The following is a 72089-nucleotide window of genomic DNA, read 5'->3' as shown; positions in this document are numbered from 1 at the left end:
ATCTCTTCACTGGCTTCCTGTCCCAGTGAGATGAGATTTTAAGGTTCTGCTACTAACCTATATAATTATTCATGGACTAGCACCTCCCTACCTAGCTGACCTAATTAAACCTTACGTACCGGCCCGGGCTTTACGTTCTCAGGGTGCAGGACTACTTTGTGTCCCTAGGGTGAATAAGAAGTCTACGGGTCACAGAGCTTTCTCTTATCATGCCCCTGTTCTGTGGATTGGTCTCCCTGCATCAATAAAACAATCAGATTCTGTGGAGACTTTCAAGTCCAGACTTAAGACGCACTTATTTTCCCTTTCATATGGCTAGCATACTGGTACAGTTTTGTTTTATGCTTTTTACTCTTTTTATTCATGTTATTAGTAATTGGAGCGGGCCGCGGCCTCAACTTCACCTAAATTCTGGGTCTTTTAGTGAAGCTTAGGGCTAGCAGCCATCGATCACCTTAGTATTTCTTCTGTTTTTCTTGTTGATTAATGCTGGCAAATTATAGAGTATTTTTTGTCTTTCTGATGCCTGATTCTGTTTTTTCTCTGTTTAAGGTGCAGCTCCATCCAGAGATGGGAGTTGTGTTTGTGTTGGCGACCCTCCTGTCCTGTGCACCAACAGCAATTCTTGTATATTCGTCCGTGAATTGTTCTGTGAATTATTTCTGTAATTTATGTTTGTAGCATGGCCCAAGCAGAGGGTCACCCCTTTGAGTCTGGTCTGCTTGAGGTTTCTTCCTCAGAGGGAGTTTTTCCTTACCACTGTTGCTCTGGGGGTTGGTAAGGTTAGACCTTACCTGTGTGAAGTGCCTTGAGGCAACTCTGTTGTGATTTTGGGCTATATAAAGGAAAATAAATTGAAAACTGAAATTGAAAAACAGAGCTCACGTGGGTGACGTGACATTCAGATCACCCGCTGCATGTTATGATCTGACGGTCCGGATCACCTGGGGTAGCCTGTCAATGTGCACAGCATGCGTTCGCTCACTACAGCCCATTGTAACAGCGATATATGTTTTTTATGTATGTCCACATGATGAGAGCAAGCAGACACATGCACATCACAGTGGGCAGTTCATATCTGTCCAAACACAGTATGTGTTCTCCAGCTGTGACGTCCAGAACCACAGATCCCCACAGCTGCTTCTGTCAGTGGCCACACCCCCTGTCAGTTCAGCGCACACACCAACGTGTCACTGTGCGTGCTTGCAAAGACACACTCGTGGGTCATATAGAAAAATTTCCATCCAGCTGAACAGTGATCATCTGCTGACTGTTGTCATGCTAATATTGCAAATGGCCACATATTTTCTAAGTGCTATCATGAGCGGTGTTAGACATTTGAGAGTGTCAGCTGGAATTTGGCCGACACCTGCCACGAGAGGGTTTGATGGGCTCTCACAGTGCACACTCTCTTACAGCCACTGGTGTGTGCAAATAATTGTAGCAACAGGTGTATAAGGCATTGGAAGCAGCTATGATTTTACACGTATTGCATATGATTCCTGCTTCATTCGCACTTCATGCGCAATTCGACCAAATTTGCACTATGTGTGAAAGGGCCCTAATAGACATACGACACATTTAGTGGTTTGTTGTATGTACACTGCAAAAACAGCCCAAATAAAAATAAGCCAAACATGATTAAATTTGATCAAATTTTCTTGTTTTCAGAATAAAAACAAGCAAACAAAGAAAAAAAACATCTGCCAAAGGGGTATTCTGGGGAATTATGAAAACTATTCACTTTGAAATGCAGGAAATGCTTCAGGGATATTTTATGTGGCCATTTACATCCAATAAGATGCCACACAAATTATATTTGTGCCACTCAGAAAAACAATTCCTGTCCAATGCACATCAGAAGCTCCAAACATTTACAGATATTCCATCTCAATATCCATGTGTATTTTTCCCTAATTCCTTGTTTTTGTTGCATTTTTTATTGGTGTTGGTACAAACTGTCCTGACTGTGTTAGTGGCAATATATATATATATATATATATATATATATATATATATATATATATATATATATATATAGAGAGAGAGAGAGAGAGAGAGAGAGAGAGAGAGAGAGAGAGAGAGAGAGAGAGAGAGAGAGAGAGAGAGAGTTAAAGGTGATTTGGACTTCGGCGGGGGGGGGGGTTCTACCTGGATTTCTACCTGGTTTCTACCTGGAGCCTGCTTAGTGCTGGGGCAGCATGTGTCTGCATCCTGCTCTGCACAGGAGCAGAGCGCTGCAGTGTCAAGTCCTGGAGAAGCTGGAACAAGAAGCGTATGGTCTAATCCACTGTGGAGATCTGTGCACACAGATCGGTGAATCCACCTGCTCTCGTGTTCATCCAGACCAGACCAGACAATACAGTCCACTTCATCATCAGTTTGATCACGCTCTGGTTCAGACTCTGATGATCCGCTCTGCACTTCGATCATCTTCGTGCTGTTAAAAAAGAGAATAACTTGATGCCTCATTATTTTGACAGACAAAACAAGTAACTACACCACACACTAACCACACACGCTAAAACACTCCACCACACACACTAACAACACACTCCAAGCACAGAAAATATCACACAACTTTCAAAACTGATCGCTTTCTGCTTTTCACTCTACATTACACCACAATTGCCCTTCGCTCAGCAAACAATTACGTGGATTGGGGATCATTGTTTATTAAGTAATATATTTTACATCAGTGATAAAGAAAGTAAGTTGGCAGTAAGTCGGTCTTGTTTCTGGTGGAGGCTGGCCTCCGCCAGGGCTGCGCCTTGTCATCAATGCTCTTTGTGATATTCATGGACAGGATATCGATGCGTAGTCTTGGGGAGGAGCCCCTCTAACTCTGAGGCCATGGTTCTCAGCAGGAAACCGGGTAGGGAATATGGCCTTGCCCCAAGTGAAGGAGTTCAAGTACCTCGGGGTCTTGTTCATGAGTGAGGGGACAATGGAGCATGAGATTGGCCGAAGAGTCAGCGCAGCAGGGGCAGTATTGCATTCATGCTACCGCACTGTTGTGACGAAAAGGGAGCTGACCCAAAAAGCAAAGCTCTTGATCTACTGGTCAATCTTCATTCCTACTCTCACTTTTGGTCATGAGTGTTGGGTCATGACCGAAGGAACTAGATCGCGGGTACAAGCGGCCGAAATGGGCTTCCTCAGGAGGGTGGCTGGTGTCCCTTAGAGATAGAGTAAGAAGTTCGGTCATCCATGGGGAGCTCAGAGTAGAGTCGCTGCTCACATCAATTGCTTCACATTGAAAGGAGCCAGCTGAGGTGGTTTGGGAAGGTAAGGATGGTAAGGATGCCTCCTGGGTGCCCTCTGTTTAAACTCGTCCCCTCTGGTTGATGTTGTAGAGCTCTGTACATCGAAACAGCAAGACATGGGCCATCAAACTATTGAACAATTTAACCTGCCAAAAAACTCACTAATTCATATACCTCATCTACAGTCTCATTCTGTTTGTCTGTTTCTCCTTTGCACACATTTTGCAACAAAGGTTCTTTCAAGATGGGAGTTTAACAAGAAAGAAATTATGGAAAAACAGGCTCCTTGGAGCAACAAACAGTACAAAAGGAGGAAAAGCTGGGCAACATGGAAAATGATTATGGTTCCTCTGGAAAGGTCAATGGCTTTGGCTTTCCAACTGCAACATGAAGCAAAGTTATCTACAAAGTGTGAGGACTTGGAAGCAAGGTTGAGGTGTAAAAACAAAACTTGGCATCCCAAGTATTTGCTCTGAGAAGAGGGGCAACAATAAAGCAACACCCAAAACACGGTTGGTTTTCTAAGTGGATGCCACTGACATTTTTTTCCCTCCTCATCTTTTCTGACTGATTTTTCACCTAGTTTTGCATTTGGCTTGGGTCACTGTCACTACTGGTAGCATGGTGCAGTATCTGGACCCTACAGAGGTTGCACAGGTAGTCCAACTCCTCCAGGATGGCTTACAAATATATACTAGAAGGTTTGCTGTATCTCCCAGTACAGTCTCAAGAGCATGGAGGAGATTCTAGGAAACAGGCAGTTACTCTACAAGAGCTGGTCAGGGCCGTAGAAACCCTTGACTAACTGAAAGTCTTGACTAACAGCTCCTTTGTGCAAGGAGGAACAGGATGAGCACTGGCAGAGCTCTACAAAATGACACCCAGCAGGACAGTGGGGTGAATGTCTCTGCCCAAACAATTAGAAACAGACTTCATGAGGGTGGTCTGACAGCCTGACATCCTGTGCTCACTGGCTGGCACCATGGAGCTTGATTGGTATTTGCCATAGAACATAACAATTGACAGGTCCGCCACTGGTACCCTTTGCTTTTCACAGATGGGAGCAGGTTAAACCTGAGCACATGGGACAGACATGAAAGGGCTTGGAAGTACTGTGGAGAACGTTGTGTTGCCTGCCACATCATTCAGCATGACTGGTTTGGTGGATATAAGATGAACATGGGTGATATTTCAATTTTTTTTAGATCTTAGCCTCTTTAAGATAATCACAGTGCTGGTGTTTATTAGGCTGCTGACATTTAAGTAGCTGGGGGGGGTAGCAGCATGTTAACCCTCTGGGGTCCGAGGGCATATTTTGGACAGTTCACTTGCCTGGCATACATGTTTTATTATTGCTGTTAACAGCTCACCCTGCATCCAACAATTAAGTGTTTTGTCTCTTTTTTCAGGACAACCTCTACGTTCAGAATTTATATGGTATAGTGGTGTTTTATAGGTGTAATAAAGGTTTACAATCAGAAATAAGAAAGGAAAAATATAAAGCAGCAAAATAATTTTCACACACATGTATTCAAACACACAGCAAACTATAATAACTATTTTTACACTTTATAAAGGTAATTTGGAGTCTTGAACAAAAGACTGTACAATATAAATGTTCTAACAAACACAAATGCACATTTTGAACAATATATATGAAATGATCTATGCGTTTTGTTTGAGAAGACTGATGTACAAGTTCATATGTAGACTGCAGGGGTCCCAGAATAATCTTATAATGCAGCTGCCCAATCCCAGGTACAGTTCTGTCAGATACCAATCCCATATGTGGAAATATTGCTATTTGTGCCTTTTATAGAATGTGTATGCACTTTTTAAATGGCATCTTTTATTGCTCCTATTTCTTAGATGCCTTTTATTGAATTTGCACAAATTTATACTTCATGAAGTAGAGACTCTCTCTGAAAGCACTTTTCACACTTCCAGGCTTATTTACACTCTGAGGAGCAGCCCCTCCCCCTCGCTCCATTGATATGGTAAACGGTGCTTTATGCAGAGGGAGAGAGCTGGCCACAGACTGATCCAGTAACATTCACAGCCAAGCTAGTGGAGTAATCCTGATATTCAGACACTCTTTGTTTGAGCATGTGAGATTGTATGAGAGGCCCTCCGTCTGCTCCGTCTGCTCACTTTCAGTGATCACTGTGCGTAATGGCGCAGGGCGCATTGGAGAGAGAAGCCAGGGGGCTATTCAAATGGCATTTACAGGCAAACTAGTAAGACATCTGTGAAAAAAACAATCTTTGGTTAAGCATGTGAGGTGAGTCTGCCCTGCGATTGGATTTTGGAAAACCATGTGATGGTGAACCAATTCCGATTGGACACTCACCCTCCGCACAGCTTCTATGGGGAGTACCAAGATGATGGATGCTGGCTCGAAAGTCCATGGAGTTAACTTTTCAGCAGGGGCCTCATGTACAAAGACTAACGTGATCTTTCTTCTAAAAGTTGCCGTACACCAAAACCCTGAATCTGACATAAGCACAAATATATTCAGATGTATCAAAGGAATTGAACGTGGAATCAAACTCCTCCCTGGCCGCATCCTATTTAAATATGGAATTTCATGTAAACAGGCTTTCGGAGCAGGGATTCCCCACGACGTCACATTAGACAACATGAACACTGAAAAGAAATTAAACTACAGATGACTGGAAATTACCTGGAGACACACAGGGGCAGTTTATTCTGTACACTGTTAAACAGATTAATCATGAAACTGGAAAAAATGTTTGTGGGAGCTACGGAGTGTGTGTGTGAGGCCGACACACAGAACAGCTCACACACTGACATTGAAAAGGTGATGTGCGCCTCCGCTGACACTGTGACATTCACAATTTACACACGCCTTTTATTGACAAACACAGAGCACAAGAAGCCTGTAAAGCTCTGCAGCTCACATCAAGCAAAAATAAAAAACACATTAATTATAATTTTAAAAAACATATTTGAATGCGCACATGCCCAAATGTGCCCGCTCTGGTTTTCGTTCAGAACAATTACACAAATAAACTATTTTAACACAGCCTGTTGTGGGCTGGCTGCTCTGTTTCCTGCTGCTGCTGCTGCTCTCTCTCTCCTCTGCACAGGTGGCATGCCTCAAGCTGATTGACACACCTGTTTCACATCTCATCAACCACTGTATATGAACCCTGGATCTTCACTCCATCCTTGCCAGCAACTCTGCAAACCTTCCATGGTAAGACTGGTCATTTTTCTCTTGCTTGAATATTTTTCTCTTTCTGTGTTTCCGCACACCAGCCTGAAAGCCGCAGCTTGTCACTGAAGCAACCTGTTGCTAGCAAGATTTTTCTGCAGCCTGTGACGGAGCTCCCACGCTCCACATCAGCCAAGTTAAGTGTTTGCTCTGTCTAACTGCCTGCTTATCTGGACCAGCTGTGATAAGTTATCACTGATTGACTGTGTGAACCGCTTCTGGAAGCGACTGGCTCAGCACTCGCCCATCTGTGTCTCTCTCCCAGCTTCGTCGACAGCTTGTGGCGGCCACCTGGCCGCCACAAGCTGGCCAAGCTACTGCTAGTGGATCCATCTACTGGGGACTGAAACGGTCTGGACTGCGGACTCCCTGGTTCCTCCATTAATCGGGCCGGTCTCCACTCCGCTAGGCAGCCTTGTACATTTTGTTCTGTACAATAAATCCTTGTAAACTGCTCACTTTCTACTCTCTGCTTCTGGGTTTGTCTTCCACTCACGCCTGAATCATAACACAGCCACTGTTAGTGCAATTTTACGCATCACCTTGCACGTGCTTTTATATCATCAATATAATTACAAATGCATGGGTGTGTTAAATTATTTGGCCATTGATGAAATGAAAATGTTTCCTTATTAACAGAAACAAATTCATCATTCATTCATCATTTGATGGGCCTTTATAGCAATATGTATGCAGTTAATTGCTGCAATTACATTTGGGAAACTGGCTCTCGCTGCAAAATGTGCTGTAATGTTGGAATGTACCTGGATGACTTCTGGATGATTGCGTTCTACACAGCTGGAAAGAATCGGCTCAAGGTTGATTGGCACACACCTGATCAATAAGCCAGCTCATGATAGATCTCCTGTAGCTCCTCACATCTAAGTGTTGCAGCTACCATATCTGAGAATGTGCTGATGGACCCCTGCTTCAGTTTTTGCTTCATTATGTACTTGAATTCAACATATTCATGGCCTCGATGGACTGTGGGTGGTAGAGAATGGCCTCATACTTCTTTGCCAGTGTAGCAATGTCTGCTGATCCATAGTTAAAACTGATGTCTGAGCTCAGTGCTTCAATGTCAAATGCAGACCACTCCTTTAATTCATCCTCTGGAAAACGAGCATTCATGTGATCCCAGAGCTTACTAATAAAGAGTCATCTCAGCAGTATTTCTGCAATCAGCTGATGGGGTCCCCATTGCTACTTTGACACAGTCACTCCAATGTACATCCTTCTCCTTCAAGTATTGAAAATATAACTTGTCAATCTTTGGTCTAGCAAAGATTGACAACCTGACTGATTCCCTTGCATCACAGTCAGGTTGTGTCTTTGTAAAAAGAGGCAGAGTTGTGCTAGCTCACCCAAAACATCTCCCAGAGCAGTGATAGTAACCTTTTCACTCAGCTTTTTGTAGCAGTACTTTGCCACTGGATCTGTTATCAGTGAATTCTCTTTTGCAGTATTCTTCAAACAGTGTAGTTCCTCAGAACAGCATTCACAGCTTGGTGCTCCATTTTGCCCCTCTTCACAGTGGACTGAGAGAAAGTGGAAAATACCATTCTAAGAAGAGTTTCCACATCTCGCATGAAAGGCATGTCTTTCCAGGCATCATCAATGCCCAATTCCTCTCTATGGGCCACACAATGTTGTTCATTTAGGTGTGGTATTTGGCACTTTAACAAAGCTGCAACTCCATTGTGTTTTCCTAGCGTCACTGAGGCACCATCAGAGGTCAAGATCACCATTCTCTGCATGTCCAGTCCATGTTTGGGGTAAAGTAGTTACATGGGCGAGTAAGCTGACTGGGCAACCACAGCTGAGCCTAGACTCACTGTACATCAGACAGTTACAGCGGCTCGGCTCTAGTATCAGCCAGGACCAATCCCACCCTCTGAACTCTCTGTTTGTGCTCCTGCCGTCTGCTCAGAGATTTTCTGTTCCAAAATGTAGAACAAAGAGATTTAAAAACAGTTTTGTTCCTGCAGCAATATCTGTGCTAAACAAAAATAAGCACCACTAAGAACAATTGACTCTGAACACTTTAAGTCCTGGTTTGTTTTTATTGTTTATTTATTCATGTTGTATTGTATGTATGAGTGCATGGTTTGGGGATGCCCCTCTCTTCTGAACTGCAAACCTAATTTACCTACGGGTACGAATAAAGGAACCTGAACCTGAATTATTGCCTGCACAATATCCTGAGCAGTGCATGCTGTCAGCAGGATGATGCCACCAAACACAGTTTTATAGCTGACATCATTTTCCTCCCTGTATTTAATATATATGACTAACATTTTGTGTACTGTTATGTCTGTACTCTAATTTACTATCAGGGTATGCCAGGGTGCATTTTTAACACTGCACATACTCATTCTGCACTATCTCCATTGATTGAGTTCACAAATTCAAAGGCGTAATTTTTGCTTCGCCAGCTTTCTGGTATACTCACATACTTTGCCATGTGATCGTGGATTTGTTGAATTAACAGCATCACAGTGCATTAATTTTGATGGCAAGTAAAATATTGTCAATGAAAACTTAAACTTGCTTAGGGTCAGATTTTTTTGTGTGTGGAAGCTCATTCCTTTTCTCTCAGTCTTTTGCACTCTCCCACAATAATGTACCAATCCCTTTTCCCTTCTCGAGTCTTTGTACAATTCCAACAGCATTCAGATGACTTTACTGCTGAATGTGACACTTGAGTCACAACTTACATTCAGTCCACATTTTTTCCTCTGAAAACTTGCCTGCTACTTTGGCTTCGCTGCACATTCTGCAGAGCAGACCTTTCTCACTTGAAAAAGAAAAAAATCTCACCCAGTTTCACCACTTCTTGTTCTATTTGCACATACTCTGACAGCCATTCCATCTTAAAAGCACCTCATTTCTTTTAGACTGTAGCTTGGTGGGTGGATGTGTCCCTGCTTGTTCGTTTCACCATTAGAACACACTCATAAATGTAACAATGTATTCTTGCCTCAATAAAAGATAAAAAATAATACAATGATTCTGAATGGGGAAAAAAAGCACAAATGGTTAATGCATATTTAAGCACATTTAGGATATATTCCTTCAAATGTAAACTGTTTTTCATGACTAACCACATTGCATTATCTCTAAAATTATTTTTTGTTCAAAACAAATAATTTATTTAATGAAATCCTTTCTAACTGGAAAATAATTGTCTTGTGCAGCTTATCTTGTTGTATTTTCTACCTGATAGAGTGTAGAATGAACTAGATACTTTAAAATCATACTGAGAAAAGCGTTTTATATGTGAATATCTTTGTGTTTGAGAGATAGATGGAGAAAGAGAAGCAAAAAAGAGAGGTAATTATAGTGGGTGGAAAACACTCATCTCAAGCCCTGCGTGAGAAAATGGCTGCATTTTTTGCAAAAGAGTGAGTATGTTTCAGTATGACTCCTGAGCCCTCTGACATGCCTTCCATCTCTCTCCATCTATCATTTTGTGAGTCTATCTTTATCCCAAATTCACTGCTCCCTATCACTTCCACTGGCACTCTAACTCATTTCTCCTCCTATTCCTCCCATTCAGTGCAGTCAGCACTGTAAATCAGCTCACCAACACATGCATGGACACAGCATATGCACACATTACCAAAAGGGGCAATAGTAACATGCTGCAGGTTAATTTATTTTATTCACTGAAAAAAAAAGATACTTGAACTTAATTAAATTGTCAATTGGTAACACCTGAATTAATTAAGTTCTTTGAAAATAAGTTCATAAACTAGATTAACACGTGTTAATTCAATTTATCAATTGGTGTTACCAATTGAAACAATTCAATTAAGCTGGGTTTTTTCAGTGTACATTTTACACTTCTTCTATTTGTTATGGCATACAATATGCTTACGTTGTGATTTGGCTACACACAGAAACCCTGACCAGCACAGAGTGAAGGAAAACGAGTATTTAGATTCAAAATTCCACAAACAAACAAATTCAAGGGCACTTGTTAAAGTGTGTTACTTTTCAACCTCTGATGATTCCCCTTTATTTGTATTGACTTAAAAAAACTGAACTTGTCTACAACCCCAATTCCAATGAAGTTGAGACGTTGTGTAAAATGTAAATAAAACAGAATACAATGATTTGCAAATCCTCTTCAATGTATAAATGAAAACACCACAAAGACAAGATATTTAGTGGTCAAACTGATAAACTCCGTTGTTTTTATGCAAATTTGGTCATTTTGAAATGGATGTCTGCAACACATTTCAAAAAAGTTGGGATGGGGCAACAAAAGACTGGGAAAGTTGATGAATGCTCAAAAGAACACATAATTGAAAACAGGTGAGCATCATGATTGGGTATAAAAGGAGCATCCCCAAAAGGCTCAGCCATTCACAAGCAAAGATGGGGTGAGGATCACCACTTTGTGAACATGAAAAAACAATTACATGAAAAAATAGTCCAACAGTTTAAGAACAATGTTTCTCAACATTCAATTGCAAGGAATTTAGGAATTCCATCATCTACAGTCCATAATATTAATTGAATGAATAGAAGATTCAGAGAATCTGGAGAACTTTCTACATGTAAGTGGTAAGGCCAAAAGCCAACACTGAATGCCCGTGACCTTCGATCACTCAGGCAGCACTGCATTAAAAACCGACATCGTGTAAAGAATCTCACCACGAGGGCTCAGGAACACTTCAGAAAACCATTGTCAGTTAACACAGTTTGTTGCGACATGTACATGTGCAAGTTAAAACTCTACCATGCAAAGCGAAAGCCACACATCAACAAAAGTGTGCTGTGGTCTGATGAGTCCACATTTCAGATTGTTTTTTGGAAATCATGGACATCATGTTCTCCGAACAAAAGAGGATAAAGACCACCCAGATTGTTACCAGCGCAAAGTTCAAAAGCCAGCATCTGTGATGCTTTAGAGGTGTGTTAGTGCCCATGACACGGGCAACTTTTACGTCTGTGATGGCACCATCAATGCTGAAAGGTACATTGAGGTCACCCTTTGAAAATGTGTGGCGCATTATGAAGCATAAAATATGACAAAGGAGACCTTGGACTGTTGAACAACTGAAGTCGTACATCGAGCAAGAATGGGAAAGAATTCCATCTACAAAGCTTCAACAATTATTCTCCTTAGCTCCCAAATGCTTATTGAGTGTTGTTAGAAGGAAAGGTGATGTGACACAGTGGTAAAAATACCACTGTCGTGGCTTTTTTGAAACATGTTGCATGCATCCATTTCAAAATGAGCAAATTATTTGCACAAAAACAATAAAGTTTATCAGTTTGAACATTAAATGTCTGTGGCGTATTCAGTTGAATATAGGTTGAAGAGGATTTGCAAATCATTGTATTCTGTTTCTATTAACATTTTTCACAACTTCCCAACTTCATTGGGGTTTTATGTCACAATCGAACTGTTAGAAATCTCTAATTCTTAGTAACATGTCAGACATGAAAAGAGGTGTGGCATTAAAATCATTCAAGGGAATAAACATATCAGGTGTGGCATTAAAATCATGCAAGGGAATGAACATATCTGTGAATATGGACTCCCACTACACAGAGAAAAGGCCTCTGTCGGGTAAGAGCCAAGATGATTTAGAACACTGAATAATTTTACACTGTGAGCAGAAATGTGGTGTTGTTCCTGAGGATGTTCCCAGGCCTCTGCCAATGTGTGTTATTACGTCCGCCAAGGATGTAATAAAATAATTGTTTATTTATTTTATTAATTTGTCTGTCTGTTAGCAAGATTACATAAAAATTACTGCACAGATTTTGACAAAAAATTTTTTTTTTTACCACAGATAAATATTAGACCAAGGAAAACTCCATTAAATTTTGGAGGTGATCTGTATCTGGATCCGGACTCTGGATCAAGTTTCACTTTATATAGGACAGATTACTTTTGGCAGGATTACATCAAAACTACTGCACGGATTCTCACCAAATTTGCATGACATATACATATTAGGCCATGGAAGACTCCATTAAATTTTGGAGGTGATCCGGATCCGAAGCCAGATTTCGGGTCAAGTTTCACATTATATAGGCACCACAGAAGTTTTTTTTTTTTTTTCTGAATTAGAATTTAGAATTAAATTTATTGCTAAGTAAGTTCTCACGTACCAGGAATTTGATGTGGTGTTATTAGATGATGGTTTCAGTAATGGCAGTGTAGAAGTTCACCACCATTTTATTTGGCAGGTTGAACTTCTGTTGCACACTCTTGGTGAAAGAGCTGACGTTCAGCTCCCACTTGAGGTTCTGGCTGATGGTGATCCCCAGGTAACAGAAGGACTATTCAGTGGAAACTGGGGAATCCCACAGGGTGATGGGGTTTGCCAGGACTGGGTTCAACAACTATCTCCACTGTCTTGAGGGCACTGACATTGTAAAACTGTTATGGTGATTTCGTTATTAGTTACACTGTCTTTTTCTTATGCTAGCTTGTCTTTCTACTGTGACCTGAATAAAACCATGTAACTGAGACAAAGCCAAGTTTTTTTTGTCTTACTGGGCTATCAGGAGATGAGGTCAAGTTATTTATCTCATTGAGGCAGGGGTGACACGTGCAGCTCAATCGGGATGGGGGGGGGGTTTGTATGATATTTCCTTTTTAGGTCATGATCAGCGCTGGGATACAAGAAGAAACAAGACTGCACTCTGCGAGACGTGGTCCAATCAAGAAATAATACATCTTAGACACAATGTTTAGACAGAAACTCAGATAGTATATATGGGTTCAGGGAGAGGTAGACGGGGTTTCTCAGAGCCTGATTGCTTGGGCAAACAGTGTTAATGTGTTGCAGGCATCCATTTCAAAATGAGCAAAAACAATGAAGTTTATCAGTTTATCTGACTTGAGATGAAAGACAAAATCCCAACTGAATGGAGAGTGAGACCAGCAGATATTTGGAAAACTATTATTATTATTATTTTTTTTTTTTTGTCTTTTTAGAAGTATATTATACAAATAATGAATGTTTGAGTTCAATGGTTTGGATATTTCATGAGGTGAAAGCTGGAGCATACCATTCAACGATTCTTTCGTTCCATCGAAGAATGTAAAAAACATTCATTATTTGGTTTATATCATGACTAAAATGGATCCTTGTCATTTAATATTTTATTAATTTATAAACTGTTATGTGCTGACGCGGGTCAGAGAACCGAACCAGCATCTGACAATGGCCCAGCGCTAAATAACCAGAAAGCGGTTCCAAGAAACAAATTTATTTCCCTCCTGTGCAATAATTCGTGTACAACGAAAATATTCAGCTGTCTGGCAAGGTGAAGGACGGCGCGCTCTCCAGCGCCCAAATGGATCAAAGCCCGGCACTTCTGGACTCAGATTCACCACCGAACACCCCCCAGGTGGATACGACAAACTGACTCTGTGAAGGACGGAAAAGGTGAGGTAAGTCAACAGAGCTACAACAAATATCCTTCAGAGGCACACACTATCAGCAACACATTCAGGTCTGAATTGAAGCTTTATGTAAATGAGCAGCTTCTCACAACAGGTGGAGGATCATCAATCCGTACGCCACGGCAGTGAGAAGCAAACTGCACAATTCTCATCAAGGTTCAAATATACTGCGTAACAAAACGCCAAATTACTATTAACAATTATTCAGACGATAATCACCTCTGATGTGTGCTGACAGCATGTGTCCCTCAGCCGTCGTCCTTCACAGGCACGATGTGTCAAACCCTGGCGCGGTCCTCAGCGTCTCACAAACGAACGTCACAAGGTCGAGTTCCCGGCAATTCTGCTCAAATCACTCATGGCTTAAATGCAGAACGCCATCTCATTATCTGCTTCAGCTGAAAGTCTTTAAGTCTGCACGTGAGCATCATCCACAGGTGCTGCAAGTCGTTAGGCCTGCACGTGAACATCCTCCACAGGTGCAGCCAATAGTTCTGATGAGGGTGAAGGACTCTTCCGCCAGCACCTTCTCCACAGAAAAAACAGTTTGCATACCACCTGGAGAGCAAAGAAAAGAAAAGAAGCACCAAAATGTCCAGCCAAACCCCCAAACACACAACATAAACAACAGAAAAAGGACTTACATTTTAGTGTTCCACTGCTGCTAAAGTCCAAAGTGTGATGTATAGTCTAGTGATGCTGTGCACTGACTTCGGACTTCGATTAAAAAAAAAAAAAAAGAAAAAAAAAGACTTTGTGTAGTTCCTCAGTCCAGCCAAAAATCACATCAGCTTTACAACTGAGTAGTTCTTCATGCATCCAGACAGCTTACAGCAGAGTGGATTTTGTGTGTCCATGTGTATGTGTGTGTTACAAGAATTAGCAGCATCAGTCAGCTCAATCAAATTGTTGTCTCAGTAAAGTCGTTGTCCCCCGCACGCTCACGCAACCAGGTCGGCGCTTGTGCACGCATGTACTGACCAAAAAAAAAAAAAAGACTGTGTACATCGTCAGTGCAGCGAGAAAAATAAAACACGTCAGAAATTAGTACAGCATTTCATTCTAACTTTCGGCCAACAGCCTCCAGACAGCGCAGTGGATTTGTTTTGTATGTGCGCGCATACGTTTTGTGTGTGTTTGTGTGTGCATGAATGTGTGTGTGTGTGTGTGTGTGCGCGCACGTGTGCAGAGTGCAATGGTACCAAACGTATGGAAACAAATTTGCACTCTAAATGGAAACAAACGGCACTCTAAATGTAATGCAACACAAATGGGATGAATTAATTCATGTCATGTGACATACAAAGCACCAATGAAATGACAAGGATCCACTCAGCCATTCTATAAAATAGGAATAATTTAACCTTGTATTATAGGAATACTTCAAACTTGTTGCTTATAATTTATTTTTTCTGCTGTTTTGACTCATTTGTTTGAAATGCACTGCCTAATGTATTTTGTTTTATCCTAAGTAAAACTATATCAAAAAGAGCATGTGTTCATCAATTTTTCTTTATTATTTAAATATATTTCTGACTATTCAGCTGTTGTTGCACACTATATATTTTATCTAAAAACACTCAACAATGACCACTTTTCTTTGTAAATGACTTGTTCCAGCATAAACTGTCAGGAAACCTGACTAACCATTTAACTGTGGCAGCCCAGATTTTAATAAAAGTACACATAAATGACTTGTGCAGGCAACTTTCTGGAGCCAAGCAAAAAAAAAATTATAGGCGCCCAAGTGATGGAGCCAATGTAGTGCAGTAGATAACTGAAGCAATCCTTCAAATGGTGATACAGATTTTGACCCCTGTACAAACTGAAATTGACCTTTGTCACCATTAATACATACAATACAATACCGCAGTGAGAGCCAACCACCAGTTGTTCCGGAGCACACAGCGGTGTTTTGCTGTATCTGTTAGCTGTTTAATCTGCGCAGTTAGATTGATCTAATTAACTAGATAACGATTTGTTTCACAGTGTAATCTTCACGTGCCTTAACTAAAGCACTCCCTCTGCTGAATCACCTCTAAATTATTTACACATTATTCACTTTGTGTGTTTTTAGGAATCCGCTAGCTTAGCGCAGCTACTAGCTCTTAGCCGGTTTAGCATGGCGGCTTCTCCTGTCTCTCCTGCACTTTTCTGCTCTGGGTGTGAAATGTTTAGTTATTCCTCGGCCTCCTTTAGCAGTAATGGTACTTGTAATAAGTGTAGCTTATTTGTAGCTTTGGAGGCCAGGCTGGGCGAATTGGAGACTCGGCTCCGCACCGTGGAAAATTCTACAGCTAGCCAGGCCCTTGTAGTCGGTGCGGACCAAGGTAGCTTAGCCGCCGTTTGTTTCCCTCTGGCAGATCCCGAGCAGCCGGGAAAGCAGGCCGACTGGGTGACTGTGAGGAGGAAGCGTAGTTCTAAACAGAAGCCCCGTGTACACCGCCAACCCGTTCACATTTCTAACCATTTTTCCCCACTCGGCGACACACCCGCCGAGGATCAAACTCTGGTTATTGGCGACTCTGTTTTGAGAAATGTGAAGTTAGCGACACCAGCAACCATAGTCAATTGTCTTCCGGGGGCCAGAGCAGGCGACTTTGAAGGAAATTTGAAACTGCTGGCTAAGGCTAAGCGTAAATTTGGTAAGATTGTAATTCACGTCGGCAGTAATGACACCCGGTTACGCCAATTGGAGGTCACTAAAATTAACATTGAATCGGTGTGTAACTTTGCAAAAACAATGTCGGACTCTGTAGTTTTCTCTGGGCCCCTCCCCAATCGGACCGGGAGTGACATGTTTAGCCGCATGTTCTCCTTGAATTGCTAGCTGTCTGAGTGGTGTCCAAAAAAATGAGGTGGGCTTCATAGATAATTGGCAAAGCTTCTGGGGAAAACCTGGTCTTGTTAGGAGAGACGGCATCCATCCCACTTTGGATGGAGCAGCTCTCATTTCTAGAAATCTGGCCAGTTTTCTTAAATCCTCCAAACCGTGACTATCCAGGGTTGGGACCAGGAAGCAGAGTTGTAGTCTTACACACCTCTCTGCAGCTTCTCTCCCCCCTGCCATCCCCTCATTACCCCATCCCCGTAGAGACGATGCCTGCTCCCAGACCACCAATAACCAGCAAAAATCTATTTAAGCATAAAAATTCAAAAAGAAAAAATAATATAGCACCTTCAACTGCACCACAGACTAAAACAGTTAAATGTGGTCTATTAAACATTAGGTCTCTCTCTTCTAAGTCCCTGTTAGTAAATGATATAATAATTGATCAACATATTGATTTATTCTGCCTTACAGAAACCTGGTTACAGCAGGATGAATATGTTAGTTTAAATGAGTCAACACCCCCGAGTCACACTAACTGCCAGACACACTTGAATGTCAAGTGTGTCTCACTTGACATTCAAGTGAGACACACACAAATTGCTCGTAGCACGGGCTGAGGCGGAGGATTAGCAGCAATCTTCCATTCCAGCTTATTAATTAATCAAAAACCCAGACAGAGCTTTAATTCATTTGAAAGCTTGACTCTTAGTCTTGTCCATCCAAATTTGAAGTCCCAAAAAACAGTTTTATTTGTTATTATCTATCGTCCACCTGGTCGTTACTGTGAGTTTCTCTGTGAATTTTCAGACCTTTTGTCTGACTTAGTGCTTAGCTCAGATAAGATAATTATAGTGAGCGATTTTAACATCCACACAGATGCTGAGAATGACAGCCTCAACACTGCATTTAATCTATTATTAGACTAAATTGGCTTTGCTCAAAATGTAAATGAGTCCACCCACCACTTTAATCATATCTTAGATCTTGTTCTGACTTATGGTATGGAAATTGAAGACTTAACAGTATTCCCTGAAAACTCCCTTCTGTCTGATCATTTCTTAATAACATTTACATTTACTCTGATGGACTACCCAGCAGTGGGGAATAAGTTTCATTACACTAGAAGTCTTTCAGAAAGCACTGTAACTAGGTTTAAGGATATGATTCCTTCTTTATGTTCTCTAATGCCATATACCAACACAGTGCAGAGTAGCTACCTAAACTCTGTAAGTGAGATAGAGTATCTCGTCAATAGTTTTACATCCTCATTGAAGACAACTTTGGATGCTGTAGCTCCTCTGAAAAAGAGAGCTTTAAATCAGAAGTGCCTGACTCCGTGGTATAACTCACAAACTGGCAGCTTAAAGCAGATAACCCGTAAGTTGGAGAGGAAATGGCATCTCACTAATTTAGAAGATCTTCACTTAGCCTGGAAAAAGAGTCTGTTGCTCTATAAAAAAGCCCTCCATAAAGCTAGGACATCTTAATACTCATCACTTATTGAAGAAAATAAGAACAACCCCAGGTTTCTTTTCAGCACTGTAGCCAGGCTGACAAAGAGTCAGAGCTCTATTGAGCCGAGAATTCCTTTAACTTTAACTAGTAATGACTTCATGACTTTCTTTGCTAATAAAATTTTAACTATTAGAGAAAAAATTACTCATAACCATCCCAAAGACATATCGTTATCTTTGGCTGCTTTCAGTGATGCCGGTATTTGGATAGACTCTTTCTCTCCGATTGTTCTGTCTGAGTTATTTTCATTAGTTACTTCATCCAAACCATCAACATGTCTATTAGACCCCATTCCTACCAGGCTGCTCAAGGAAGCCCTACCATTAATTAATGCTTCGATCTTAAATATGATCAATCTATCTTTATTAGTTGGCTATGTACCACAGGCTTTTAAGGTGGCAGTAATTAAACCATTACTTAAAAAGCCATCACTTGACCCAGCTATCTTAGCTAATTATAGGCCAATCTCCAACATTCCTTTTCTCTCAAAAATTCTTGAAAGGGTAGTTGTAAAACAGCTAACTGATCATCTGCAGAGGAATGGTCTATTTGAAGAGTTTCAGTCAGGGTGTAGAATTCATCATAGTACAGAAACAGCATTAGTGAAGGTTACAAATGATCTTCTTATGGCCTCAGACAGTGGACTCATCTGTGTGCTTGTTCTGTTAGACCTCAGTGCTGCTTTTGATACTGTTGACCATAAAATTTTATTACAGAGATTAGAGCATGCCATAGGTATTAAAGGCACTGCGCTGTGGTGGTTTGAATCATATTTATCTAATAGATTACAATTTGTTCATGTAAATGGGGAATCTTCTTCACAGACTAAGGTTAATTATGGAGTTCCACAAGGTTCTGTGCTAGGACCAATTTTATTCACTTTATACATGCTTCCCTTAGGCAGTATTATTAGACGGCATTGCTTAAATTTTCATTGTTACGCAGATGATACCCAGCTTTATCTATCCATGAAGCCAGAGGACACACACCAATTAGCTAAACTGCAGGATTGTCTTACAGACATAAAGACATGGATGACCTCTAATTTCCTGCTTTTAAACTCAGATAAAACTGAAGTTATTGTACTTGGCCCCACAAATCTTAGAAACATGGTGTCTAACCAGATCCTTACTCTGGATGGCATTACCCTGACCTCTAGTAATACTGTGAGAAATCTTGGAGTCATTTTTGATCAGGATATGTCATTCAATGCGCATATTAAACAAATATGTAGGACTGCTTTTTTGCATTTACGCAATATCTCTAAAATTAGAAAGGTCTTGTCTCAGAGTGATGCTGAAAAACTAATTCATGCATTTATTTCCTCTAGGCTGGACTATTGTAATTCATTATTATCAGGTTGTCCTAAAAGTTCCCTGAAAAGCCTTCAGTTAGTTCAAAATGCTGCAGCTAGAGTACTGACAGGGACTAGAAGGAGAGACTATATCTCACCCATATTGGCCTCTCTTCATTGGCTTCATGTTAATTCTAGAATAGAATTTAAAATTCTTCTTCTTACTTATAAGGTTTTGAATAATCAGGTCCCATCTTATCTTAGGGACCTCATAGTACCATATCACCCCAGTAGAGCGCTTCGCTCTCAGACTGCAGGCTTACTTGTAGTTCCTAGGGTTTGTAAGAGTAGAATGGGAGGCAGAGCCTTCAGCTTTCAGGCTCCTCTCCTGTGGAACCAGCTCCCAATTCAGATCAGGGAGACAGACACCCTCTCTACTTTTAAGATTAGGCTTAAAACTTTCCTTTTTGCTAAAGCTTATAGTTATGCTGCTATAGACTTAGACTGCTGGGGGGTTCCCATGATGCACTGAGTGTTTCTTTCTCTTTTTGCTCTGTATGCACCACTCTGCATTTAATCATTAGTGATTGATCTCTGCTCCCCTCCACAGCATGTCTTTTTCCTGGTTCTCTCCCTCAGCCCCAACCAGTCCTAGCAGAAGACTGCCCCTCCCTGAGCCTGCTTCTGCTGGAGGTTTCTTCCTGTTAAAAATGTTGTGAAAGTGTAGTGACACGGACCCACAACAGGGGGCGCAAATGAACGGTCAATAGATGAGCCAAAAGGTAACAATTTAATGTTGTGAAATGTGCACAACGAACATACAGACAATCTCAGAATATAATTACAGTCAAATTACAAAGGTGACGTGTGGGCAGGCTCGAGGATAGAAGATGTCTGTATTGTGTGGGCCGCCAGAAGAGGAGGTACTGCTGGCCCACCACCAGAGGGCGCCCTGTGTGGAGTGCGGGCTCCAGGCACCAGAGGGCGCAGCCGCCTCACAGGAGCAGCCAGGGTGACAGCTGTCACGCATCACCTGCAACAGCTGTTACCAATCATCTGATCGGCAGGAGTATATCAGCAGGACGACGTCTCCACCTCTTTGCCGAGATATCGTTTCTACCGAGAAGGTAATAATCTCAGCTGACTGCTTGACAGTAACTTTTGTGATTTTTGTGAGTGATTGCAGAACTTTCCAACGAGAGGTGGAGGCAGCTTACCTGCCGTTCGGATTCCTGGGTGCGAACGCGCCCTCCTTTAATTGTTCTTTATTCCTCGCCAGCAGTACCAGGCCCGACACGCGGAGGCAGTGGCCACCTGGGAATTCGGGACTTGGCGGCTCCAGTATTCCCGGGGTCTGGTGGCGGAGGAAACCGTGTGGTTCCGGTTCTACTTTGGAGAGGCGTCTCCTATCTTCGAGCCTGCCCACACGACACCTGTGTGAATTTGACTTTGTCCATTATTGTAATCTGTTGTACTTGTTGTGCATATTCACAACAGTAAAGTGTGTTATTTGACCTATTCCATTGTCCGTTCATTTGCGCCCCCTGTTGTGGGTCCGTGTACTTACACTTTCACAACAGTCTGTCCTGAGAAGAGCCGGAACCACACGATTTCCGCCCCCACAGAACCTGGTGAATACTGGAGCCGCCAAGTCCCGAATTCCCAGGTGATCACCGTCCCCGACTGTCGGATCTGGTACTGCTGGCGAAGAATAAAGACAGTCAAGTGTGGGTGTGTGTACACCCAGTAACAACAGCGGTGGGAATGCCACCTCCACCTCTCACTCAATATGTTGCAGAGTACCGCAGTGATTCCTCAGGGGAAAAGAGTGCCGTCCTGCACTCACTCAGCCTCCACAGAAAAAGGAACCGGTACTCCTGCAAACACTCACAATATACAGATATATTGCAAAAGACACAAACGGCTGAGGATATTACCTCCAATGAAGTATGATATCTCGGCGATGAGGTGGAGATGACGTCTGGTCTTTATGGAGTGCGATGATGAAGAATGTGTGACAGCTGTCAGGAATTAATGAGTGACAGCTGTCACTCCCGGCTGTGTCCGTGGCGGCAGCGCCCTCCCGTGCCTGAAGCCCGCACTTCAGGCAGGGCGCCCTTTGGTGGTGGGCCAGCAGTACATCCTCTTCTGGTGGCCCACACAACAAAAAAGGATTTTTTCCTTCCCACTGTCGCCAAGTGCTTGCTCACAGGGGGTCATTTTGACCGTTGGGGTTTTTACGTAATTATAGTATGGCCTTGCCTTACAATATAAAGCGCCTTGGGGCAACTGTTTGTTGTGATTTGGCGCTATATAAATAAAATTGATTGATTGATTGATTATTGCTGATTTAACTCCAAAACATTCAGTCATAGATAGTCCAAACTATACGTTTTTGGAATCTTTGTGATCAGACAAATAGTATAGTTTAAGATGATTGGAGCATCTTTTAATTTTGACCCCTGTGTAATTCTTCAATTGACCCCTACCTGGTTGCCTACTGAAAATTCAAGTGGCCAATTGTTTTTTTGTTGGGTTTTTTTTCCCCAAAAGAGTAAACTCAAATGTGCTGAATTTGGTGCTTGTATCACCATTTGCAGGATTCCTCTAAACATTCAGTTATCTGCTGTACTAATCGCAACTGAGCACCAGCAAATCTGTATCCCTGTACTGTGTTTTACATGTCACTCATGTAATGTGGATCACCACATGTAAACGTTATGTGTGTTATGTATTCCTACCAAATGCTGAAACACAAAACAATTGCTAACAAAAAGCACAGAAGAATTAAGATTTATAACGCCATCGATTTGAACATTGGTCAATCATAACCTATTCTAAACTGACATAATTTTATCAGAACCTTTCCACAGTTTCAAGCACATGTATTTTGTTTAAGTTTCTGGGTGTGAGATTAATGTATTTAGTGTATTTTTCTGTTTATGGTTAGTCAATTAGGAAGTATAATCACATCTACCGTTTCCATCTAAACCAGGGTTCTTCAACTACAGTTCTTGAGGGCTGGTGTCTTGCACATTTGAGATGCGTCTCTGCTTCAACACACCTGAGTCAATTTATGAGGTCATTAGTAGCACTCTGGAAAATGTGACTGCATACTGAGTAGGTAATTCAGCCATTTGATTCAGGTGTGTTGAACCAGGGACACATCTAAAAGGTGCAGGACACCGGCCCTTGAGGGCTGGAGTTGAATACCACTGATCTAAACCATCGGTTACAGATTTGACATGTATCCTGGCACGAATGAGTGGATTGAGTTTACACTCGATCTTCTGAAAATGACAGACTCCAACTCGTCCATGACCTGACTCGTGTTGGTTTGAAATACCTCTGGGCTCTTCCTGGAAAGTCGACGTTGTTTTTTGGCATTGAAGAGGTGATCCTGCAAGTACAATAGATTTACATCAGTGAAAAATGTTGGACAGATACATCCCACACAGAAAATTTTGCTTGTGTTATATCACTATGTGGTCAGCAAAATGGATATGAAATAACTCTTCACTTTATATGAACATTGTTGCATTCATGTAGGTGAGGTATACATTTTGCCATGTTGCTAGATTTTATTGTCAGCAAGTAATACAAATAATTAATTTCACTATGTTTCACAACGCAAGTTTTGCATTCATATGATCGGTTGATTTTACTGTTCGTTCATATGTAGGAGCACAGAGTGCATTTAATTTTTTGCTTCCCCTTCCCTTTCTGTAACAACCAATCACAGCTCTTACAGGACCACATCATACCTAGCAACGGAGTCAACCCCTCTTCTTCACTAAGATAGGAGTTTCTGTCAACTCCTTGCCCAGAGTTGTTCTCAGACACCTCTTGGATCTCTCTTAGGCTGGGAATCCTTGCCAGGATATTTTAGGCTAAGTTAGGACCTCTTTGAGAGGACTTTGAGATGCACTGAGCATATGGGCCCAGGACAATAAATAAAGCCCTCGGGCCCTCATTCCGTGCGACCGACTACCTAGGCCAGTGGGTGCCTTTGTGACCAGATGTGGGCATGTGCATACAGGGACAACCACTCATCACACAGTTTAAAATTTTAAACAAATCACACAATGCATCAAGGAGTTATGACATGTTGTTGGTTCATCCACTAGGGGGCGCTCAGTGTACAAACAGAGGGGCCAGGTTGTGTTGAGGGGCCAACCGTCGTCATACATGTGAAGTTTCAAGTCAATCAGGCAAAGCGTGAAGGCATTATCATGACTTGATGTTCCATGGTGAAGGGTCAAAATGGCAGCCTAGCAGCCATGACTTTTCACTTTATTAGAATCTTTTGATAACTTTTGATCACCATTGTATCATGATGATTTTGACCAAATTTGAAGACGATCGGATGAAATCCCTAGGACGAGTTTGTTCAAATGTAAGTAGTGGAAATGGGCAAAAATGGGAAAAATTTGCTTAAAATTGAAACTTAAAATCAAAATGGCTGACTTCCTGTTGATATTTCACCATGACAGTAAGAGACTATTTTGTGCATCCTAGCATGGTAAATATGTGTACTGAATTTCGTGAGGATGCGACGAAAAACCCCCAATGCGGAGAGGTTTTTGAAAATTTCTAGGGGGCGCTATTTTGCGATTTCACTGCAACCATGTGTGACACCCCCAAGATATCTAATTTTGGATCCGGCCAGACGACTTTGAAAAGTTTGGTGAGTTTTAGAGCATGGGAAGAGGCTGAAATTTCGATTTCAAAAGTGGCAATAATAATAATAATAAATAATCATAATAATAACTAGGACTGCAAGCAGTCATATACGGGCCCTCGTTCCGTCCGACCGCCTACCCAGGCCAGTGGGTGCCCTTTTGGCCACATGTGGGCATGTGCATACAAGGGCAACTACTCATCACAGTTAAAATTTTAAACAAATCACACAATGCATCAAGGAGTTATAACATGTTGAAGGTTCATCCACTCGGGGGCGCTCAGTGTACAACCAGAGGGGCCAGGTGTGTTGAGGGGCCAACCGTGATCACACAGGTGAAGATTCAAGTCAATCAGGCAAAGCATGAAAGAGTTATCATGACTTGTTGTTCCATAGCGAAGGGTCAAAATGGCGGCGCCATAGCGGCCACACCCTTCGACATAAAGAAAAGCTTTCGATAGCTTTTGGTCAGTATCGTCTGTGGGTGATGTGAAAGAAATTTGAAGTGCATTGGACAAAATCCCTAGGAGGAGTTAGTTCAAATACAACATGTGGAAATCACGCCAAAATGAGAAGAAAATTCAAAATGGCCGACTTCCTGTTTAGAGTAGACCCATGGTGCAAGAGACTTTTTTGAACGTCTTTGCAAGTCACGCATGTGTACCAATTTTCATCTCCCTACTCCAAAAAACCCCTATGTGGAGGGGTTTTTGAAAGTTTCAAGGGGGCGCGATTGAGGCATTTTGCCCCGCCCATGGGTGACGTCCCTATGAATTATAAGAGGTTGTTGTGCTTGACCTGTGTATCAATTTTCATGATGATGTGACAAAATTAAAGCCGTCAAAATGAAGAACGTAATTTCATGGCGAATGGGCAATATTCGGCACGCCGCCACACGGGCGCCGTTACTTGTAACTTCACGGCGTTCATCGCCTATGTTCACCAATTTGTTCTGCATGTTTTAGAAGTGGAATGAAGTTGATTGGGCTAAGTATGTGACATCAGGACCTGTTAAAGTAAAAATAGGACCTTTCCCGCCACCACCGGGGGTGCTATGGCGCAGGTGGGAACTTAAGATATGTAGACGTTCAGGGCGGAGCCCTCATCATGTCCAGCAAGGTTGAAGGATCTACGATGAAGTATGTGGGCGTGACAACCATTCGAAGTGAAATGGCGTGCTCCAAAAAGTTCGCCAAAGTTTGACGACCCCTAGCAGCCATGCCTTTTGACTTGACTTTCGTTCAAATGTAAGTAGTGGAAATAACCAAAAATGGCAAACATTTGCTCAAAATCGAAACTTAAAATCAAAATGGCCGACTTCCTGTCGATATTTCACCATGACAGCAAGAGACTTTTTCGTGCGTCCTGGCATGGTAAATATGTGTACCGAATTTCGTGAGGCTACGACGAAAAAAGCCCAAAGCGGAGGGGTTTTTGAAAATTTCTAGGGGGCGCTATTTCGCGATTTTTCTGCGACCATGTGCGTCGCCCCCAAAATATCGAATTTCAGATCCGGCCGGACGACTTTGGAAAGTTTGGTGAGTTTTTGAGCATGGGAAGAGGCCGAAATTTTGATTTCAAGAGTGAGAATATTAATAATAATAATAATAAATAATAATAATAATAATAATAAACAGCGCAATTACAATAGGGTCCTCGTAGGACGTTGCCTACTCGGGCCCTAATAATAGCTAGGACTGCAAGCAGTCATATACGGGCCCTCGTTCCGCGCGACCGCCTACCCAGGGCAGTGTGTTCTCTTGTGACCAGATGTGGGCATCTGCGTACAGGGGCAACCACTCCTCCCACAGTTCAAATTTCAAGCAAATCACACAATGCATGAAGGAGTTATGACATGTTGATGGTTCATCCACTAGGGGGCTCTCAGTGTAGAAACAGAGGGGCCAGGTGTGTTGAGGGGCCAACCGTCATCATACATGTGAAGTTTCAAGTCAATCAGGCAAAGCATGGAGTTATCATGACTTGATGTTCTATGGCGAAGGGTCAAAATGGCGGCACCACAGCGGCCACACCCGTCAACATAGAGAAAAGCTTTCGATGACTTTTGGTTAGTATAATCTGTGGATGCTGTTAAATAAATTTCAAGTGCATTGGACAAAATCCCTAGGAGTAGTTCGTTCAAATACAACATGTGGAAATCATGCCAAAATGACAACAAAATTCAAAATGGCAGACTTCCTGTTTGGAGTAGACCCATGGTGCAAGAGACTTTTTTGTACGTCTATGCAATTCACACGTGTACCAATTTTCATCTCTCTACTCCAAAAAAACCCTAAGGGGAGGGGTTTTTGAAAGTTTCAAGGGGCCGGTATTGAGGCATTTTGCCCCGCCCATGGGCGACGCCCCTATGAATTGTAAGAGGTTGTCATGCTCGAACTGTGTATCAATTTTCATGATGATGTGACAAAATTAAAGCCATCAAAAGGAAGAAGGTAATTTCATGGCGAATGGGCAATATTCAGCACGCCGCCACATGGACGCCGTTACTCGTAACTTCACGGCGTTCATGGCCTACGTTCACCAACTTGCTCTGCATGTTTTAGACGTGGAATGAAGTTGATTGGGTTAAGTATGTGACATCAGGACCTCTTAAAGTAAAAATAGGACATTTCCCGCCACCACCGGGAGGCACTATGGCTGAGGTGGGAACGTAAGATATGCAGACGTTCAGGGCAGAGCCCTCATCACGTCCAGCAAGTTTGAAGGATCTTCGATTAAGTATGTGGGCGTGACAGCCGTTCAAATTGAAATGGTGTGCTCCCAAAAGCTCGACAAAGTTTGACGACCCCTAGCAGCCACGCCTTTTGACTTAATTAGAATCTTTTGATAACTTTTGATCAACATTGTGTTGTGATGATGTTGACCAAATTTGAAGACGATCGGATGAAATCCCTAGGAGGAGTTCTTTCAAATGTAAGTAGTGCAAATGGCCAAAAATGGCAAAAATTTGCTCAAAATCGAAACTTAAAATCAAAATGGCTGACTTCCTGTCAATATTTCACCATGATAGTAAGAGACTTTTCCGTGCATCCTGGCATGGTAAGTATGTGTACCGAATATCGTGAGGCTACGATGAAAAAAGCCCAATGCGGAGGGGTTTTTGAAAATTTCTAGGGGGCGTTATTTCGCGGTTTTTCTGCGACCATGTGCGTCGCCCCCAAAATATCGAATTTCAGATCCGTCCGGAAGCCTTTGGAAAGTTTGGTGAGTTTTTGAGCATGGGAAGATGCCGAAATTTCGATTTCAAGAGTGAGAATAATAATAATAATAATAACTAGGACTGCAAGCAGTCATATACGGTCCTCGTTCCGCGCAACCGCCTACCCAGGCCAGTGGGTGCCCTTGTGACCACATGTGGGCATGTGCATGCAGGGGCAACCACTCATCACACAGTTAAAACTTGAAACAAATCACACAATGCATGAATCACCACCACAGGGGCGCGCTATGGCGCAGGTGGGAACTTAAGATATATAGACGTTCAGGGCGGAGCCCTCATCATGTCCAGCAAGCCCAATGCTGAGGGGGTTTTGAAAATTTCTAGGGGGCGCTATTTCACGATTTTTCTGCGACCATGTGCGAGGCAACCCAAAATATCGAATTTCGGATCCGGCTGGACGACTTTGGAAAGTTTGGTGAGTTTTTGAGCATGGGAAGAGGCCGAAATTTCAATTTCAAGAGTGAGAATAATAATAATAATAATAAATAATAATAATAATAATAATAATAATAAACAGCACAATTACAATAGGGTCCTCGTAGGACGTTGCCTACTCGGGCCCTAACTAGGACTGCAAGCAGTCATATACGGGCCCTCGTTCGTGCAACTGCCTACCCAGGCCAGTGGGTGCCCTTGTGACCACATGTGGGCATGTGCATGCAGGGGCAACCACTCGTCACACAGTTAAAATTTTAAACAAATCACACAATGCATCAAGGAGTTACGACATGAGGATTGTTCATACACTAGGGGGCGCTCAGTGTACAAACAGAGGGGCCGGGTGTGTTCAGGGGCCAACCGTCATCATACATGTGAAGTTTCAAGTCAATCAGGCAAAGCATGAAGGAGTTATCATGACTTGATGTTCCATGGCAAAGGGTCAAAATGGCGGCACCATTGCGGCCACACCCTTCAACATAGAGAAAAGCTTTTGATAACTTTTGGTCAGTATCATCTTTGGATGTTGTCAAAAAAATTTGAATTGCATTGGACAAAATCCGTAGGAGGAGTTTGTTCAAATACAACATGTGGAAATCACGCCAAAATGGCGAAGGGTCAAAATGGCAGCGCCATAGCGGCCACACCCTTCGACATAAAGAAAAGCTTTTGATAATTTTTGATCAGTATCATCTCTGGATGATCTGGAAGAAATTTGAAGTGCATTGGACAAAATCCCTAGGAGGAGTTCGTTCAAATACAACGTGTGGAAATCAAGCCAAAATGAGAAGAAAATTCAAAATGGCCAACTTCCTGTTTGGAGTAGACCCATGGTGCAAGAGACTTTTTTTGTACGTGTATGCAAGTCACACGTGTAGCAATTTTCATCTCTCTACTCCCAAAAAAAAAAACCCTATGGGGACGTTTTTTTGAAAGATTCAAAAGGGCGCTGTTGAGGCATTTTGCCCCGCCCATGGACAACGCCCCTATGAATTGTAAGAAGTTGTCGTGCTTCACCTGTGTATCAATTTTCATGATGATGTGACAAAATTAAAGCCATCAAAAGGAAGAATGTAATTTCATGGCAAATGGGAAATATTCGGCACGGCGCCACACGGACACATTACTCGTAACTTCACAGCGTTCAACGTCTATATTCACCACCTTGTTCTGCATGTTTTAGAAGTGGAATGAAGTTGATTGGGTTAACAATGTGACATCAGGACCTGTGAAAGTAAAAATAGGACATTTCCAGTTACCACTGGGGCGCTCTATGGCAGAGGTGGGAAGTCAATATATGACGACATTCAGTGCAGAGCCCTAATTATGTCCAGCAAGTTTGAAGGATCTACGATTAAGTATGTGGGCGTGACAGCCGTTCGAAGTAAAACGGCGCCCTCCGAAAAGCTTGCCAAAGTTTGACGGACCCAAGGAGCCACGCCTTTTGACATAATTACATTCTTTTGATAATTTTTGATCACCATTGGGTCTTGATGATGTTGACCAAATTTGAAGACGATTGGATGAAATCCCGAGGACGTGTTCTTTCAAATGTAAGTGGTAGAAAGGGCCAAAAACATCAAAAATTACCTCAAAATCTAAACTTAAAATCAAAATGGCCGACTTCCTCTTGACATTTCACCATGATGGTAACAGACTTTTTTGTGTGTCCCAGCATGGTAAATATGTGTACCGAATTTTGTGAGGCTATGACGAAAAAAAAACCCTATGCAGAGGTTTTTTGAAAATTTCTAGGGGGTGCTACTTCACGATTTTGAGGTGACCTTGTGCGCAACTCCCAAAATATCAAATTTCCGATCCGGCCGGATGACTTTGCAAAATTTGGTGAGTTTTTGAACATGGGAAGAGGCCGAAATTTTGATTTTAAAAGTGAGAATAATAATAATAATAAAAAAAAATAATAATAATAAACAGCACAATTACAATAGGGTCCTTGTAGGACGATGTCCTACTTGGGCCCTAACTAGGACTGCAAGCAGTCATATATGGGCCCTCGTTCCGTGCGAACCCCTACCCAGGCCTTCACATCCACTTGTGACCACATGTGGGCATATGAGTAGAGGGGCAACCACTCATCCCAAAGTTCAAATTTCAAGCAAATCACACAATGAATGAAGGAGTTACGACATGTTGATGGTTCATCCACTAGGGGGCACTTAGAGCACAAACAGAGGGGTCAGTTGTATTCAGGGGCCAAATGTCATCACACATGTTAAGTTTCATGTCAATCAGGCAAAGCATCAAGGAGTTATCATGACTTGATGTTCCATGGCGATGGGCCAAAATGGCGGCACCATAGCAGCCACACCCTTCGACAGAGAGAAAAGGTTTTCGATAACTTTTGATCAGTATCATCTCTTGATGCCGTGAAAGTAATTTGAAGTGCATTGGACAAAATCCCTAGGAGGAGTTTGTTCAAATACAACGTGTGGAAATCACGCCAAAATGAGAAGAAAATTCAAAATGCCTGACTTCCTGTTTGGAGTAGACATATGGTGCAAGAGACTTTTTTGTACATCTATGCAAGTCACACGTGTACCAATTTTCATCTCCCTTCTCCAAAAAAACACTTAAGGGGATGTGTTTTTGAAAGATTCAAAAGGGTGCTATTGAGGCATTTTGCCCTGCCCATGAGCAACGCCCGTATGAATTGTAATAGGGTGTCATGCTTGACCTGTATATCAATTTTCAAGATGATATTCCAAAATTAAAGCCGTCAAAATGAAGAACGTAATTTCATGACAAAGGGGCGATACTCGGCATGCCACCACACGGACGCCGTTACTCTTAACTTCATGGTTATCATCGCCTACGTTCACCACCTTGTTCTGCATGTTTTAGAAGTGTAATGAAGTTGACTGGGTTAATTATGTGACATCAGGACCTGTTTAAGTATAAAGTTCCATGGCTAAGCGTCAAAATGGCGGCGCCATAGCGGCAACACCTTTCGACATAGAGAAACGCTTTCGATAACTTTTCATCAGTATCATGTATGGATGATCTGGTAGAAATTTGAAGTGCAATGGACAAAACCCTAGTAGGAGTTTGTTCAAATACAACGTGTGGAAATCACTCCAAAATGACAGGAAATTCAAAATGGCAGTCTTCCTGTTTGGAGTAGACCCATGGTGCAAGAGACTTTTTTTGTACGTCTATGTAAGTCACATGTGTACCATTTTTCATCTCCCTACTCCAAAAAAAAAAAAACCCTATGGGGAGGGTTTTTTGAATGTTTCAAGGGGGCGCTATTGAGGCATTTTGCCACGCCCATGGGCGATGGCCCTATGAATTGTAAGACGTTGTCGTGATTGACCTGTGTATCAATTTTCATGATGATATGACAAAATTAAAGCCGTCAAAAGGAAGAACGTATTTTCATGGCAAAGGAGCGATATTCGAGACGCCACATGGACACCATTACTCGTAACTTCACAGCCTTCATCACCTATTTTCACCAACTTCTTCTGCATGTTTTAGAAGTGGAATTAAGTTGATTGGTTTAACTATGTGACATCAGGACCTGTTAAAGTAAAAATAAGACATTTCCTTTTACCACCGGGGGCACTACGGCAAAGGTGGGAAGTTAATATATGCAGATGTTCAGGGCAGAGCCCTCATCATCTTCAGCAAGGTTGAAGGATCTACGATGAAGGATGTGAGCATGACAGCCATTCAAACTGAAACTGAGTGCTCCGAAAAGCACACAAAAGTTTGACAAACCCTAGCAGCCACGATTTTTGACATAATTACATTATTTTGATAACATTTGATCACCATTGGGTCAGGATGATGTTGACCAAATTTGAAGACGATTGGATGAAATCCCTAGGAGGAGTTCGTTCAAATGTAAGTACTGGAAAAGGCTAAAAATGGCAAAAATTACCTCAAAATCGAAACTTAAAATCAAAATGGCCAACTTCCTGTCGACATTTCACCATGATGGTGACAGACTTTTTTGTGCGTCCCAGCTTTGTAAATTTCGTGAGGGTGCGACGAAAAAACCCCTAAGCAGAGGTTTTTTTGAAAATTTCTAAGGGCGCTATTTCACGATTTTGCTGTAACCTTGTGCGCAACCTACAAAATATCGAATTTCGGATCCCACTGGATGACTTTGCAAAGTTTGGTGAGTTTTTGAGCATGGGAATAGGCCGAAATTTTGATTTTAAAAGTGAGAATAATAATAATAATAACTAGGACTGCGACTGCTTACCCAGGCCAGCGCATCCCATTGTGACCAAATGTGGACTTGTGCATACAGGGGCAACCACTCATCACACAGTTCAAATTTCAAGCAAATCACACAATGCATGAAGGAGTTATGACATGTTGAGAGTTCATCCACTAAGTGGCACTCAGTGTACAAACAGAGGGGCAAGGTGTGGTAAGGGGCTGACCCTCATTACACATGTAAAGTTTCAAGTTAATCAGGTAAACCATGAAGGAGTTATGACCAGTTGATTTTTCATCCACTAGGGAGCACTCAGAGCTCAAACAGAGGGGCCAGGTGTGTTCATGGGCCAACTGTCATCACACATGTGAAGTTTCAAGTTAATCAGTCAAGTATGAAGGATTTATCATGACTTGATGTTCCTGGGCGAAAGGTCAAAATGGCGGCGCCATAGCGGCCACATCCTTCGACATAGATAAAAGCTTTCCATAACTTTTGATCAGTATCATCTCTGAATGCTGTGAAATAAATTTGAAGTGCATTGGACAAAATCCCTAGTTTGGAGTTTGTTCAAATACAACGTGTGGAAATCACGCCAGAATGACGCTAAAATGAGAAGAAAATTCAAAATGGCCGACTTCCTGTTTGGAGTAGACACGTTGCAAGAGACTCAGTTCACAAAATTTTAAAATATGTAAACCGACAAATAATGGATTTGTTGGCTCACTATATGGTTTATTACTATTAATTTTTATAGCTTTCTTTTGCAGTAAAAAATATTGACTTTATATTAATTTTATAGGTGGTTCCTGAAACTTCAGTGCAATTGGTCATATATGAAACAAGTAATGAATGCTATAAGGTAGGTAATGAGCACTCGGAGAGGAAACCCTGTGCTTTATACAAAACAGCCCAGCTTGTCACCAGTGTTATGTAAATGAGGCTGTTACACTCTACTCAGCAGGGTTTAGGGAGAAGGACAGGAAGGAATGCCAAAGTGCTTTACAGTGAAAAAGACCCACTCCTCAAAAGGACCAGATAGTCTGAGCCATGTTGAGAATAAATGTTTTTATATTTTTTGGTAACTGTTTGGTCAAGATTATTTATTTTTTAACATAAAAAAGTTAATATTAATATTTTCAGTTACATTTGTAAGAAGTAACTCTAAAGACAGAACACAAGTATATAAAAAACAGATGTGCAAAGCAAAGGAAAAGATCTTTGGTTTGAAAAAAATTGATTAGTATTTCTTTCATTTATATCTAAAAACTTATAAAGTTTGTATTGATTGTTCAAACAAAATGCTTTGCATGTACTCATTCCATTTATTATGTGTTCTTGCCACTTATGTTGTTTAAGTGTGATTCTGCCCCATCATCAATATGCTGATGAAGTATTCTGCCTTAACCACATGGAGTTTTTAAGTGCCTATTAATAATGTGTGTCCATTTGAGTGTCTAAGAACAAATAGTATTTCAAGGACTCAAAGGATTCAAGGATTCAAAAGAATTTTATTGTCATATGCACAAAAGAACATGTTCCCTGCACAATGAAATGTGTCTACTGCATTTAACCCATCCTAATTGCCAGTTAGGAGCAGAAGTCGCCATTAGGCGCCTGGGGACCAGCTCCAGATGTACATCCCTGCCTTGGTCAACAGCAGGGCTGAGCAAACCAAGACCGACCCATAACAAACGACACACACATAACACACAACACACACAGGCCGGCCCGGTACATAAACACATATAAAAAGCACACACGAGGGAAGAAAGAGAAAAAAAAACTCATAGCCGCTGCGTTACACAGCAGCAATGAGGAAAAAAACCCCCATCAGCACAGAAAAACAATAATCACACAGACAAACAAAGACGCAGGACGACAACCGAGATTTGAAGGTCCAGTTTATCAGAACACTCCGGAGGCAGCCTATTAGGCGCTGTCAACGGCCTTGTCCGACAATCCTGGAAGGGGAGGGGCTCAGCCCTGAGCAGTCCTCTGTCCACAGTCAACATCAGAGCTGGAGAAGCTGAGGGGAGGGGGATGACCAGGGAGCGAGGCTTAAGTGTTGATCTTCTTGAGGAGGTTTTTTATCACAGCGGCCTTGAAGTGCAGCTGTGTTTCGGGAAGCCAAATGAATATCCAGATTAGCAGATGCCTGAAAGATTCCACAGTTCTGAGAACAGAGTGGCTCTCAATACATCTGAATGTAGGATGTGGTCTTTACTGACGGTCAAAGCGGGTTTCCAGAGCTGCAATCCTGCCCGAGATGCTTTCCAGCGTGCGGTTAACACCCGCCGACTGCGCAGCCACTGCCTTCCCAATCGAATCAGTCATGTAGGGCAGCCTGGATGGCCCAATTAATGCTGCTTCCACTTTCTTAATTTTCCAGTAAACCAGCACCATGCCCGCTCCACACAGCAGAAAGCCGGTCACCACCAAGCCAAATATATACACATCTTCGATGTCCTCCACAGAAAGCATGTAAAGGCACATGACCTGCCATCTCCTCCACGAGTCCATCACGTAACCCATCACATGCGTCCCGGCAGGACAGGTTGGGTCCTCCGCCCCCGAATGTCTTGTGGAAAAAATAGTGTCAATTGCGTTCAGAGACCACTTTAACAGATCCATTTTTGTCATTTTCCAGACATGCCACAGAAGCAGGAAAGATAAGGAGGGAGGGAGAAAGAAAAATGTGTCCGTCTTGGCCGAGTGCAAGCTGGCAAAAAAAAATAAATAAATAATTAATTCAAATAAATTAATGTGTTTAAATAGTTGAATCATTTGAGTCTGCCCTGTGATCATGTGATCTGTAAAACTACACACCCTAAATGGGCAGAGTTTGGTGACATCAGTCCCCCATTAAGAAGTTAGGACAGAGCCTCGCTCGGCCCTTTTTGGCCTCTCCACGCTCTCTCGGAGTGATTTGCAACTCTTTCTTTCTTACTTACTGCTTAATTTTTATTTTTGGGGCAAGGCCCCATTGTTAAGCTAAGCTAAGCTACCACGTGGCATTCATTCATCCTTTACTTTTGACAAACTTTAAGTTTGACATGACGCTTTAAGGTGCGTCAAGTCTTTTGAATTTTTAACTTCCGAGCTGAGCTTTTCAAATTAATAGCAAATTTACAGAAAAGCAATTCTCCTTTTTTGTGGCTATTTTGTTTTTCAACGCTTTCAAAGTTTTAACTTTTTCCCTAATTCACAAAGATTTTTAATCTGGTTCCAACAAACTTTTTTTTTAAAAAACTACCAGAAACACCTTCTACCTCTGCGTTCCTGCAAGCTGATGACAGAGCTGATTTCAAACCAGCAGCTATGTTGGGGAGAGTGTGATGCACGGACCCAACACAGGGGGCGTAAATGAACGGTCAATAGATGAGCCAATAAATATAATTTATTGCAGCAAATGTGCACAACAGGTCAAATACTGCTTTTAGTCAGTCGGTCACAAGTACAGCAGGTGACGTGTGGGCAGGCCCGAGGGTAGGAGACGCCTATCGAGAGCCGGGACCCACAAGGTTCCTTCGCCAACGGAGACCTGCAGTACGTCGAAGCCGCCAAGTCCCGAGTCCCCAGGTGGCCTCTGCTTCCAGCTGTCAGATCCGGTACTGCTGGCAGGAACAAAAACAGGTTAAGGGGGGGGTGTGTGAACACCCAGTAAACAGTCAGTAAAAAATCACAGTTCCTTCCTGAGGGAAAAATCCACCACTCCCAGAAAACAGGAACGCTGAGAACGTGCAGTACCAACAGTATACTTAGCAAGTTAGGAAAGTGAGGAGTGGGAACACCAACTCCCTCCAACTTCCACAAACGCAGCTCCAAGCTGCGAGTATACAAAGGTTACGCCTGCAAAACTCAGTAGCAAGTATTGTGCGAACGGCACAGAACGGCTGAGAAAGTTTACCTGCGTGGTAAGCTGATAACTCTGCAGAGATGTGTTGTCTCCTCCAGGCTTTTATGGGGATGATGATGATGATTGCTGACAGCTGTCAGTTCCTGGCTCCTGGTGACACCTGGCGACTGCGCCCTCTGGTGCCTGAAACCCGACAACAGGCAGGGCGCCCTTTGGCGTTGGCCAGCAGTACCTCCTCTTCGGGCAGCCCACACAAAAGGACCCCCCCCTCAACGGGCGCCTCCTGGCGCCCGACCAGGCTTGTTGGGATGTTGCTGGTAGAACTCAGCCAGGAGGGCCAGATCTAGGATGAAGCTCCTCTTCACCCAGGAGCGTTCTTCAGGTCCGTAACCCTCCCAGTCCACCAGATACTGGAGACCCCGACCCCTCCAGTGAACATCCAGGAACCTGCGAACTGTCCACGCAGCCAAACCTCCTGCCCGGGCTGATATTCTGGGGCTGGGGTGCGTCAACGGTCTGCATGGCTCTTTGCCCTCATCCGGGCTTTCAGCAGGGCAGAGCGGGCTGTTCGCCACACCCGACCTCTCCCTCCACAGCCGGAAACAATGGGGGCTGGTACCCCAAACACGCTTCAAATGGGGAGAGGCCGGTTGCAGACGAGACTTGGCTGTTATGAGCATACTCAATCCAGGCCAGATGTTGACTCCAGGCCGACGGGTGCACAGAGGTCACACATCGCAAGGCCTGTTCCAGCTCTTGATTGGCCCGCTCTGCTTGTCCGTTTGTTTGTGGGTGGTACCCGGACGAAAGGCTCACAGTGGCCCCCAGTTCCCTACAGAAACTCCTCCAAACTTGCGAGGAGAACTGGGGACCACGATCCGAGACGATGTTTGCAGGGATACCATGCAGACGTATGACGTGGTGGACCAGGAGGTCTGCAGTCTCCTGGGCCGTCGGGAGCTTCGGGAGCGGCTGGAAGAGTCCCTTCTCCGGTTGATGTACTGCCTTGTCCCTGGCACAGGTGGTACAGGCCCGGACATACTCCCGGACGTCGGCCTCCATTGACACCCACCAGAACCGCTGCCGGACCACTGCCACGGTCCTTCGCACCCCTGGATGGCAGGTGAGCTTAGAACCATGACAGAAGTCCAAAACTGCAGTCCTAGCGTCTGGTGGGACGTACAAACGGTTAGGTGGTCCACTGCCGGGGTCCAGATGACGTGACAGGGCCTCCCTGACGATGTTCTCCACGTCCCACGTCAGAGTGGCGATGATAGTGGACTCCGGAATGATAGTTTCAGGTGGATCTGACAGCTCCGTCTTGACCTCCTCTTCATGCACCCGGGACAGTGCATCTGACCGCTGGTCCTTGGTCCCGGGGCAATAGGTGATCCTGAAGTCAAAACGTCCAAAAAACAGAGACCAACGGGCTTGCCTGGGGTTCAGACGCCTAGCCGTCTGAATATACTCCAGGTTCCGATGGTCAGTGAAAACTGTGAATGGAACCACAGCTCCCTCCAACAAGTGTCTCCACTCCTCCAGGGCCTCTTTCACCACCAGGAGCTCCCGATTGCCGACGTCATAGTTCCGCTCTGCCGGGGTCAACCTGCGGGAGAAATAGGCACAGGGGTGGAGAACCTTATCGGACTCCCCGCTCTGGGACAGCACGGCTCCTATCCCTGAGTCAGAGGCATCAACTTCCACAACAAACTGGTGGCTAGGATTGGACTGCACCAGAACTGGCGCAGTAGAGAACCGGCGTTTCACCTCCCTAAACGTGGCTTTGCACCGATCCGAACAGGTGAAGGGAACTTTTGGAGAGGTCAGGGCTGTAAGGGGACCAACAACCTGACTATAGCCCTTGATAAACCTCCTATAGAAATTTGCGAAGCTGAGGAACTGCTGCAGCTTCCTACGGCTTACCGGTTGGGGCCAATCTCTCACCGCTGCAACCTTGGCCGGATCGGGTGCGACGGAGTTGGAGGAGATGACGAACCCCAGGAAGGACAAAGAAGTACGGTGGAACTCGCACTTCTCACCCTTCACGAACAGCCGGTTCTCCAACAACCACTGCAGGACCTGACGTACATGCTTCACATAAGTCTCAGGATCCGGGGAGAAGATGAGAATATCGTCTAGGTATACGAAGACGAACCGATGCAGGAAGTCCTGCAAGACGTCATTTACCAATGCTTGGAACGTCGCGGGGGCGTTAGTGAGGCCGAAGGGCATGACCAGGTACTCAAAGTGACCTAACGGGGTGTTAAATGCCATCTTCCATTCGTGATACGCATTCCTAAGATCCAATTTTGTAAAGATTTTGGCTCCATGCAGGGGCGTGAACACTGAATCCAACAGAGGCAACGGGTATCGATTGCGAACCGTAATCTCGTTCAGCCCTCTATAATCAATGCATGGACGGAGCCCGAGGAAGAGTTCCAGATTAACCCGGCAGCTAAAGAGTCCCGGATGTAGGTCTCCATTGATTCGTGCTCGGGACGTGAGAGGTTGTACAGTCTACTGGACGGATACTCAGTGCCCGATATCAAATCAAGGGCACAATCATACGGTCGGTGCGGGGGAAGCGTGTGGGCCAGATCTTTGCTGAATACATCAGCGAGATCATGGTACTCAGCCGGCACCGCTGAAAGATTGGGGGAAATGCGGACCTCCTCCTTAGCAACCGCACCGGGTGGCACCGAGGATCTTAAACACTCCCGGTGGCAGGTTTCGCTCCATTGAGCCACAACCCCAGTCGGCCAATCGATCTGGGGACTGTGCTTACAAATCCATGGATAACCCAAAATAACTCTGGAGGTAGAAGGTGTTACAAAGAACACGATCTCCTCCCTGTGGTTTCCAGACACAACCAGTGTTAAGGGCTGTGTCTGGTGTGTTATTAGTGGAAGAAGGGTGCCATCTAGTGCCCGTACCCTCACTGGAGAAGGAAGGGCCACTAGAGGGAGCCCCACTTCCTTTGCCCATCTACTGTCTAGCAGATTCCCCTCTGACCCCGTGTCGATTAGTGCTGGGGCTTGAAGGGTTAAATCCCCACAGAGGATCACAACTGGGATTTGTGCGGATTTTCGTGCATTACCCATGTGTGTATTATGTCCCACCCTTAGCCCAGTCTCTAAGGGCAAGCGTTGGTGTTTAATTGCTTGGGGCATTGTTTCTGCAAATGCTCATTAGAGCCACAGAAAAAGCACTCTCTGCAGGCCAGCCTCCTCTGTCTGTTTTCTGATCTCATTTTGGCCCTGCTCGTGTCCATAGCTTCGTCAGCAGGGGGAGCTATCGTCACACAAAGCGCTCTGGCTCTGGAGCGTGGGGAAGGCGGGGCTGCTTCGGACCGGGAAGGGAGAGGGGTGGCGCGTGCCCGGCCACGTCCTTCGTCTCGCTCCCGTCGCCGTTCTTCTAATCGGTTGTCTAAACGTATGACTAAGTCAATAAGCCCGTCTAAATCCCACGGCTCATCCTTGGCCACCAGGTGCTCCTTCAGGACCGGAGACAGTCTGCTTACGAAGGCGGCGCGGAGCGCTACAGCATTCCAGCCGGTCGTCGCGGCCGCGACGCGGAATGCATACTCTGCAGCGCTCCGACGCCCCTGCCAAATGGACAGCAGCATAGTGGAAGCAGATTCGCCTCGATTAGGGTGATCGAACACCTGTCTAAACTCCCTTAGGAACCCAGTGTATGTCGTTAGGAGCCGTGAATTCTGCTCCCAAAGTGCCGTAGCCCAGGCGCGTGCCTCACCTTGAAGCAAATTAACGACATAAGCCACCTTGCTGGAGTCTGACACGTACATTACTAGACGCTGTGCGAAGATGAGTGAGTACTGCATTAGGAAGTCCGCGCACGTCTCGACACAACCTCCGTATGGCTCCGGGCGGCTTATGTATGTTCAGGGGATGGGGGGGTCCGTTGAATGACCACTGGAGGGTCCCTGTTCAGAAACAGGTCGGCAGGAGGAGGAGCAGCAGCCGCGCCCTGTGCACGCGCTTCCACCTGTGCGGTGAGAGCCTCCATCCTACGATTGAGTAGTACATTCTGCTCGGTTACCAAATCCAAACGAGCAGTGAAGGCGGTTAAGATCTGCTGCAACTCACCCATTATTCCTCCTGCTGGAGCCTGTGCACCTTGCATCTCCATTGACTGTTCAACGGGTGGGTTGAACAGTCTCTGCTGATAACTCGGCAGAGATGTGGTGTCTCCTCCAGGCTTTTATGGGGATGATGATTGCTGTCAGCTGTCAGTTCCTGGCTCTGGTGACACCTGGCGACTGTGCCCTCTGGTGCCTGAAACCCGACAACAGGCAGGGCACCCTCTGGCGTTGGCCAGCAGTACCTCCTCTTCGGGCGGCCCACACAACAAGCTAACCTGTCAGTAAAGCCAGCCAAACAAAGCCTTGGGATCGTGACGGGAAGACCTCTGAATTAAACCTTTGACCCAAGTGAGCTCACACTGCCCAGAGCATAAATATCCACGACGGACAGATCAGACCATACAAAATAACTCTTCAACAGCAGCTAAGTGACCCAGTTGAAAATTCCAGGAAAAAGGTTTGTCGTCAATGGATACAGGTGGCTCCTTTTAAACATATTCATGTTTAATAATTTCTTTAAATTAATTGGCTTCAAAATTCATTACTAAATTCCAATCAGATTTATTTACTTAAAGTTTTAAGCTTTATCTCTCTTTCTTCCATCGTCTCATGAGTTAGTAAGAACTGTGCCCATAAATTAACTTATTTAATCACTGTCCATAAAATGCTAGTAAAATGTTCATTTCTTGTAGAAATTGTAAATAAATTGTAAATATTTCTGTTGTGGTTCATTTTGTGTTAATGAATGTTTAAATTAAAGCATTCATTCATTCATCTTCTACGAGGGTAGGCTGAAACGTTCTAAGGCTCACTATGATGCAGTTAATGCATTAACTGTATCATAGTTATATCTTAGAACTTTTCAGCCTACCCTCATAAATTAAAGCATCTATGCTATAAAGAGGTGGTGTCCCGAGTAATAATTAAATAATAAGTATTAAGCTCTAAATTGTTAATTATTTTGGTGACCCATTATATGGGGCATTGTCCAATCTAGTTCAATTTGGGAGTTTACTTATTCACTATAAATTGCTACATTCCTCTGGTTCCCCGTGTGTGGGTGATTCAGTAATAAATTATTATTATCCTTAAAAATCGTTACATATTATTTTGGTGGCCCGTTGTGAGCTGATCGCATTTTTATAAATGAATATTTTTTACAGGCCCTTAGAAGTGTTCTGATGTAGTGCATCACAGTTGGGTACGCCGGCTGTTTGGTAGCACACATGAAGGGTCTGCAGAGAGCAATAAATACAGAAAAAAAAAAAAAACACTGGCTGTCCTCTCACCTCCTTATGGACATTGCTGACACCCACAACCTCAACAAAGCCTCAGCAATCACTAAAGACTGTATTCACACACAATTGCATTTGTTTTCCTCGTTACCCTCTGGCTTTCCAGAGGGTAACAAGTAAGCAGTATGCACCTTGATGTTGTGTGTGGGCCGCCAGAAGAGGAGGTACTGCTGGCCCACCACCAGAGGGCGCCCTGCCTGAAGTGCGGGCTTCAGGCACGAGAGGGCGCTGCCGCCATGGACACAGCCGGGGGTGACAGCTGTCACTCATTACCTCTTGACAGCTGTCACCCATCTACTCAACGTCCTCTCACTCCATAAAGACCAGACGTCATCTCCACCTCGTTGCCGAGATATCATACTTCATTGGAGGTAATATCCTCAGCCATTTGTGATTGCAATATTTGTATATTGTGAGTGTTTGCAGGAGTACTGGTACCTCCGTCGGTGAAAGCTGAGATAGCGTCGAAGGCACTCTTTTCCCCTGAGGAATCTACAGTACTCTGCAGTTATTGAGTGAGAGGTGGAGGTGGCATTCCCACCGCTGTTGTTACTGGGTGTACACACACCCACACTTGACTGTCTTTGTTCTCGCCAGCAGTACCAGATCCGACAGTCGGGGACGGTGATCACCTGGGAATTCGGGACTTGGCGGCTCCAGTATTCACCAGGTTCTGTGGCGGCGGAAATCGTGTGGTTCCGGCTCTTCTCAGGACAGACGTCTTCTATCCTCGAGCCTGCCCACACGTCACCTTTGTGGATTGACTGTAATTATATTCTGAGATTGTCTGTATGTTCGTTGTGCACATTTCACAACATTAAATTGTTACCTTTTGGCTCATCTATTGGCCGTTCATTTGCGCCCCCTGTTGTGGGTCCGTGTCACTACACTTTCACAACACGACCAAACTTACAGTGCATCCATAAAGAATTCACAAGGCTTCACTTTTTTAACATTTTTTTAAGTTACCTTATTCCAAAATGGAGTAAGTTATTTTCTTTCCGTCAAAATTCTACTCACAGAAACCCATAATGACAACATAAAAAGTTTTTTTATTTTATTTTGCAAATTCATTAAAAATTTTAAAAAACCTAAGAAATCACATAAGTACTCATACCTTTTATTCAGTACTTTGTTGATGTGCCTTTGCTAGCAATTACAGCCTCAAGTCTTCTTGTATATGATGTGACAAGCTTGGGACACCTATCAGTGGGCAGTTTTTCCCAGTACTTTTTGCAGCCACTCCAGCTCCAACAGGTTGGACGGGGAGTGTCTGTGCATAGCCATTTTCAGATCTCTCCAGAGATGTTCAATCAAATTCAGGTCTGGGCTCTGGCTGGGCAACTCAAGGACATTGACAGAGTTGCCCTGAAGCCATTCCTTTGATATTTTGTCTGTGTGTTTAGGGTCAATGTCTTGCTGAAAGATGAACCGTCACTCCAGCCTGAGGTCCAGAGTACTGTGGAGCTGTTTTCATCCAGGATGTCTCTGTACATTAGTGGATTCATCTTTCCCTCACTCCTGACTAGTGTCCCAGTTCCTGCAAGGTTCTGGTTTGGCGGATCCATTCTGTCACAATTCGGAGCCAAGGACTAATCAAAGTACAACCCCAATATGCAGGTCAGCCAAGACACAAGGGGTGAGATAAAAAAAACAGGGTTTTAATCAACAGCAGGTGGTTCACAATTCACAGAACCCAATGTCAAGAAGGTCTGAGCAAAAATACTGTTCTACACCCAATGCAGCGTAAGGTATTCCAAAAACACAAACAGATGTGGGGAAGGTTTTAACAAAATACAATCCAACCCTAAACTTTGGGTGAGGGGAATGAATCAGATAACCAAAGGTAAAAAGGGAAACCAGAACGGAAAACAGAACAAAAAGCAAATCAAAAAATTACTAGTGGTACAACCGTGTGAACAAATAAACCATACAGAAATGGTCCTGCAATGGAAAGACAAACAGAAATGGTTTAAATACACAAACTAATTGGACCATAAGTTGAAATATGTAAGTTATGTCATCATTTGTTAACATCATGATGGAAAAATGTCCAAAAATTTAATTTTTGAAGGAGGTAAAAAAGCATTAATATCATCATTGCAGACTCTTGTACAACCCCAATTCCAGTGAAGTTGGGATAATGTGTAAAATGTAAATAGAAACAGAATACAATGATTTGCTAATCCTCTTCAACCTATTCAATTGAATACACCACAAAGAAAAAATTATTTTATGTTCAAACTGATAAACTTTTTTGTTTTTTTGTGCAAATATTTGCTCATTTTGAAATGGATGCCTGCAACACTTTTCAAAAAAGCTGAGACTGTCCGGAGGCAGTGAGCTAAGGGAGAGCATGCGCATTGTGTTCTGCATGTGTCTGTTCATAATCTTCTCGCCCAGAAGAAAAAAAGAGAGTGTTTACACAGGAGAGAAAAGTGAGAAAATGTTAATGCCTGTTTGAGAAAAGTGTATAAAGTGTGTAATGAGGGGTTTTATAGCCTTAAAACATCTATAATAATTGTAAAAACTAACGCTGACTACTTCGCAGATTTTGCCTATTGCTTGTTATTTTTAGAACATAACTCCCGCGATAAACGAGGGACCACTGTATTCAATATAGGTTGAAGAGGATTTGCAAATCATTGTATTCTGTTTTTTATTTATATTTTACACAACGTCCCAACTTCATTGGAATTGGGGTTGTAAGTTCTCATGTAGCAGTACTATGGAGACTCCTTTCACCACACAAAATGAACAACGTCAAAGTCAAATAGTAGAGAAGCTTGAATCTTCGACTGGACTGGGTTGGTTGACGCAAGGACATTTCGCTTCAAATCGCAGAAGCTTCCTCAGCTAAAATTCTTGCTCTGGTAGTCTGACTTCTGTCTTGACTCTTGTAGAGAAGAATAAACCAGAAGCCACCAAAGGTTGGAGTTTTTAACCTAACCAGACCCCTCCTACCGAGAGGCCGACTGCTATAGGATAGTGACTAAACAATAGCTCTAATTAGCACCTATTGTGCTCTAATTAGCACTCTCCTAATGATGGGATGGAAGCCTCCCCTGATGGCTCCCTTGACGACTCTCCTGATGACGTGAATGACTCATTACCATGAACAAAAGACTGAAACTGCTTTGACCTGAGTACCCCATTGTAAACAGGGGACAAAGCGTGTCTGAGACCCACTCCACAGTTAAGGCTGGGTTTCAACTGTTTTACCAAGAATGCTTCCTTGACACCTCTCTCAAACCATTTCTTCTCTCTGGCTAAGATTTTAACTTCCTTGTCCTCAAACGTTTGGTTAGGGTCTTTCAGGTGGAGATGAACTGCAGACTGAGGTCCACTGGCGACCTCTCTGCGGTGCTGGTATAGCCTCTTGTTTAAAGGTAGTTTAGTCTCACCTATGTAGTGTTCATTACAGTTTTCCTGACATCTGATATAATACACTACATTGCTCTGTTTGTAACTAGGGATCCTGTCCTTAGGGTGAACTAATTTCTGTCTCAAGGTGTTAACCGGTTTAAAGTAAACTAGGATTTTGTACTGTCTGAAGATCCTCTGTAGTTGTTCCCCTACTCCTGCTAAATAAGGGAGAGACACTCCTCTTCTTCTTGTCTCCGTCTCCAGTCTATCTGGTCTCTTTGTTTTCTAGGACTTCTGCACTTTGTTCAGGGACCATCGTGGGTACCCACATACTGTGAGGGCTTTCTGTACAAGTTGTTGTTCTTTAGCCCTTCCCTCTGCAGTTGTGGGCACCTGTAGGGCTCTGTGTTGAAGAGTCCTGATCACCCCGAGCTTGTGTTCAAGGGGGTGGTTTGAGCCAAACAGCAGATATTGGTCAGTGTGAGTGGGTTTTCTGTAAAGCTCTGTCTGGTTGCACTTTATTTTGCCTCCATAATTGGATATAGTGGCAAAATGTGCGTGGATTTCATGACTGCCATTCCTCATAAGCTATTACCTATTATTATGTGGAAATGTTCAGCCTAACCCTGGTCCCTGCTTGAGGAACATAGATACTCCTGCTAATTTTGGACTTAGATCAGGTCTTGGTAGTTTTCATTTAAATGTCTGGAACTGACTATCTAAAACTGACTTAGTGAAAATCTGGGCACAGATAATAGTCCCTGATATTCTTGTATTATCTGAGACTTGGTTGAGTAAGTCCGTCTCCGATCATGATATTGCCATTAATGGTTAGAATATTTTCTGTTGCAATCATCCCAGGAAAGGTGGAGGTGTAGCTATTTACATAAGAAATAAGTTTCATGCAACCGTCCTCTCCACTGTATCTATCAGAAAACAGTTTGACTTTTTGTTGTTGAAACTCGAATTTCAACAGGGACAGTCCCTCACTGTTATGGGCTGCTACAGGCCCCCTTCTCCCTGCAGTGATGCCCTAAGTTCCTTAAGTGATCTCAGGGTTAGGATCTGGTGCGTTTGTGCTGGTGGGGGATTTAAATCTTGATCGGCTGTCATCAGCTTCTAATGGGTTAATGTCAATCTGTGACTTACTAAAATTAAGTTAATAGATAGTCCAACCCAGCCTAACATTAAAGATAAATGGACTGCATTTATATATAGCGTTTTTCCATCTGCATCAGACTCTCAAAGCGCTTTATAATTATGCCTCACATTCACCCCGATGTCAGGGTGCTGCCACACAAGGCGCTCACTACACACTGGGAGTAATAGGGGATTAAAGACCTTGTCCAAGGGCCCTTAGTGATTTTCCAGTCAGGCGGGGATTTGAACCCAGGATCTTCTGGTCTCAAGCCCATCACCTTACCTTCTCGATCATCACTGCTTGATTTAATATTAACAAATGCCTCTCATAAATACAAAAAAGCCAGGACAGTGGTATATTTACCACTGTGCAACATCACTGTTCCTTCTAACAACACTCAAAAAGCATTTGGGAACTGAGGACACTAATTGTTGAAGCTTTGTAGGTGGAATTCTTTTCCATTTTTGCTTCATGTACGACTTCAGTTGTTCAACAGTCCAGGGTCTCCGTTGTCGTATTTTGTGCTTCACAATGCACCACACATTTTCAATGGATGACAGGTCTGGACTGTAGGCAGGCCAGTCAAGTACCCGCACTCTTTTACTATGAAGCCACACTGTTGTAATATGTGCAGAATGTGGCTTGGCATTGTCTTGCTGAAAATAAGTAGGGACATCCCTGAAAAAGATGTTGCTTGTGTCTGTGTTTTTGGGACTTGATCTAAGTGACCAATGTGCAGTCGTAGTGGTCAGAAATGCCAAACTTTCTAAAGCCATACCACAAGTTTTGCTTAAAATAAATTAGAAACATTTTCAGGAGCAGGCTTTTTTGCAGGATCTGCTAAGTTTTGAGTGGAAGTGAATCTCCATTCTAGGTGATGTTGAGCTGGCCTGGAATTTATTTCATGAGGAATTCTTGAAGCTAATAAAATAAACAATATCCAAGACGAACAGCCCGAAAATAACCACACTCTTTTTCATCCCAAGTGTTAATTCAAATACAGCTGTATTTTCTAAACTCCAGCAGCTATAGTTTTTCCAAGGTATTCAACATGTTCAGAATGACAAATACATGTTTAGAAGGGACATAGAAGAGTGTAAAATTTCTCATTTTGAAATATTAAGAGAAAACCACTAGAAAGCATTAGGTCAAATGACCTACATGCAGTAGTATTCAGAATAACAGTAGTGCTATGTGACTAAAAAGATTAATCCAGGTTTTGAGTATATTTCTTATTGTTACATGGGAAACAAGGTACCAGTAGATTCAGTAGATTCTTACAAATCCAACAAGACCAAGCATTCATGATATACACACTCTTAAGGCTATGAAATTGGGTTATTAGTAAAAAAAAAAAAAAAAAAAGTAGAAAAGGGGGTGTTCACATTAATAGTAGCATTTGCTGTTGATGCTACAAACGCAAAACTATTATGTTCAAACTGCTTTTTTAGTATTCCTGTAAGTCACTAAACTAGTATTTAGTTGTATAACCACAGTTTTTTATGATTTCTTCACATCTGCGAGGCATTAATGTTGTTGGTTTGGAACCAATATTTTGCTCATTTACTAGTGTGCTTGGGGTCATTGTCTTGTTGAAACACCCATTTCAAGGGCATGTCCTCTTCAGCATAAGGCAACATGACCTCTTCAAGTATTTTGACATATCCAAACTGATCCATGATACCTGGTGTGTGATATATAGGCCCAACACCATAGTAGGAGAAACATGCCCATATCATGATGCTTGCACCACTATGCTTCACTGTGAACTGTGGCTTGAATTCAGAGTTTGGGGGTCATCTCACAAACTGTCTGCGGCCCTTGGACCCAAAAAGAACAATTTTACTCTCATCAGTCCACAAAATATTCCTCCATTTCTCTTTAGGCCAGTTGATGTGTTTTTTGGCAAATTGTAACCTCTTCTGCATGTCTTTTATTTGAGGGACTTTGCGGGGGATTCTTGCAAATAAATTAGCTTCATACAGGTGTCTTTCTAACTGTCACAGCACTTACATGTAACTCCAAACTGTCTTTGATCATCCTGGAGCTGATCAATGGGTGAGCCTTTGCCATTGTTGGTTATTCTTCTATCCATTTTGATGGTTGTTTTCTGTTTTTTTTCATGCTTCTGTTTTTTTTTTTTGTTTTTTTGTCCATTTTAAAGCATTGGAGATCATTGAAGATGAACAGCCAATTTAACCCATTTTCCTCAGGCTTTCAAAGAGAAAAGCATGGTCAACAGGTGCTGGCTTCATCCTTACGTAGGGGACACCTGATTCACACGTTTTTTCCACAAAATTGACAAACTCACTGACTGAATGCCATACAACTATTATTGTGAACACCCCCTTTTCTACTTTTTTTTTACTAATAGCCCAATTTCATAGCCTTATGAGTGTGCATATCATGAGTGCTTGGTCTTCTTGGATTTGTGAGAATCTACTGAATCTACTGGTACCTTGTTTCCCATGTAACAATAAGAAATATACTCAAAACCTGGATTAATCTTTTTAGTCACATAGCACTACTATTATTCTAAACACTACTGTATCACCTTATGTAAGCTTGTTGTTAGCTGCTTGTTGCCATAGAAACAACACCCACATGCATTTTTTTAAGCAAATCTGTGATGAAAACAGGGATGAAGCATGTGGGCGGGGGGGGTAATATAAACACCAGGCCTGGGCATTTGGGGAGCTCTGTGATAAATGGAGAAGAGCTTCATTTCACATTTACAGATTTTTTACAGAATTGTTTTTTTTTTTCTTTTCTTTTTTTAACATTTATACATCTGTTTACACATACAGAGATTCTGAATACACATTTCAATATTCTTATACTCAGCCCTGCAATAAACTGATGGCATGTCTCGTGCACCCCAGTTTGACAAATATTTACACTGCTCCTGCTGGTCTCTGAGCCAAACACAAACTTGGACCTTTTCTGCTTCACTTCTGGGATCTGACAGGATCAGATGTATTCAGAGGAGCATGGCTGCTGCTAATTAGCATTGTCTTAAACTTCAATATGATAATAACAACAAGCAATGAAGGAAAACAAGCAACAAAGAAGGAAGACAAGAGGACAAGGAGAAGAGCAAGGTTTTGGAAATACATCTCATGGGAAAATTTAGGCAATAATTTAAAACCTATTCTATCATCTGTTCTATTCTGAGCACTTATACATCACATAACCCCAAAATTTACATACTGTAACACCAGCTGATGAATTCACGCTAAACCGCAGCAGAAGCATATTGAATGACGTCAGAAAAGAATAGACATACAGACACATTTCAGCTTTTTCTGCAAGAATGCCCATGTGTACTGCAAATAACAGTGACACGTCTGGAAAAGTGAGAGGGACCAGGATGCAAACAACATGACAGACCTCCAAGACTTCCAGGACCTCCGTGACAGGCGAGAGTGGGAGGACACAAAAGCGAGGCTCACACAAGCAGCTCTTGTTGTAGATCAGGTTTAATGTGGAAAGTGAGGGTCGGTACACGGAAAGACAGTCCAAAAGGCTCAGCAGCAGTACCATGATCATATGGCTAGTCGTGGTCGGGTCAGGCAGGCAGGAGGTCGAAGGCACAGTGAAGCAGGCAATACAAAATACGTGGTCAAGAGCTGGAGAGAAGGCACAGGGCGCATCAATCTGGCGAGGAACAAACACAGACAGTGAGCATATATACCCCCAGAAGCCAATCAGCAAATCCAAGACAGGTGTGCAAAGGAAGGAACCAGAAACAGGGCGTGGCCAGAGACAGAGAGCGAGACAGCAAAAGACACACCCCAACCAGAAAAGGAACACAAAGCAAAGCATACATGAACAAAAGGAACATAACAAAACCGACCAAAAACAACACAGACCACCCACCCCGCTGTCAATCCCTGACACTCCACAGTTCCAGCGTCATCAACATAATTGGTCTTGCACTGCACATGTGCAATTAAAGGACAGGAGTATTTTGCAGATTTAAGATACAGTCTTTGAAATATTTCTTTGGCAGCATTCAAGGCAGAGGCATGCCATACATACTCTAAAAACTGCTATCTCAACAAGAAAAGTGATGGAACAATTTGCATAGAATTTCAGCGTAACTAAAGTTATTTCAATTTAACTACAGAAGTCTTGTGGTAGTAATTCAGTTGACAGTTTAAATAACTAAGTTGAAATAACTTTAAAAACATCTATGCAAATTGTTATAACAATTTTCCTCATTGAGACAGCAGTTCTTTTTTTAGAGTGTAAGTAAAAATAAATAAATAAACCTTTCCTGTGATTAGCAGAAAGCACAGGATTAATGGAGTCAGTCAGTCAGTGAGTCAGTGGTTTTGCAAATTTGCCAGAGGAAATTTGATTTCAAAACCCTACATTCAGCTCTGAAATTTTGAATTCTGATAGATACAGATGATGACCACTGGTCATTCTATACTGGGATGAGTTTCCATGTCTAACCACACACAATGACATAATATAAAGACAATCCTGTCAAGTTTGTCAAACATTCCTGCATTCTGGTGGTGATGAAAACTCCTGTTGATTGTATTACAATTTGAGAAATGAGTAATTTTGTGAAAGCCAGAATTGGCCAAGAAGCAATTCCATTGCACACTCAAGTGATTATTACCTGTTTCGGATGCACTGTACAAAACAAAATGTTGAGTCAACTTAAAAATGAAATGTAACCAGCTGCGAAAGGTTTTTTATGTTTTCTCAACTTCTGGCGTGATAGTTGTGCTGACTTGCTAAATGGTAAATGGACTGCATTTATATAGCGCTTTTCCACCTGCATCAGATGCTCAAAGTGCTTTACAATTATGCCTCACATTCACCCATTCAACACCGATGTCAAGGTGCTGCCATGCAAGGTGCTCACTACACACCAGGAGAATCTAGGGGATTAAGGACCTTGCCCAACGGCCCTTAGTGATTTTCTGTTTCGGCTGGCATTTGAACAGAGGATACTCTGGTCTCAAGCCCAATGCTTAACCACTAGACCCATCGCCTCCCCTTGTTCTCCTAAATATGCCTTTGAGTTTGCACATAATTAGTGGAGGACTTAGCTGGGACAAGTATGTACATCATTTAGGAGAGGATAACTAATTGTTCTAGACTGGACCCTGATGAACAACTTGGGATGTGTGCCAAAATCTCTTTCCTGGACAGACAGCTCAAAAATGACCACACCCTTTTTGGTCCTGAGTGTTACTTCAAATACAGCTGTATTTTCTAAAATGCAGCAACTATAGATTTTCCAAGGTATTCAAAATGTTCAGAATGACCAGTACATGTTTACAAGGGTCATAGAAGAGTGTAAAACCTAAAAATGTAATGGTGCTACAATTAAAGCTGTGAAGATGGGGATACAACATCCCAGTTTAGGGAAGCAGAAGGCCAGGCAACCTTAGGTTCCCTCGTCTTCCATATGCCCAAACCCCATGTGCACTTCAAGTGCTGTGTGTCTTACACTGACCTAAAATGCAATGAAGCTGGGAGGGCACATAGAGAGGTGGACTGCTCTAACTGTGTGAACTGTGCATGCCTGTGGACCAGTGTGCAAAGAAAATTTTGAAATGTTCAGAATTTCAGACATGCATTGATTTTGTGACACTTGAACGACAAGTTGCCTCTGTGTGTGTGCACGACGCGCTCTACGTCATGACCGGCAGCAGAAACAGCTGAAGCATGCACCGCTCCTCAGTCGACCGTGAAGACAGCTGACTTTGATGCTCTGCCCGCTTCTCTATGCTCAGCAGCAGCCAAGATTACAACTGCACTCACTTCTCTGGGATGTCCAGCGCTCTCGCCATGGAAGAAAGTGGAACAATACACTACTCTCGGATCAACAATGGAGCCATGTGATCAGCCTATGACGTCACAGCTCATCCCGCCTCCTGGTTTGTTGCTTCGGCCTACAGTCAGACGAGCTGATTCTGACGGTGCGGCCACTGCTCTACATTCTGCAGCAGTGCGTCCCTCGCCTCCACCTACAGCCAACCCATCAGATTCAGACACCGCCCCGCGATCATCTGCTGAACCAGCTGAGACAGCCATGATGAGCGCTGCTCCTACGTTCTCAGCACTGCCAACTGTTACAACAGTGGACTTGCTGGCACTGAAGTTCTCCTCACCCCATATGTCGCTCACCCTATCAGCAAGGTTCCAGCTGCCAAGAACTGTTGCTGCCATGATCAACGGGACTGAATTTTTTTTTTCTCTTTGTTGTACCATTTTCCATGTCCATGGGGGAACTGTGCCGTGCCTTTTTACTAGGCATCACGTGGCACTGGCTGGCCTCTAATGCTAAGTCATTACCAATCCTGCTATTTATCCAAGGTTTCAGAGTGGTGTTCTCTGAGCGCTCTTATTATTTGCAATATGTGTGGGAGAAAATTAACTTCTCACTTTGTTGGTTTATTCCATGGGTCCATAAGAGGACTGTAGAATTAATTAGTTCACAATGTAGATCTACTGCCACCCCATCACTTTTTCATTGTTTCAACTTGGTACTTCGTAGTAAAGATCCTCAGCCTGGATATGCCCACAGCTGGATTAATTTGCTTGCTCTTCGGGAGGTGTCAGGTTGTTAAATGGCTTGGGAGTTTATGTCATGGCCTGTGTGGGTTCCTGCATACACGTCATCCTATTGGTGACACTTACGTCTTTATGATGCTGGTTTTGGGCAGTTTTGTATCCCTTTCCCCTACACTGTGCTCATTTCAATCAACTTTGCACTCAAAGTCTTCCACTAGTTAATGACTCCTCCAGATTCAGTTTTGTAGTTTCCATGGACAACTGGCCCTTGCATCAGTTTAATCAGGTTCAGGGTTTTGCGCCTTCCACATGCAGGTCCACCCCAGTACACTCATTCTCCACAAACCTCACAACCTTCCCTTTTTTTGATTGTTTTGTTTTTTGGATGCTTTGGCCCTACAGTGTTTTTTTTTTTCCATGTAACGCCTTCCTCTGTGTATTGTTTGGGTTGTTGGTTTATGTCTGTCCAGTCCTTGCCAGGACGTTCTTAGTCCAGAGGGAAGTTCCCTCCTGTAGCACACCCAGTCTGGATCCTGATCCCTGTCCCGCCTTAGGTCCGGCTCAATTTACTGATAGGCCGCCGGATTTATCATTCCACCATGATTGGTCTTGTAGTCGTCTGCCTGACTCTCCCGTGGGCTGCAATAAGACCCCAGACCGGTCTCCTGGTGTCCGTTTGGCCCGGGGCCTGCCATTCTGTTGCCCAGTTGGTGGACTTCCTATTTTTTGTTGCCTGTTCCGGCCCGTGTCTCCAGCTTCCCTTATGTTTTTTGAGGGTCTTCTGCTATAGTAGAGAAGCTTGAATCTTCGACTGGACTGGGTTGGTTGACGCGAGGACATTTCGCTTCAAATCGCAGAAGCTTCCTCAGCTAAAATTCTTGCTCTGGTGGTCTGACTTCTGTCTTGCCTCTTGTAGAGAGGAATAATCAAGAAGTCACAAAAGCTGGAGTTTTAAACCTAAACAGACCCCTCCTACCGAGAGGCAGACTGCTATAGGCTAGTGACTAAACAATAGCACTAATTAGCACCTACTGTGCTCCAGTTAGCACTCTCCTAATGACAGGGCAGCTGTCCCTCCTAATGATGGGACAGACCCTCTCCTAATGGCTCCCTTGACGACTCTGCTGATGACGTGAATGACTCATTACCATTAACAAAAGACAAACTGCTTTGACCTGAGTACCCCATTGTAAACGGGATAAAGCATGTCTCAGACCCCCTCCCCGGTTAAGGCTGGGTTTCAAACGTTTCACAAAGAATGCCTCCTTGACCCCTCTCTCAAACCATTTCTTCTCTCTGGCTAATATTTTAACTTCCTTGTCCTCAAACGTGGGGTTAGTGTCTTTAAGGTGGAGATGAACTGCAGACTGAGGTCCACTGGCGCCCTCTCTGCGGTGCTGGTATAGCCTTTTGTGTAAAGGTTGCTTAGTCTCACCTATGTAGTGTTCGTTACAGTTTTCCCGACATCTGATAGAATACACTACATTGCTCTGTTTGTAACTAGGGATCCTGTCCTTAGGGTGAACTAATTTCTGTCTCAAGGTGTTAACCGGTTTAAAGTAAACTGGGATTTTGTGCTGTCTGAAGATCCTCTGTAGTTTTTCCCCTACTCCTGCTAAATAAGGGAGAGACACTCCTCTTCTTCTTGTTTCCGACTCCCGTCTATCTGGTCTCGCTGTTCTCTGGGACTTCTGCACTTTGTCCAGCGACCATCGTGGGTACCCACATACTGTGAGGGCTTTCCGGACAAGCTGTTGTTCTTTAGCCCTTCCCTCTGCAGTTGTGGGCACCTGTAGGGCTCTGTGTTGAAGTGTCCTGATCACCCCGAGCTTGTGTTCAAGGGGGTGGTTTGAGCCAAAGAGCAGATATTGGTCAGTGTGAGTTGGTTTTCTGTAAACCCCTGTCTGGAGCTGCCTGTTCTCTGCAATCATAACATCACAGTCCAAGAAGGCTAAATGGCTGTTTCTGGCATCCTCACGTGTGAACTTGATATTGGCATCCACCGAGTTGATGTGTTCTGTAAAGTCCTCAACTTCCTGTTGCTTGATTTTAACCCATGTGTCATCAACATATCTGAACCAGTGACTGGGGGAGATGCCCGTGAAAGATGTCAAGGCTGTCTTTTCCACTCGCTCCATGTACAGATTGGCCACAATGGGGGATACCGGAGACCCCATCGCACAACCATGAATCTGCCTGTAGTCATTCCCCCTAAACAGGAAATACGTGGTGTTAAGACAGATCTCCAAGAGTTGGCAGATGTGGTCTGGTGTGAGTTTGGTCCTTTCAAGTAGAGACACATCCTCCAGCAGTCTGCCTCACAGCTGAGACGGCCTCAGCGGTGGGGATGCAGGTGAACAACGAAGTCACATCAAATGACACGATTGTTTCATCTGCCTCCAGCTGCAGGTCCTTGATCTTGTTCACAAAATCTTGTGTGTTCTCCACATGGTGGTCTGAGTTACCCACTAGAGGAGCCAACAGGGTCAACAGGGTCTTCTGCTGTACCACCACCTGCCTTGTGGGCATTTTGTGGGGTTTCCCACCTGTTTTCCCTGGTCTTTTAATAACTGGTGTGGAGATCAACTAAAGGACACCATTAAGTGGAGCACAGAAAATAAGTGGAGAACAGAAAATACTACAGGAACTGAACAGGAGGGCACCATCTGGTTGAGAAAATAAGTCATTACAGGGAACATGGCGGGGCAAAACACAACACTTGGATCACAAATGTTTGGCAGAAAAGTCTGTAAATATGACTAACTTCACAACATAGAGTCAGAAAAAGATGCTCAAATGACCCGCAATTCATGGAGGAAATTGTGCACCTTACCTTTGGTTTGGAGGTTGATGATTGCATAAAGAAGCTCATTGAGGGACAAATTAATACAGAAAAAGCCTCTGTTCCTGCTGCAAGTTGCATAAAGAGGCAATGAGAACTTCAAAAGATTATTGCGTACGTCAGCGTTATTGCATGGCCATGGAGTTACAGAGCTGCAGAAGCATAAATCAGACATTAGGATTTATTATAACACTCCCCATCAGACTAAGAACAAGCAGACGAGAGACTCATCCAAATGTAATCTTTATCATGGACATATTGTTCTGCACTTATTTTAGGCAGGCAAGTTTTCATTAAATGAGGCAGGTCGTAATTCAAGATTCCCCTTATTTCATTCTGTGCCTCCTCAGTGTAACTCATCTGTTACATACATATAACGGATTCTGTCCATTTTACATTTAAAACTAATTTTGTCCATTTTATACATATAGCGGATGTTGTCTGTTTTGTACATGTAATGAATTTTGATTATAATGGTCAAAATTCACTGGTCCACCTGAATTCATTATATGTGAGTTTTACTGCTGTCAAGGCAAAACCTTAAACTTTGGACCAAGCGGTCTCTGGCTGTCTGTGGAAGGAAGAGTCAGGAGGTTAACTGTTTGTAAAAATTAACAGGTTTATTATACAAAGCGCTTTGGACACACCAAACGAACAGCATACAGCAAGGGTCTGAGCGTGTGTGCACATCAGCACTTAGAGTGCACCCTTATGTACACATGTCAGGATGGTGTTCATGCATAAGTTCTCATGAGCTCATCTCCCCAAACTGATACTGGTAGCTATCTGAAAAAGTCTTCATCTGGAAACAGGCTGTGGAGAGACGAATTCCCACAAAGAATGTTTTGTCTCAAGGCTGCAGTTAAGCGCCGATCAGAACAGACTGTGTCACTCTGGGTCAGACAGAAACATGTGGCTATCAGTCGTTCTGCGCAAACTGCATGAACAGTCTCTGAATTAAGCCAGGACATTTCACAGTGCATTCCCACAGTGATGAACACAATATGAAATTAACATGGTGTCACATGAAGACAATTATTTTGTTTTCACACTGCACATTAAAAATTTATGGCTGACACACGAAAGTGAAAACACTTATTTCCATTGTAGTCCATTTTAAAATCAAATAACAACATAGAAGCAATAATAAAATATGAGAAAAATAATAATAATAGGGGCCTATTCAGCAATGATCATTCCAGCATTTCTTTCTCAGATTCTTTACGATCATGAAGTCTCCAGAACGGATATCATGGAGCGGTTGTTCAGCTGACAATGGAAGGGCTGCCTTCACTCGACACCTGCACAAAGAAGAACTTGTGAAAGGTTAATGCAATAAGACACAAGATTGTGATCATTAAACACTGCATCTTCCCCTGTCAACATCTTGGGACGGAGTCCTGTCTGGGGTGGTCTTCCAAACAGGATTTCAAAGGTAATATATTAAGTCTCTGTTGTGTGTGAAATCTCATTTGCATCAGAGCCAAGTGTTTTCCCCAATTTAGGCCTATTTCAGTGGCGCATTTTGCCAATTCGTGTTTTAATGTACCATTCTCCCTCTCTACAGCTCCTCCCAATTGCGGATGATAGCTACAGTGATTTTTAAGCTCAATGTCCAAGACAGGACTCAATTCTTCATTCACAAAGTGTGTACCATTGTCTGAAGATAGTTTCTTCTGGAACTCCAACTCCCCAGATGCTGACACATGCTTTGTTGGAAAGGCCTCAACCCATGTGGAAAACATGTCCACTATTACAAGGCTGCATTTCTTCCCCTCTGCTGGGGTTAATTCAATGAAATCCATCATACGGTGTTGGAACGGACCCAAAGGATGCACCCACAGATGTCAATGGAATAGTTTTACCTGAACTGTTTTGGCACAATATCTTTTACAGAAGTCAGTTGCATAGGTCACAAAGTCTTTAGTGAGCCAAAATTTGTGAATGTCAGCACACATTCCCCTTTGGACACATGGTCATGGCCATGAGACAAATTAGCATAAATTTGAAAAAGGGCTCCAGGCATGCAAGGTTTAGGAGGCTCAGACGGGAGATGTGCACAGTACCAAATCCCATCAACCTTCTCAGCACCAGCTTTGCGCCAAAGAGAGACATCACTGGGAGTTACAAAGGATGCGAGCAAAGCAAGATCAGCCACTGGAGTGGGAGGAGTGGAAACAGACATGATGGTAAGAGCAGGGGCCCGAAGGGCAGCCTGCTTAGCAGCATATTCAGCAAATTTATTATCTAACGAAATTGGGTCAGTGTGGGAAGTATGGGATGAGCACTTGCAAACAGCAATAGAGGAAGGTAGCAAACTGGTGTCCAAAAGAGCTGCAACTAGGGGTCCTTGAAGGATGGATGAGCCATTGGACTTCAGAAACCCTCAGCCCTCGGTGACACCAGAGGGTACCAAAATCATGCAGAACACCAAAAGCATAAGCAGAGTCTGTGTAAATAGTAACAGACCGATCTGTGGCTAATTTGCACACTTCTGTTAAAGCAACCAATTCTGCTGCCTGGGCAGAAAGGCTGGATGGAAGAGAACCCATGGACATAACCTCACGATCCGAAACAACAGCAAAACCCACACGATTAATACCAGCAGAATCACGAGAGGCAGAGCCATCTACATACAGTATCATGTCACTGGAGCCCACAGACCCCAGAGTAAAAACCTCTTGAAGTGCCACCTCACATGAGTGAGGCTCACCATCCTCAGGTAGATGCTACAGCATTGCTGGGTTCAAGGTGGAACAACGTTTGATGGTAACATCAGGTAAACCCAACACAGTTGTGTTATATTTCATCCAAAGGGAAGCAGACATATGTGACATCTTTTGATCATGTAGAATGGAAGACACACAATGTGGAACATGAGTGGTCAAGGGAGCATAACCTGTGAGTTCACGAACAGCCAGGATTGCTTGCTCTGTCACAGCGACAGCACACAAACAAGGTGGCAAACTCTGAGCGGCAGGATCAAGTTTTCAAGAGAAGTAACAACAAGGGCGATGTGACCCCCATGGGGTTGTGTCAGAATGGAGGTCATGCAATCTGCATGTTCATCAACATACATCTGAAATGGTTTGGCAGAATCTGGGATAGCCAAAGTGGGAGCAGTCTGTAAGGCCTTTTTTTAATGGCGTGAAAGCATCTCTGCATCAGGAGACCAGTGTAATCTGATGGGAGCAGAAAGTTTCACCATTGATCTCAATGGTGCTTCCATGCAGGAATAATCAGGAATGAAATTCCTGCAATAGGAGCACATCCCCAGAAAAGACAACATTTGTTTTGTTTTTTGTTTGTGGGCGGGGCACATTAATGATGGCTTGAACACATGTGGACCTCAGATGTTTGCCTTCTGCTGACACTAAGTGGCCAGTGAAAGTAACTTCAGGCTTTACATACTGGAATTTTTTTAGTGACACCTTATGCTCCCCCTTTGCCAGATGCGAAAGAAGCAACAAAGTGTCATGCTCACAGTGCTCCTTAGAAGGAGACACAATCAGCAAAGCATCCATATACTGCAAGAGGGTGGTTCCCTGTGATAAAGTCAAAGAGATCAAGCTTTCAGGCAAAGCCTGACAGAACACGTTAGGGCTACTAGTGAACCCTTGGGGTAGGTCGGTCCAGGTATACTGTTGACCCTTGGAAGTAACAGCAAACCAAAATTGAGAATCTGGATGCACAGGAACAGAAAAGAAAGTATTAGAGAGGTCGACCATGGAGAAGAATTGGGAATCTCCCAGGACTTGAGACAGAATTGTATGTGGATTTGGTAGCACAGGAGTTGGTGGTATGTTTGCAGCATTTACTGCTTGCAAATCTTGAACAAAATGCCATTCAATGGGATGTCCTGCAGGACAAATCTTTTTCACTGGCAATATTGGTGTCGAAACAGGAGAGTTTTGGATGGGTATCACAATTCCTGTGTCCAACATGAATTAAAAAAAACAGGGGTTATTCCATCCACAGCTTCCTGCCTGAGTGGATACTGTTTTTTTTTAACAGGCCTGAGAGGATTTAGGCTGTAAAGAAACTGGAGCACAACCTTTGATCAAACCTACATCATACTTGTGTCACACCCACAAAGTGGGAGAGACAGAAGAGAGGTAGGCGGGACCTTCCAAATTTGGCATGGAAGTGGGAGGAAAAAAACTCTGTCATTGAACACTGTCAAAAATTGATGGCCTGTCAGTTGTGCACCAACTTCCCATCTAAATGCATTCGTGGAAGGTTAGAAAGAAATTGTTGGCACATTGGTATTTTCCCAATCACCTGCCGCTTCACAGCTAAACACAAATGGACCAACACTTTTCCACATTTTAGAAGCAGATTTTGCAATTGAGATATGAGGGGTGGAGTCAGGAACATCAAAAACTGCCTGCTGACTGTCATTCAGCAAAACAGCAGCAGCAACACGAGTCAATAAAATAAACATCAGTCACAGTCTTTGTCTGCTTCACAGACAAAGAATATATCCTCATAATGAGGGTCACCACCGCCTGAGTCACAAACATGGGCTGTGTAATGCATATCTTCAAGTTTCATAACATCAAACATGGGTGCAGTCAAGTTTTCACAAACTCCAACAGCGTTTCACCAGTAGAAGGCCGAACAGACCAGTTGTAGACAAACAAATGCCCGGCCGAGTCTTTTGACAACATACACAGCTCTGGCTGATCAGGAGAAGAGGAGATTTTTATTCCCTGGTCTGTGTAAGACAGCACTGCATTACAAGTGTACAAAATGTCTCGACCTAGCAAATTTATTGGACACTTTTGAGACATGACAAGCTCTTGTTGAAACTGATGATCTCCGATCTCCCAATAACACAGAGCTGGTTTGGAAAATGGTTCACTCAAAGTCTCCCCACTAGCACAGACTGACACATGTATCTTTTCCCCAGGTTCCAGACCTTCAGAATCAGAGCTCTGTATCAAAGATCTTGTGGCACCAGTATCAATGATAAATTTCAGTTTTCTCCCATTTACAGTTAGAACAGCTGTTGGCAAAATTTCAAAAGGTTCGGTTTTTAAAAACATATGAAATGGATAAGAGAGTTTTTCTAATTCAGCAATCTTATATAAAACCATTTATTGGACCGCCAGATGGATTTGTGTTGGTTTTTGACTCAAATAATCATTTACTTTACTCTCAAAATTTGTATTTGTGTGGTGTTCCACGGCGGGTGTGATTGTGTTATGTGTGTTTGATTCACTGTTTGCCGTGCTGCCATCTTTTGCGGTCAGTCCGTGAGGGTGTCCTGAGTCTGCTGGGCTGGACCTTGTCCCCCTCCGCATCTGCCTCGTCCATGACAAAAGCATCCATGTCCGCGACCCTTCCCTGAGCGGCGTTGTGGGCACTGGGTGGACCAGTGGTCCGACGCTTCACAATTGAAACAGCCGTTTGCGTCCCAGGATGGTTCTTGAGTGTCTCTCGGTGGAGGAGCGTGTGATGGTCTTCAATCAAAGTTCTGTCTGCCACATTGACGAGGATACCCCTCTCAACAGACATCATGGTGAGGGCGGCTGCAGATGTCTCGAGGCCATTCATCATGGTGACGTGCATGTTTTAGAATGTCATTTATTCTGTTGTCAGCCCATCCTCCAATCAGGGTTTGTTCAATTCCCTGATGGATCTCAGGCCAGGGACCAGACAGGACTTTAGGACAGCTTCAAATGGTGTCTCTCCCTTTGCATCATAGGCATGTACCTCTGCTCCACTGCTTGATTACCTGTGCACCAAATCTAAGCCTGGAATAAAGAAGATAATTTCTCTTACACCAAAGCTTAGTCTGGCAGTCTGCATTGTGGGTCCAGCCACATCGGGTGCCTGGCAGCCGCCCGGTCTGACACGCAGTTTCTAATCAAATATTTTTAGAGATGTCTTATACAAAGATTTAAGGGGCTTGAGAGTTGAGGCACATGTGAGGGACCAGGCAGCTACACAGTACTCAGTGTGCCTGAACATCATTCGATTCAATTAAATTTCAATTTAATCAGCTTATAAAGTGCCAAATCACAACAAAAGCCATCTCAAGGCAACGCACACAGAACAGTTCAACATAAAAATGAAAATAAATTAATAAAAATGAAAAAAATTCAAGTACATAATTAAAAATAGAAGTAAAAGAATAAAACAGAAAAAAACTAATCAAAAGAAAGTGAATAAAAATAGGTTTTAAGTCTTCACTTAAAAATGTCCACGGACTCCGACTGCCTCACGGTCGCAGGAGGACTGTTCCACAGAGTGCTGGTGCACAAAAAAAAAAAATCTTTGACCCACTGACTACACTTTCATCCTGGGAACACAGAGAAGTCCCGCATGCTGTGACTGCAAAGCCTGGCCGGCACATAGGGTTCCACCAGATCAGTCAGATGAGACAGCGCCAGTCCATGAACAGCCTTATAAGTCAATAATAAAACCTTAAAATCTGCTCTCACAGAGACAGGGAGCCAGTGTAAAGATGCCAAAATGGGTGTGATATGTTCAAACCTTCTGCTTCGTGTCAAAAGTCTAGCAGCAGTGTTCTGAACCAGCTGAAGACCCCTAATGCTGGACTGCGGTAACCCTGAAAATAGGACATTACATCAGCATCAGTCATAGGTCGGATTGGGCAGATCCTTGCTATATTTCGCAGATGGAAAAAAACAGTCCTAATAACATCCCTGATGTGAAGGTCAAACGAAAACATGGGATCAAAAATCACCCCAAGGTTCCTCATTGTCTGTATGATGTATGACTAGCTGGTCAAATTGCTGCTGATGTCTCGCTGGACCAAAAACCATCACTTCAGTCTTATCAGAATTTAAAAGTAGGAAGTTACTAGACATCCAGCTTCTCACTGATAGAAGACAGTTCTCCAGGGATTTTATGGGAATGAGATTTCCCGCTGTTATCAGCATGTACAACTAAGTATCATCATTATAACAATGAAAGGCAATCCCAAAATGCTGCAGTATACGCCCAAGGGGTGCGAAATACAGAGAGAAAAGCAAGGGGACTAAAACAGATCCCTGTGGAACCCTGAATCTCATGTCACTAAGGTTAGAGGTAGTGTTATTATATAAAACACATTGAGAATGACTGGACAGGTATGACGTCAACCATGTAAGGGCACTTCCAGTAATCCCAAAAAGATTCTCCAACCTATCGAGCAAAATATGATAATCCATGGTATCAAACGCAGCACTAAGATCTAACAACACCAAAACCGTAGTGGTGTCTGAGTTCATTGCTCGCAGAAGATCATTCACTACTTTAGTGAATGCTGTCTCTGTGGAGTGATATTTCCTAAAAGCAGACTGCAATGGCTCAAAAAGATCATTCTCAGTGAAGTGGTCTACGAGCTGCCATGAAGCCACCTTTTCTAAAATTTTGGAACAGAATGATAGATTTGATATCGGCCTGTAATTTTTCAATACACTAGGGTCAAGATTAGATTTCTTACGTGATAGTTTAATCACTGCAGATTTAAAACATTTTAGAACAGATCCGGAGGTTAGTGACAGATTGATCTTTACCACGACAGTTGGCCCAAGAATGGGCTACAGGTCCTTAAACAGTTTTGTTTTTATAGGATCAAATAAACAGGTTGTGTTTTTTGTAGATGCCATGAGTTTCATCAGCACGCCTAATGAAATACTGTTAAATTCTGTAAATCTGTAAACACCTCAGTGGTAGCACCAACCTCCATAGTAGGGTTTAATGGCTGGGCCAAGGCGTGCTGAGATATGCTCAGCGTAATATCTTCTATTTTCTTCTCAAAATAATCCAAGAAGTCCCGTGCTGAAAAGGGAGAACGACTAACAGGTGGCTGCCCATGAATGAGAAATGCTACTGTGTCAAACAAGAACTTTGAGTTATGTTTGTTTTTACTGATCAGATCAGAGTAATAAGACCACTTTGTGGCCTTTGTGTGCATGCTTATAATCTAAAATAGCATCCTGCCACACAAGGCGGAACACCTCTAATTTGGAACTACGCCATTTCCATTCCAAACCTCTAGCCTTCTGCCTAAGGTCACACATCACTGAGTGTATAAATGTCATGACTGTGTTCGTTGTTAGGCTGTGCCTGATATGCTTAAAATTATACATGTTAAATTTAAAGGAGATCACTACCTTTTTGGCCGGGCTGTTAAAGGCCAAGGTAGAATCAAGTATGACTTTAATTCATTACCATTAATTCCAATTCATGCCAATTCATACACGTCTGAGTGCATTAAACTTTTTTTTTTACTTAAACAGTAGTAAGCTAAACCTGTACATCACACAAAGCGGACGTCAAAATTCATGAGGCTTCGTGAAGGGTATAAACTAAAGTAAAAATGACTGCATCATCTGCATACATCAGTGTATGAACAGTAAGGCAGGGTTAGGGTACAGAGGTAATGTAAAAGATAAATAAAATTGGTACAAGAACTTATCCTTGAGGAATGCATACAGGACATTTCAAACAACGTGATTTTAGACTATCAATAGTCACAAATAGAGGCCTGTTAGATAAATGTGATTGAAACTAGAAGATTACCGTATTTTCTGCACCATAAAGCGCACCGGATTATAAAACGCGGCCTCAATTAGCGGGTACTTAACCCTGACAAAAGGCGCACCGGATTATAAGGCGCGGCCTCAATTAGCGGGTACTTAACCCTGACAAAAGGCGCACCGGATTATAAGGCGCGGCCTCAATTAGCGGGTACTTAACCCTGACAAAAGGCGCACCGGATTATAAGGCGCGGCCTCAATTAGCGGGTACTTAACCCTGACAAAAGGCGCACCGGATTATAAGGCGCGGCCTCAATTAGCGGGTACTTAACCCTGACAAAAGGCGCACCGGATTATAAGGCGCGGCCTCAATTAGCGGGTACTTAACCCTGACAAAAGGCGCACCGGATTATAAGGCGCAGCCTCAATTAGCGGGTACTTAACCCTGACAAAAGGCGCACCGGATTATAAGGCGCGGCCTCAATTAGCGGGTACTTAACCCTGACAAAAGGCACACGCTAAAACATATAGTCTACAAAAAAAAAAAAAAAAAAGGTCACGGAAGCAAAACGGTGAGTTTATTTGAACTTTTTAACAACTTTGAACTACCTGTAGTCAACAATATGGTACTCACATTTTTTATTATGCTTCTGTCACAAATCCATCGAAGTCCTCATCTTCTGTGTCTGAATTGAACAGCTGGGCAATTTCGCCATCAAACACGCCAGGTTCCCGCTCATCTTCCCTCTCATTGCTGTCGTTTTTGCCTTCAGCCGAATGGTGACTGTAGAGACGCTTCTCCTGGCTGTTCTTTGTTCAATGACCCATTGCTCGAGTTGGTCTTCTAGCTGTGGCCACCTCGCTTTGTTTCCACGGAAACTCCATTTGGTCTTTTTAACTCGGCACAGTTCATTTTCTTGTTTCCTCTCGCAGCTGCTCTATTCCCATGAACAACCGCGTAACTGATAGCCTGCAGTTTGAATTGTGCCTCGTAAGCATGTCTCTTTGCTGGTGCCATTTTCGGGGGTCCTTAGACAAACAAATGTTGTTTTGCAGATACCTGTAGTATACGGTAACTACCGGAGGAGTGGCGGAGGTAAGTGTATGTACCACGGACTCTTCTCTGATTGGTTTATCGCTGGCAGCGTACGTACTTTACGTATTACGTAATGTTCTCCGATTGGTTTATCGCTGCCAGGGTACGTACTCTACGCTGCCAGCGTACGTACTTTACGTATTACGTCCTTGTGTCAGCGGGAAATGGTCCGATATTCCGACAGTCAAGGACAACGTCAGTCGTTTTTACAGATTTTGGAATTCAGTGCGCACATAAGGCACACCGGATTATAGGGCGCACGGCCGATTTTTGTGAAAATTTAAGGCTTTTAGGTGCGCCTTATGGTGCAGAAAATACGGTATGTATGTGTGGAATAGTTAAAATGAGTTAACCTAGATAATATAATTAGGTGGTCTATAGTGTTGAAGTGTTGAATGCTCTCCTTAAGCCTGGTTCACATGGCATGATTTTAAAATTACCTGTAGGTTTCCAAAACCTGAGACCACACGTGAAGATAAAAAAAAAAAATCATAGATCTAACAGTGTTGTTCGTACAGTGTGTGGTGTGCAGCCACACGGTCTAAACACAACACACCATAAACAAACAGATTTCACACACGAACCTTCCCGGGTCAGACAGGAAATCTCGCAAATCTCTCAAGATTAAACATGAATTCAGAGTAAATACACAAAGATAGTTTGTGGACTATTTACAACCTCAATTCCAGTGAAATTAGGATGTTGTGTGACATGTAAATAAAAACAGAATACAATTCAACCTATATTCAATTGAATACACCACAAAGACAAGATATTTAATGTTCAAACTGATAGACTTTTTTGTTTTTGTGCAAATATTTTCTCATTTTGAAATGGATGCCTGCAACACGTTTCAAAAGGCTGGGACAGTGGCAACAAAAGACTGGGAAAGTTGATGAATGCTCAAAGAATACCTGTTTGGAGCATTCCACAAGTGAACAGGTTAATTGGAAACAGGTGAGTGCCATGATATAAAAGGAGCATTCCCAAAAGGCTCAACCATTCACAAGCAAAGATGGGGCGAGGATCACCACTTTGTGAACAAGTGTGTGAAAAAATAGTCCAACAGTTTATGAACAATGTTTCTCAACATTCAATTTCAAGGAATTTAGGGATTTCATCATCTACAGTCCATAATATGTATATGTTGCACACATGAAAGAGATAAGCTTGTCAGCATCTCACCATTGTCATTTAGGTCCTTCAGACTTTATTTGGAGTAAATGCTTCAGGGGTGCTTTAACATGGCAAAACCTTTCAGCTATGCCCTTCCTCAGACCCCCCCACCTTTTCAAGCATTTTCCTTATTTTGCCTTTCAGCTTCTGGAGGGCCTCTGCCCCCCATACTCCCCACCTTGTTAAGTATTTTTCTTTTTTTGCTTTTCAGCTGACTCCCCAATTACAGCTCTCTTAACCCCCTAACACTTTTTTTATGTAGATGTAAATTAATATTCAAAGTTTTCAGCTAGTTGACAGTAGGACTGTACAATATGGCCAAATTATTGTATATCAATATTTCATGTAAATGCCACTTATACACATGCTGTCCATATTCTTGAGCCGCTTCAGTGGGTAGGGAGAGTTCCCATAGGATAAAAACAACCTTTTCAATGTACCATCCCTGGTTTTCAAGACCAGGCACCTATGTGGCTCGACTCTTTTTTTTTCTTTAAAAATATTTAGGTGGACCTTAGTAAACACTAGCAGCATTCCACCTTAGATTTGGAATGTATAACAGAAGATTACTTTACTGAATTTTCATATCAATATGATATACAATATGACTATGATTTGACAAAAAGTGCAGCAACAGTGAAAATTAAACATTCTTAAACAAAACCGTAACAATACCACACTCATTTTGCACTCATCATAAGGTTAGGATACTGTGCCCTCCAAAAGTATTGGAACACTTTCTTGTATTTAAAATGGCATAAACATATTAAAATGTGTGAAATTCCAAGAAATACAAAAAATAAAGAATAAAAATTTCTAAAATTATCTTCCTCAAACTCACACTGAAAGAAAATCTCTAAAACTTGATAATACTTTTAAATAAGAATCAGTTTTATTGCCACTTTTCTTTAGACAAGTCAGGGGATGGAAACATGAACATTTTCAAGTCACTGAATATGTCTTGGTCTTTATTTAGATCAATTATGAAGAAATACAAAAGTTTCTTTCACCAAAACATCAAATCTAGGCTTTCATCTGAAATGTACTTTCTGTCAAATTGTAGCTGAACTTTCACTTTTTAAGAAAATCCTCCTCTACATCACTTCATCAGGAAGCTGGATTTTATATTTTTAATTAATTCATATCAAGTTGTAGAGATTTGCATTCAGTTTGAGTTAAAGAAGATAATTTTAGAAAAAAAAATGTATTTGAAATCTAATAAACAAATTAAAATAAGACTTTATTGATCTCACAGTGGAGAAATTCACGTTACTTCAGCTCTTAAAAAGACACACAAGATGGGTGCGAGTGTGTGTGAAATACCAAGTGTTCCAATACTTTTGAGGGCAATTGAGAACAACTGAGGAGCAGCATCTTACATCTCATATATAGTGCAGCAGATACGAGAATATTTAGAGTGGAATCCTGCAAATGGTGATACAAGCTTCAAATTTGGCACAAATAATCCATAGATATGAATTCTTTAAAAAAAAAACTGATTGTCCACTTGAATGTTCAATAGGCAGCCAGGTAGGGGTTAATTGAAGAATTACACAGGGGTCAAAATTAAAAGATGCTCCAATCATATAGAAAACTACACCACATTATTTGCCTGATCTTAAAGATTCCAAAAAAGGTATCGTTTGGACAATTTGTGACTGAATGTTGTGGCGTTATGTGGTAAAAGCAGCAAAAATGGTGACAAAGGTCGGTTTCAGTTTGAACAGGGGTCAAAAGTTAAAGTTGCTCCATGAATTTTGCTCCAGCTGTATTTGTGCCATATTTGATGCTTGGATCACCATTTGAAGGATTGTTTGTTATCTGCTGCACTAATAAGCCAACAGAGCATGAACCAGCTGCTGTCTGTTAGCTTAAACATGTGTATATAAGGCAACCCAAATTAAAGGAGAAATGCTGCTTATAACAACCTGGACCTCATTTCTGGCATACAAATATGGATGTTTACTCACCAATATAAGTTTGGTGTGATTAGACGTCCATAGTTCAAATGATGTGTTCAGTTAAAATCTGAAGCAAACATTTTTCTTCTTCTACTAAGGTGGATTAGAACTTTTTGTGGTACACAGCACAAACTACTGGACAGGCCAAACCTAGCAGTCAATGTGACTCACTGATTTGAAAATGCAGGTCTTTCATCCAGATGCGTGGTGCCATCACGTCAGTAATCTGTGTCCAATCAGATTTCAGGGGAGCCCAGTGAAGGCCAGAAAGTGTTTCACATTTGAACATTTCCTGTTTTACTGTGGATTTGAATTTTGGCAATTCGTGTTTAGGATGCCCTGTATCATGACTGAGCTTTGCGCCGCTGCGCGATGCTTTGCTCATAATATAATCAGAAGATTCAGAGAATCTAGACAACTTTACACGCAAGGCCAAAAAAACAACATTGAATGCCCATGACCTTCAATCCCTCAGGGGGCACAGCGTGAAAAGCTGGCATCACTATGTAAAGGATCTTATCGCGTGGGCTCAGGAACAGTTCAGAAAACCATTGTCAGTTACCACAATTCGTCGCTACATCTACAAGTGCAAGTTAAAACTCGATCATGCAAAGCATGCAAACAACATCCAGAAACACTGCCGCCTTCTCTGGGCCTGAACTCATTTGAAATGGACAGACGCGAAGTGGAAAAGTGTGCTGTGGTCTGATGAGTCCACATTTCAAATTGTTTTTGGAAATCATGGATGTTGTTAGATATATTTGTGTTCAGTTACGGTTTTCTTTATTTGTTTTCTGTACTTCTTTTGGTATTAATTGTTATAATTTTAGTTTTATGCTTATTCTCACTTTCCTTTGTTATCTCTTGGTATGTACATGTAGAAGTGGATTTAACCAGTTTGTACCACTTAGGATAAAGAGAGCCAGGTTACAATTATAAATCATATGTTCAGATCTGTGAGCTTTGCCGGCTCACAGATCTGGCAACTTGTTTCCGACGGATTGTTCTGATGCTATTCTGAACTTCACATGGTTGTATATGTTTCTTTTATTTCAGTTTAGCACTCTTCTAGTTATTAATTGTATCTACTCTGAATGTCATTTCAGACATTCCCTCATTACCCCATCCCCGTAGAGACGGTGCCTGCTCCCAGACCACCAATAACCAGCAAAAATCTATTTAAGCATAAAAATTAAAAACAAAAAAAAAACAAATAATATAGCACCTTCAACTGCACCACAGACTAAAACAGTTAAATGTGGTTTATTAAACATTAGTTCTCTCTCTTCTAAGTCCCTGTTAGTAAATGATATAATAATTGATCAACATATTGATTTATTCTGCCTTACAGAAACCTGGTTACAGCAGAATGAATATGTTAGTTTAAATGAGTCAACACCCCCGAGTCACACTAACTGCCAGAACGCTCGTAGCACGGGCCGAGGCGGAGGATTAGCAGCAATGTTCCACTCCAGCTTACTAATTAATCAAAAACCCAGACAGAGCTTTAATTCATTTGAAAGCTTGTCTCTTAGTCTTGTCCATCCAAATTGGAAGTCCCAAAAACCAGTTTTATTTGTTGTTATCTATCGTCCACCTGGTCGTTACTGTGAGTTTCTCTGTGAATTTTCGGACCTTTTGTCTGACTTAGTGCTTAGCTCAGATAAGATAATTATAGTGGGCGATTTTAACATCCACACAGATGCTGAGAATGACAGCCTCAACACTGCATTTAATCTATTGTTAGACTCGATTGGCTTTGCTCAAAATGTAAATTAGTCCACCCACCACTTTAATCATACCTTAGATCTTGTTCTGACTTATGGTATGGAAATTGAAGACTTAACAGTATTCCCTGAAAACTCCCTTCTGTCTGATCATTTCTTAATAACATTTACATTTACTCTGATGGACTACCCAGCAGTGGGGAATAAGTTTCATTACAGTAGAAGTCTTTCAGAAAGCGCTGTAACTAGGTTTAAGGATGTGATTCCTTCTTTATGTTCTCCGATGCCATATACCAACACAGTGCAGATTAGCTACCTAAACTCTGTGAGTGAGATAGATTATCTCGTCAATAGTTTTATATCCTCATTGAGGACAACTTTGGATGCTGTAGCTCCTCTGAAACAGAGAGCCTTAAATCAGAAGTGCCTGACTCCGTGGTATAACTCAAAAACTCGCAGCTTAAAGCAGATAACCTGTAAGTTGGAGAGGAAATGGCATCTCACTAATTTAGAAGATCTTCACTTAGCCTGGAAAAAGAGTCTGTTGCTCTATAAAAAAGCCCTCCGTAAAGCTAGGACATCTTACTACTCATCACTAATTGAAGAAAATAAGAACAACCCCATGTTTCTTTTCAGCACTGTAGCCAGGCTGACAAAGATTCAGAGCTATATTGAGCCGAGTATTCCTTTAACTTTAACTAGTAATGACTTCATGACTTTCTTTCCTAATAAAATTGTAACTATTAGAGAAAAATTACTCATAACCATCCCAAAGACATATTGCTCTCTTTGTCTGCTTTCAGTGATGCCGGTATTTGGTTAGACTCTTTCTCTCCGATTGCTGCTCAAGGAAGCCCTACCATTAATTAATGCTTCGATCTTAAATATTATCAATCTATCTTTATTAGTTGGCTATGTACCACAGGCTTTTAAGGTGGCAGTAATTAAACCATTACTTAAAAAGCCATCACTTGACCCAGCTAAAGCTAATTATAGGCCAATCTCCACCCTTCCTTTTCTCTCAAAAATTCTTGAAAGGGGTAGTTGTAAAACAGCTAACTGATCATCTGCAGAGGAATGGTCTATTTGAAGAGTTTCAGTCAGGGTTTAGAATTCATCATAGTACAGAAACAGCATTAGTGAAGGTTACAAATGATCTTCTTATGGCCTCAGATAGTGGACTCATCTCTGTGCTTGTTCTGTTAGACCTCAGTGCTGCTTTTGATACTGTTGACCATAAAATTTTATTACAGAGATTAGAGCATGCCATAGGTATTAAAGGCACTGCGCTGCGGTGGTTTGAATCATATTTATCTAATAGATTACAATTTGTTCATGTAAATGGGGAATCTTCTTCACAGACTAAGGTTAATTATGGAGTTCCACAAGGTTCTGTGCTAGGACCAATTTTATTCACTTTATACATGCTTCCCTTAGGCAGTATTATTAGACGGTATTGATTAAATTTTCATTGTTACACAGATGATACCCAGCTTTATCTATCCATGAAGCCAGAGGACACACACCAATTAGCTAAACTGCAGGATTGTCTTACAGACATAAAGACATGGATGACCTCTAATTTCCTGCTTTTAAACTCAGATAAAACTGAAGTTATTGTACTTGGCCCCACAAATCTTAGAAACATGGTGTCTAACCAGATCCTTACTCTGGATGGCATTACCCTGACCTCTAGTAATACTGTGAGAAATCTTGGAGTCATTTTTGATCAGGATATGTCATTCAAAGTGCATATTAAACAAATATGTAGGACTGCTTTTTTGCATTTGCGCAATATCTCTAAAATTAGAAAGGTCTTGTCTCAGAGTGATGCTGAAAAACTAATTCATGCATTTATTTCCTCTAGGCTGGACTATTGTAATTCATTATTATCAGGTTGTCCTAAAAGTTCCCTGAAAAGCCTTCAGTTAGTTCAAAATGCTGCAGCTAGAGTACTGACAGGGACTAGAAGGAGAGAGCATATCTCACCCATATTGGCCTCTCTTCATTGGCTTCCTGTTAATTCTAGAATAGAATTTAAAATTCTTCTTCTTACTTATAAGGTTTTGAATAAACAGGTCCCATCTTATCTTAGGGACCTCATAGTACCATATCACCCCAATAGAGCACTTCGCTCTCAGACTGCAGGCTTACTTGTAGTTCCTAGGGTTTGTAAGAGTAGAATGGGAGGCAGAGCCTTCAGCTTTCAGGCTCCTCTCCTCTGGAACCAGCTCCCAATTTGGATCAGGGAGACAGACACCCTCTCTACTTTTAAGATTAGGCTTAAAACTTTCTCTTTTGCTAAAGCTTATAGTTAGGGCTGGATCGGGTGACCCTGAACCATCCCTTAGTTATGCTG

General features: G+C 42.7%; 1 long non-coding RNA gene across 1 annotated transcript; it reads right to left on the bottom strand.

Moving 5' to 3' along the window:
* Positions 1 to 16979: 16979 nt before the first annotated feature.
* LOC117520097 lies at positions 16980 to 42924 on the bottom strand. The gene is made up of 3 exons (XR_004563532.1): positions 42630 to 42924; positions 29905 to 29910; positions 16980 to 16990 (listed from the first exon to the last, which is right to left on the bottom strand). It is a non-coding gene; the product is annotated as an uncharacterized LOC117520097 (long non-coding RNA).
* Positions 42925 to 72089: the final 29165 nt, after the last annotated feature.

The sequence above is a fragment of the Thalassophryne amazonica genome, chromosome 1, assembly GCF_902500255.1.
Source record: "Thalassophryne amazonica chromosome 1, fThaAma1.1, whole genome shotgun sequence".
Classification (NCBI taxonomy): Eukaryota; Metazoa; Chordata; class Actinopteri; order Batrachoidiformes; family Batrachoididae; genus Thalassophryne; species Thalassophryne amazonica.
Note: the sequence above shows the minus strand (reverse complement) of the source record. Positions and strands in the feature narration are given on the sequence as shown.